Source organism: Chelonia mydas, chromosome 2 (genome assembly GCF_015237465.2).
Source record: "Chelonia mydas isolate rCheMyd1 chromosome 2, rCheMyd1.pri.v2, whole genome shotgun sequence".
Lineage (NCBI taxonomy): Eukaryota > Metazoa > Chordata > Testudines > Cheloniidae > Chelonia > Chelonia mydas.
In genome coordinates, this window is record NC_057850.1 from 202,935,640 (window position 1) to 203,007,728 (window position 72,089).

A 72,089-nucleotide genomic window follows, 5' to 3' on the forward strand; every position below is an offset into this window, starting at 1 on the left:
CGCAGCTCATTTAGACCCCATCATTTTATATGTATAGTTGGGATTATATTTTCCAATATGCATTACTTTGCATTTATCAACACTGAATTTCATCTACCGTTTTGTTGTCCAGTCATCCAGTTTTAAGAGATCCCTTTGTAACTCTTCACAGTCTGCTTTTCACTTAACTACCTTGAGTCAAGTAAAGATGAGATTTAGGCTAAACTACATCAAATGCACTAACATTTTCTAAGTAACTGGGTGGTGTGGGGCGAGGGTGGAGGTTGTTTTTTTTTTTGGCAGAGCCACACAAAAAATATTTTCAAGAGAACTGGTCATGTGTTCTCAACTATGTTAGTGGAATCTTGAAATACATCCCATCTTTTAAAACAAACTGTAAAAATTAAACTGGTCACATACTGTATATACAAATATGAGGATTGCATCTCAGTTTTTCAGATTATTCAGTTTAACAAGAATCAATAAAACACAGAAGCAAAGCACCAATGGCCATCTTTTCCAAGTCTCTGAAAAATGTCCTGACCTCTCCTTGAGGCCTTCATGTCTCTAACGTCTCTTCATTTGCTCCACAAGTATCAACAACACAGATTAAACAACTCGTCACTGGGAAAGCACGGACTTTGGAGTTGGCTACCCACTTGTCTGTTTCAGTATTATATTCAAGGATGTGCCCTAATCGGCCCACACCCTGAAACCCAGCCAGGACGTAGACTATAGAGCCCACAGCAGCACACTTCACTGTTACACCCTTCCACGGCATTGGTGACACCATCTTCCATTCATTCATCTTAATATCATAATATTCCACGTTGTCTAGGCCACCTTGAAATGAATCAAAGTAACAATTAACAGCAATATGAACACTGCCACCGCTTACATAAAAATCTCACAGAAAATGCCTTTGACCGATAGTAGTAGAGGGCTCTTTAATCTATCATACATCTTCTCCCTGTGGGAGTATTTATAGAACACACATTTGTGTAGTGTGGGCATAACCACACATGTGGGTAATGTTTGTGCTGCTGGAGTTCCAGTCATGTATCATTTCCAGTTATAAATTGCTATTTAATAATTCTTCATTAAAACTTGCACTCTGGGCTGAAACTTGACATCCAATTTTTTTTTTTTAAATTAAAAATCAACCCCTTTCCCCCCGTTTCTTAGAAGGCAACATGTTCTTTAATTGGGATTAGTTTCTTTTTCTTTCAAAAGAGGGAAGGGGACAGGGGAAGTGCTGAAAAGTAGTTACAAGATCACAAAAAAAATTGAATTTATAGCATCTCATCCAGAAATCTTAAAAAGCACTTTACAAACAGTGCCTCTCAACACTATCACCCCCAAGGCAGAGAGGAGTATTGATTCCCAGTCCCAAATTCTAACTATTTAGATACATGGGATTTTAAGAACACTTTGACAGGTTTCAGAGTAGCAGCCGTGATAGTCTGTATTCGCAAAAAGAAAAGGAGTACTTGTGGCACCTTAAAAGACTAACCAATTTATTTGAGCATAAGCTTTCGTGAGCTACAGCTCACTGCATCCGATGAAGTGAGCTTTAGCTCACGAAAGCTTATGCTCAAATAAATTGGTTAGTCTCTAAGGTGCCACAAGTACTCCTTTTCTTTTTAAGAACACTTTATGACCTGAAAAGATATGGAATCCATGACAATGGCACTGTTATTATACCACAGTGACTGCACTGAAAGGAAGTAATTAGTCAATCAGGCCAATTTTCACTAAAAAAGTTAACTGCAAAATAGTATTTTGGCCTACGGGGTAAGTGGTGTATGTTTTCAAATTGGGTGTTCAACTAGTAGGCTCAGAGGGGGGAGTTTCTAACTCTGATTGTCTTACTGCGTGCATGTAAGATGCACCTACATATACTTCTTTGCACTGGAAACTACTCATTACGTTGGAATACCATTAGTAAATATTTTGGGATAGTTTATAATTTGCCATTTAATTAACATTAATCTGAAACAAAATATTCCAGTTGTTAGCATGAATAAGTAATAATAAATTTAGCATTTGAGTAGTTTTCATCTTCAAAGCACTTTAGAAACATTACCTAATTAACTTTCAACACTTCTGTGAAGTACATAAATATTCTTATTTTCTGTTTTACAGGTGGGGAGACAGACAGAAGATAAGAGACTTGCCCAAGACTGCCCAGCAAATCCTATGTTACGTATCCAGGGCAGTCAAAACAGGTAGTTTCACCCTTTTTAATTACTGATTTGTAATAATCCTTTAGACTGTAAAATCCTCAGGGGAGTGACTGTATCTCTCTCTCATAGAGGTAAGCACACTGTTGCCACTTCGCAAAAATATCTAATGAAAAGTAATGAAGTTACCCTCTTGTCAAATGACAAGTTAATCCAGTTAACCTGTTCTAGAATAGTTTCATTTAACAGTGGGAACAAGCTTCCCCAAAGTACTTACTACTGGCGGTTCCACCAGATCCAATTTCAAGTAGGAAAGTTTGGGAAGTATCTAGGATACACGGAGGCGGGAAGGGAGGCAACAATGGAGGGAGGAGAGTATGTGTTTGCTGTCACCCCAAAAGTGAAGAAATGGAGGTCAATATAAAAATGCAGTTTCTGACACTGCCAGTGTTCAAGAAGTTAACCTACTAGAGATTTAGCAATTCTTCCAACCTAGCTGCAAGGGAAACCTCCCTCAGCTGTGATCCTGTCAGTGCTCTTAAACTGAGCAAGCGTATGTCTTGCATATCCAGAGAAACCGCACAGGAGGGAGGGGGGAACAGAGTGCTGAACAAAACAAATAGGTAGGTTAATTATTCTTAATGACTCAGTAAACGAAGGGAATTGAAAACAAGGGAAGAGGGTTTGTTGAAGAAGCTGCCATCTTTTGCATATGATGCAATAATGAGGGCCCTTAATAACCTGAGGTTGTTCAGATCCCAGAGCTCTTTTCACGTAAGAGGGGTGCTTACCCTTGTGTCCTGACTAAATTCTAATTTCAGCCTTTTAATAATACCTTTATGTGACTGCATAGTACCAGATTTCTACTAAGCATAAGGCAAAGTTCTAAACGATAGGTTGACTGTATCCTAATTTCTGACCTAGATCAGATTTTACAGTGTGAGTATACAAAAAAGTGAATACGAGATCGCTTCTATTCTTATTTTGCATGACTGCCATGCTGCCAAGCAATACATTCCAAAAATAGTAGAAGTAGCTTTATCAATAATTGTAGTGATTTGATATATGAACAAAAACTAACAAATGGTCTTCCAAGTTACAAAGCAACATAATTCCAATTTTAACGTTCATGTTATCAAGATAACTCATCCACTAGTTTAGCTGGAAGACTAGAAACCAGTGTTTTACTCATCTGGTCATAAGAGTCCTTCAGTTACGTGAACATGACTGCAATGAACTTTCTCTGTCCAATACTGATTAGCTGTTTGCTTCAACCTTCCTCCTCCCTCACAGTCTCTTTACCTTAGCTTCACTCCATACCTACCCCTCTAATCCTCTTCTACCCCATCCTGATCCCTCCAGTTGATCCCCTTCTTAAGTAAATCCACCGCCCGCACCAAAAATTGTGGAACTTATATGCTGTTTGCCACTATCACATTGTTCACTCTGCTAATGTGTTTTACCTTTTCTCCCACCCTGTGTCCGTCTTGTCTATTTAGTTTGTAAGATCTTCAGGACAAGGAATATCTGTTACTCTGTTTGCTCACTCAGTGTCTAGCACAATGGGGCCCTATTCCTGGTTGGTCTTTAGGTACTACTGTAATAAAACATGATTATTAATCATTAATAACTTGTACGTGTAAAGAATATGGTCAGAAACAATATTTTATGGATAAATCGAAGAGTTAAAAAAACTGAATACCTAAGCCATTTTGTCCACCCACAGCAAATATTTTGTCTTTTACAAACACCAGCCCATGATTCTTCCTGGCTTCTATCATTGGACACAGCTCAGTCCACCTGAAAAAAATAAAAAAAATGAGGAGTTACTCACCTAGTTCTTGGTCATTTATTTACATTTCTTTCCCATCTTCTGGGATTGGGGAAAGGCAAGATATGGAGGAGGAAAGCTGCCTAAAGCACAGACCTCCAGTTTGCAGCCAATCAGCCAAATATCCCATGTTCCTATTCACTATTCCTGTCCCTTCTTCAGTAACTGCACAATTCTTCCTGGTTGTCTATAGTTTAGCTATTTAAAAAGTGAGCAAGTCCACGAGCAAGTCCACAAGAGCTGCTAGTGACAAAGGGCGTTAGCACTGGTACATACGTTTCTGTTGCTGGATCATAAACTTCACAGGAATTCAGGACCCTTCCAGAAACATTGTTTCCCAAACTTCCTCCACATACGTAAATCAGGCCATTTGCCTCCACCATCCCATGACTGCAACGCTGAGTCAGCATGCTGGGCTTTGTGTGCCAGCTTTCTGTTCTTGTATCATAGCATTCAAATAAATACAGAGCAGAATTTCCTTCAAGAAAACAAAGTAATACTTACTTTAGCGGTCGCATTTGAAAAGAAAAACCGAACAATACTGAGTCAATACTTCAATCACTAGTAAAAGGGGAAAGCTGTTTTCTATCCCACTCCTCTCTACCTCGCCTCCCTAAAAATCCACCCCAAAACTAGCTGGCCTTAAACCTGGGATAAGTTTTGATATCTGTACTTTAAAATTTAATGAAAGTCATTTGGATAGCTCAGGGAGGTGGATTAAAAGAAGAAATGAACAGAGACATGAGAGACTACATTTACACGTAATTGATAAAATGATAGTTTATCTGATGTCAGCTTCATTATTTAAAATGGGCTGAACTCTTAAATGCCACAGTCAAAACTGATAAAGACTTGTAAACTGTCTTTGCACAGATTCATACAAAACAACATGATTCACATGACAATACATAGCTTGATTAATTCACTCCATAATATTTGGTCACAATGTATTCTTTTTGGAATGATATGGCTATATTAAGTTATAGCTTACTTCCATGTGATTAGTGACCACTTAACTACAAAGCTACAATTTGATGTTTTACTTCTTTTCTGGGGATGGCAAGATGGCATGTGCCTCTCACTTTCTAAAGGTCATGTATCAGTGTCCTTCCCTTGAAAGGGCCAATCCAGTTCCTTCTGAAGTCAATAGAAAGCGTCCTATTGATTGCAACAGTAATTCAATGATACTTTAGCACCAGCTTAAGTGCTTGTCTGAATCACGGCCCAATTGAAGAAGGTTGGATATGGTTTCCTCTAGCTACTCTGTCATTTTAACTCTTCATTCCATCAGATACCATCACTCAACTGATGGCAAGGTATTTCCCCCTCCACTCTACCACTCTAGCAGGACTGAGCCTGCTACTTCTGCAGAACTCCAAACTCTTGCCTGACTTGGGAGGTAGGGATTCAAACCCTAGGAACCCATGTGGCAGAGCATTACATTTTCACTAGGCCATCAGGCCTGCATAGACTTCTATGAAACATATATGTATATTGTACATATCATCAGACTAGCCAAACTGCACATTAACTAATTATGAAACAGGCTGGGTCACACCTTAGTTCCGTTTAGCAGGGACAACATGGGATAACAACAATCATAAAGCTAAACTACACACGGAATGGAGCATATTCTTCCTTTATATAAATATACACACTCATTAACACTAATGGGAATTGTGCAAGTTAGCATTAACAGGAATGGCCACAAGTGGTGAAACACTGGAATGCGTTACCTAGGGAGGTGGTAGAATCTCCTTCCTTACAGGTTTTTAAGGTCAGGCTTGACAAAGCCCTGGCTGGGATGATTTAACTGGGATTTGGTCCTGCTTTGAGCAGGGGGTTGGACTAGATGACCTTCTGGGGTCCCTTCCAACCCTGATATTCTATGATTCTATGATATGATTCTATGATTCTATGAAAACTTTATTTAAAAAAATCTGAAATACAACTTCAGTTCTGAATACATTATCAATACAATATAAATGAATCTCTCTCTGTCTAAATAAAGTACAGAGTTCCATCACTTGTAATAGCTAACACAAATTTTCAAGTTAAAACTAAAATACACTCCCATCAAAGCAATAAGGGGGAAAGAGGCCATATTAGCCAAAGTAGTCTACAGTGAATAAATAGAAATCAGCCAGTGAAATGCTCAACCTGGATTAAATTGGTCCCATGTTTTTCAGACTCTTATCATAGCCAAGCCCACAACACACAATAAGGTACTGGCTTGTTGAGTTTATTGAAAATTCTGTAATTTACAACTAAATATAGGAAGATTAGGGAAAAAATCTTTAGATATAAGACAGGTTAAAATGTTACTTATTCACTCTGATCTTAAACAGGATGGTAAAAGTTTGTCACAGTTTGAATAAAAATATTCTTCTGGACAATTGGCCAATGTTTGTCAAAGATTCCAAAATACACTGCCAAAATTAATTCTAACAGAATAGTAAGAGGAGAACTAAATTAGCTTTAATGTTTATAGTGAGAAAAGGAGAACTATACATTTTATTTAACTGAAAACACAGAAATCCTAGAAGAGTTTCCTTTTACAGGTGTATTAACTTCACATGATATGCTGGGCAAAAAAGCCTATGCAGTCAAAGTTTCGGTCACACTACCTTCATGGACTGTTGTTTTGGACAGAGAAGGCTAGGGTCTGAATATCACAGCATGAGATGAGGAAATGATTTGAAAGAGGGAAAACAGTTATTTCATATGTACAACACTAGATGGCAGCTATGAACTGTTGCCTTATCAATTGCAAAGTCAAACCTGACGGAAGTATTTTAAAATCAAATGCTATCTAAATATCACAACTTCCTATCAAGGGAATAATATTTCAGTGTTAAGCACTGATGATGATGGTGGTTTATCTTCTGCTTGCTTTATTCTGTAGCAAAGCAGAACTCAAAATGACTTACTATGAACGGTACTGTCACAGTATTAGATATTTTGGCAGACTGCAGAGCTTTTAGCTCTTACACAGCAATAATCTGTGTGATTCTACATACATTACATTGCAACAATTGGCCTGATGCAGACTTACTTACATCTGGGTAAATTAGGCATAAGCCAATTGAAATACATTGAGTAAATACTAAACTTTGAAATCAGAACCAAGGCACTTGTCTAGGCAATAGTTTTTGTGGTTTACAGGATCTTTTTGACTGTTACACAGTCAAAAATCTGTTTCTGAAGGAGAAAGTTAACTTCTGCCTCGTTAACTGAAGTTAAAAGAGAATGAAAGAAAAAAAACCCAGCAAGAAGCAACTTTTTTCAACAAATAATCCCCTAAAATTGGGGGATAGGAAATCTCTCTTTCCATGAACAGTTAAGTATGGTTTTCCCTCCAATAAAAACGGATAGCGTTTGAAAATACTATATAGTTACATTAAATAGCATTATTAAGATGGCTGATATTTGGGCTTCATATTTATTAGGCCCATTATGGTAAGACTATTAACAGAAATCTTATTCACACTAGCTACCCAAATGCAATGTCTTGGTGCTGCATTCGCGGTGACAAAAAAAATCTTGGGCTACGTTCTGCTATTACTGAACCAAAAGTCAGTGGAATTCGCTGGGAGTTACATCAGTAAACAGAGAACAGAATTTGACCCCCAAAATGTATTTGCTTGCAGCTAATTTACTCCAGACAGTTGCAGTAATTTCTTTCTGACACAGATAAAAGATAGACCGTTAATTTTTACTCAGTAAAATAGCATCTAAAAATGCAATAGAAATTGATAAAACCTCTCAGCATCTGGGAAAAGAGAGACCCTATTACTGAACAGAAGAACTTTACAGTCTAGTATTACAGCAACATGTATAGATTCTATTCAAACAAGGAAGTCATGCAACTAAATGCATTTAATGTATTTTGGGTTTTTTTGTTGTTGTTTTTTGTTTTTTTTTTAAAAAAAAAGAAAAGAAAAAAAAGATTGTGTCTTACCCACTTCTGAACCACCAGATGTATAAATTTTGCCCTCTGCAGCACAGGCTGCAAGGCTATCTCGAGGCGTTGGAGGTCCCAGTTTGGAATACCAGCTATCCTTCACCACATTGTAGCAGTCCATTCGCTTTATAGGGAAGAGTTGGGAGCCACCCAAAATATAAACTACATTGTCCCAGAAGACACAAGCTGCATCTCTGCGCTTTTCAAAGGGACATCGGATGTCTGTCCAGCTGTAATCCTGCATTATAAAGAACAGGTAATGTCTTCCTGCAGTGAGAGTTTTCAAAACAAAGATCTTCACAGAGATTTAGACATGATCAATTTTAAGTTTCCTTTTCAAAACAAAACACCAGTACTGTGAATTGAAGAACACTCCTCAGGCACATACATTTTGAAAAATTCTCTTAGACACACATGCAGTTAGCTGCAATGAACCATGGCAGTACCAATTTCTATTTTCTTATTCCTTTTGTGCACCCAAAACAGCTTCCTGAGAACTGAGACTTTAATAAAAGCACAAAAAACCCCCAAAAAACAGATTTGACCTCCTACCACCATCATGTCAGAAACTATACATCTTGTCCATGTATTTCTTTTATGGGACTGGAAGAAGACCTCTGATACAGATAAAACACATTACAGAATAAAAATACGCCCAATTTTACAAAAGAGAGTGTTAAAAGTTTGTATCTCACATAGAGCTCTAATTGCTATGACAGCTAGGAGCTTGTTTACAATATTTACCAACACGTTATACATAGCTATCCACAGTGGATAGCACTAATAAAAACTGATAATGCTGCGGGCAGAAATGTTAGCAGCCACACTGTCAGGGATCTGAGTTCTAACAGACTGCAAGAAGACACAAGCACCAAACACGGTGGTAATGAGCGGGGGACCTTCGCTGGGAAAGTCCTAGAAACATCCAACTGAGGAGCTGACCACACACAGTGATGGCATATAGCACAAGAGGCAGCTTTTGAACAGCTACATCTCAGATCGTTCAGAGCTTTAAAAGATTTTCACCAACAGCTTAAATTGCACCCAGTGGTGCACAGGGAGCCAGTGAAAAGATCTGAGCATAGGGATTACACATGCATCACCCTACTCCATTCAGATGAAGGGTGGCAGCGTTCTGCACTAGCTAAAGTTGCTGGGTGGTCTTCAAGATAACCTTAAGTATATGTATTTCAAGGAGGTAGCATGAATGATGCCTTGGTCAGATATGGAGAAAGAAATGTTACCAATATCTGGACTCAATGTAAAGATAACAGAGCTAAGTAAAATCAATATACTGACGACCGCAGCCCAAAAAATCTTGCAATCTGCCTTAGGAGTTTCACGCACATCAAAGGTTGACAAGATGCACACAGACTTTGGTGATAATGAGTAATGGGCTAGCACTAATTTCTTGAGCCTATGTGACAGGCTGGCTCGCCCCTTATGGGGAGTCAGGCTTAGCCTTGCCTGTGATGGATCAGTTCTCCCCTCAAGTGGATCAGGTGGCTGAATTCAGTTTCAGACCCACCTGGGAGGGCATCAGATAGTCTCTAAGGTGCCACAAATACTCCTTGGTTTTTTTTGGCTATATAGACTAACACGGCTACAACTCTGAAATAAAGGGCTGGGAGTATTCAGCTGGTGAGAAGAGCCGCAGGAGGAAAGTTCTGTGCTGTGACTGGCCCTGAAGGGAGAAGGTGGCAGGAAAGGAGGCTCCTCTGGCAGGCCCTGGAAAGGGCCAAAACCCAGGCAGATGGCCAGGAGGGAGATTAGGAATCAGGATCCAGTCTGCTAAGAAAGGCTCCAGGGAGAAGTCTTGCAGGTCAGCAGTTTGGATCGGAGGTAGGCCTCTGGGGAGAAAAATCTGTCAATGTCCCACAAGAGTGGGGCAGAAGGGCCCCCCCAAGGGTGGTGGAAGGCCATTCTATTTTATGTTACCTGTGGGACTACTGTTTATCAGCATGACGCTGTATGGAATTTGGCGGACACTATGGATATTACAAACATTAATTTTGTAAAATTGCAATGAGTTGTGCCAGATATGTCATGTAAGATATCTGCAAAAATGATATAATTTGCCAAATATGATAATCTCATTTATGTATTTGAATCACCTTTGCATTATGGGTTATGGATATGTATGTCTGTATTACAAAACTTGTACAATGCTTCTGGGTGACACTCCCAGACAGTTTGGCATCAGTACTGCCTAGCCTGCTTGATGGCCCATTAAAGACCATCAGCTATACAACTGACCCATTGAGAGAAGGCAGATACACCTTATGACTCAGCAAGGCATACAGGGACATGCCTATGGACAGAAAAGGCTTCCAAGCCACGTACTGGGCAGCTTGTGTTTGAAAAAAGGAAGCAAAGGTGCATGGCAAAAGACTATAAAAGGCAGCTATATCGTCTCCAGTCCTGCTTCTTACCTCTGGAGGAACGTGGCTACAAACTGAAGCTCTGAACAAAGGACTGAATGATCCATCCAAGCTGTGGATGTATTCCAGAGGGACTTTCAAGCCAGCAAACTCACCAATACTGCTAGGAACCTCATGGACTTTGAATCTTTGTATGTATGTGACTGTTCTACCATTTAACAACTCTCTTCTTGTTCTTTTTTCTTTATAATAAACCTTTAGTTTTAGACACTAAAGGATTGGCTGGCAGCGTGGTATTTTGGGTAAGATCCAAACCTGTTCTGACCTGGTAACGTGGCTGACCCTTTGGGGTCAAAAGAACATTTTTGTATATGTGAGCAGAGTTTTTTTAAAATAACTTCTCACTGTACTGGACCTAGGTGCTGACTGGGAGCCAGAGAACTGGAATGCAATAAATTTCTTTTTTTGCTTCTTGATAACCAGTGTGGGGGATCGGAAGCACAGTCTGTGACTCGTTGGGGAGTTTAACTTCAGTGTTACCCACCAGTCTTGGAAGCATCTGCTCTCCCTTTTGCAGGCTGCCCTGACCTTGGCATTCCCAGCGAGGGCTGCCTCAGGCACAGTCACATGAGGATGCTGTTTAGGCTGACCCTCCCAACAGCTTCCAGAGAAGGTATGTTACAGCATTGGAAGAACACTAGCCTAAGTAAGGAATACTTAAACCTCAAGTTCTCTTGCTGCTTTGTGTAAGATCATCCTGTTTTCTACCTGATTTCATTGCAAAAATCTTCTCTCCCTCAACTGCAGAGAAGATCTAGTGGGTTTGACCCCCTTCAGCATGAGGAGAGGCTTCAACATGCCAGTGCTGTGTGGGGCTTTGCCACACGCAGGGCTCGGCTCCTGGCCAGCGCCCCGGGCCCTAGGGTCTTGGGCCTGGGCTCTCCCGGGGCTCTGGCCCAGCCACAGGCAGCAGGGGAAGGAAGGAGCCTGCAGGCCAGGCTGTTGGTGAGCTGAAAGCTCCGACCAGGGGCTGGTTCTCCACACAGCACTGGGAATGGGACGTGCCCCGCTGGAGGGGATATGGAGGAGCAGCGGGGCTTGGTGGGGATGATGGGGCAAAGCCATAGGCGCCAACTTCTCATGGCACCTGTGGGTGCTCGTGCACCCCCCCACCCCTGCCCAGCCCCATTTCCAACCCCTTCCCCAAAGTCCCCGCCCCAACTCTGCCCCTCCCCAAATCCTCAACCCAGCCCCACCTCCTCCCCTGAGTGCGCTGCGTTCCCCCTCCTCCCCACTCCCTCCCAGGCTTGCCGAGCGAAACAGGTGTTTCGCGGCGGAAAGCACTGGGAACTAGGGGAAAAAGCGGGCGCGCTCAGGTGAGGAGGCAGAGCGGAGGTGAGCTGGGACGGGGAGCTGCCGGTGGGTGTAGAGCACCCACCAATTTTTCCCCGTGGGTGCTCCAGCCCTGGAGCACCCACGGAGTCGGCGCTTATGGGCGAAGCAGGGAGAGGACGGCGAGAGGGGAAGCACATAAAGGGCCGATGCGTAGGCAGCAGAGGTGACATGTAACCGGATGCCACCTGGCGCCTGCTCACACTCACCAACCACCGCAGCTCGCAGCCAGTGCCTCCTGGAAACAGGACGGAGGACAGGACCCTGCTGGCCAACAGCCGGCACACAGCGGGGGCTGTGCTGACAGACTAGCAGGGGGAGCGGCCGGCCCCACGCGCTGCATCTTCACCCCGCCACCAAACTTGCACACCCACCCCCATCATTGGCCCCTAGACCCCTTCCCCTCCCCCCGCTGGTGGGCTGGCAAGCAGGGATCCAGCCAGTACTGATGGGGAGGGGCGAGACAGAAAATATGGGACGATTTACCCGTTTTTAAGGAAGAGCTGGGACATCTGCAGGAGGGCTCAAATATGGGACTGTCCCTTTAAAAACGGGATGTCTGGTCATCCTAATGATGCACCACTCTTTCCCCCTCTTAGTGAGGGAAAGGCATGCATCACAAGAGCCCTTAGCCATGGTATATCTAGGAAAGCAGAATTTAACTTTAAAAAGGACACTTAATTGACTAAACAGCACGTTGACAAAAGGTAGAAATAGCTTCCAACCACTCCTCCTAATTTCTGTGCCAATGTGTGTAATCACTTTTTTTTTTTATTTTAAATGGTTTTCCTCTTCCCCATTTTATGAAAAAGGAAAAAAACAAACAGAAAAACTGACTAGAAGTTTGTACAGGAGAAATTCTGCATTTGATAGCACTTTGTGTACTAAATAAAGAACCTGAAAGAAATCTTTTGCACCTTTTTACACTTATTTGTAACACTAGTAGAGAAAACATTTTAGGGAGAAGTACAATTTTTGCAAGTTGATTGTGTCCCTTTAACACTCAAGTTTCTTCACTTTTGTGGGATTTAAATGATATTTTATCTCCTACAATAGCAGATGTCATGCAACCACCATGTTGTTACTCTATTACATTTTTTTAGTATTACTCCAAGAAGGCTACTCAACAATCTAGTTTGGAGAAGTATTATATAATCACAGCAAGGGATGACTCAGACATATGGAAAGGCAGGACTTTCCAAGGTTAAACAGCAGCTAAATCCCAAAATAAAAGGATAGCAACATGGGACTCAATGATCCTTCTATAACCTGTAGAAGACCCTAACTGGGATCCCTGTGGGTTTATTTAATGATAACGTTCTAAGGCCCCAGTCCAGCAAAGCACTTAAGTACCTGCTTTGCTGAATGAGGGCATTAACAACAGTGTTGGTTCCTACACAGAACTTAATTCCTTTGTGATTTGTCATCTGAAATTCCTTCCTAAGTGGTGGTGGGGTTTTGTTTGTTTTGAAATATTGATGACAGGTTGAGGAAGATGCTTAATCACCCTCTTTGAAGACAATGCTCCTTCCCACCAAATAGCTTCCCCTTCCAAATTACTGGAATAGAAACAACCTTTAGCAGTGTTTCTTCAATAGGAAGAAACTCTCTACATTAAAGTTAAATATGAAGGACTACCTCTCTATCAAACCTGTGTGCAGCAGGCTGCATATAACTGAGTTTCATTCTTTACTAAGGCCCTGTAAAGATTTACATATGTACTTAACTTTTTGCACTGAGAGCAGTCCTACTGATTTCAATGAGATCACTGGCAATACGTAAAGTTAAGCATGTGCGCCAATCTTTGCGGGATTAGAGCCTTAGATTGCAAACGCTTTGTCCATGTGCATATACCACGTCAAGCATACTGGGGCCTTGATCCTTGCTTGGTGGCTTCTAGGCGCTACCGCAATACTAATTTAATAAAAGATTAATTACAGTGCTGCTTGAGAGACTTATTAAAAGCTCTTTCGGTATTGTTGGTGTTGAGTAAATACAGAACTGCTCAACATATACCAAATGGAACATCTAATATATGGCTAGTTAGCAGCACAAGTGTATGAGCACCAGCCAGTGTTTACAGAATGCTTTCATCCAGTCTTTAATTCTCAGATCTCCAATTACCCACTTGTCACTCCTCTTTAATGTGACACCTTCAAGGCCATATAACTCAGGAGGAGTTCTTCTGACCAAGCAGGGCTACACAAAGCTCCATCCACAGTCAAATAATTCTGACCTTGTGATGGGTCAGAGTAATTGTTGCAGAACACTGGAAAATTCAAAAGGCTCCATGTGGTCTGACTCAAACCATTTTACTTGTAATATCTCATTTAGGTTTTGGTTGAGGATCACCTGACAGCAAACACAACCTTTCTTCAAGTTGCAAGTTATTGCCTTGCAGCACACAGAACATATATCAGGGGCTTTTACAAGATTAAGCCTTCAAAAAAAAAAAAAAAAAAAAATCTAGGGATTCTGTACTAGTTTATATAGTTATTAATGGGTCTTCCCCCCTTTTACCTCAATTAACAGGACGTACTTATTATGGAATTTAGCCTTTTTATTATTAGTTATGTTGGCAAAGAGACTGGATAAGCCAAGATAACAGAACTACCAATTAATGACTGAACCTGTAGTACTCAGAGCTAGTTTCCATTCTGCCTTAAAATAATGTCATACTTTACCTATGTGATCTGAGATTAAGAGAAACAATTTGATCTAACACAGAGAGGTCAAAGCACATTGCATACATCACAGCCTTGTTAAAATGTCAGAAAAAATTAACTGTTTGAAGAGGATGAATAGACTGATCAAAGAAAATAGGTATGTTCTCAAATGTGGATTGTTCCTTTCCGAACAACTCCTTGCTGGGAATTCATCATTTTACCCTGGAAATGATATCCTACCATATAAATCTCCACTCTTGTTTCCTACAAAGACAGCGTTCATATATCTTTCTTTAGTATGTGAATCAAGTGATCAGAGGGGTAAAGTGTAATTATTTAGGAGTCCACAGTTCTTAACAGCAGTACATCATTGGAGACAGAGAATTTAAGTGCTCTTAGAGCCAAGTGACAGATGCAGGTATAGGAAAGAGCAAGTCTGGTTAAATTTTCCTGGATTTCAAGGGAGACATCTGTGCACAAAAAGGAAGAGACATGGAATGAAAGCCTAATCCCAGTGACGTCAATGAGAATTTTGCCATTCGCTTCAAATGGAACCCAAGATTTTACCCAGGGACTCCTACATTCTGAATCATAGAATCTATGGCCTCAAATGGCCCTTCACAGTCGACCAAAAACACACACAGCATACAGCCATTTGAAACTGTAACATATATTTGATATGCCAATTTTACAGCAGTAAGTCTGATATACTATATTGCTATGTGTGTTTTTATAAAAACACATCACCCCAATAAATTTTTAAAATAGATATCAATGTGTTTTAGGATTCTTGTGTGTGTTGGGGTGACAGTGGAGAGCATAGATAATCTTTCTGTAAGCAGCTGAGGTTACCAGAGTATATATACACTGCATACCATCCAAATTTACTCCCTTTCTGCAGTTTGGGATTTATTAGTAACTGAAATAAAAAAATTAGCATTATACCAAAATAAATAAATAAAAATCAATAAAGCACACATTAAATGGATTAAGAACTGGCTAACTGACAGTTCTCAAAAATTAGTCAAGGGAGAATCATCACTGAATGGGGATGTTTCTAGTGGGATTCCAAAGGGATCAGTACTAGGCCTCATGCTATTATTTTCATCAATGATCTGGAAGTAAATATAAAATCACCGCTGATAACATTTTCTAATGATACTTAGAAAGGTGGAATGGTAAATGATGAGCACAGAGCAGTCACACAGAGCAACCTGGATTGCTTGGTAGGCTTGGTCCATTCAAACAAAAATATACCTTAATACAGTAGAGTCGCATCTTAGGTGGAGGTTAGGTTCTAAAGTCAGCGTGTAAGGCAAAAATTGCATATAGTCAAAATTACCCTTGAAAATCCCTTAAATCGCCTATAAAGTACAGTATACTGCACATGATTTTGCGTATACAACCCTGTACAGTAATGTATAAATGTATAATGTATACAGTAATGTACAGTATATAATAAAGAGTACATATGCAAAATATAATTTTACAGTACTGTATTTTTAATTACAGGGAGTCATCAGGGTTTGATGTCGATCCAGGAGACGGAGGTGACGGAGAGCAAGTCGTAGATGAAGAGGTTGGCTCTGGTTCAGCTCGAGAAGTTGATTTCGTAGGCTCATCTGCTGCTGGTTGTTTTTCCTTGAAAAACATGATGATCGGCAACTGTCGCTGTTGTCTCTTGAGCTGCTCAAACATTTCTTGATACGGTCTCAAATCGTAATGTAATACTACATGTGATTTTGAGGCTTCGTTCCATAGAGGGATCGTATTCAGAAATTAAATCATTCAAGTGTTTCGCTGCTTGGAACACTTCAGCAAGTTTATGAAGATTCCAGTTTGCTGGTTCTTCCTGTTCATCGTCATCTTCGTCTTCTGTAGACTATTTTATCAGTTCCTCTAACTCTTCATCAGTCAATGTTTCTCTATGGCTCTCAATTAATTCTTCAATTTCTTCCTCAAGGATGTCGACGAAGCCATCACCACCCATTTGCCTGGCCACATGAACAATGCGTTTCACTTCTTTGTCAATGGTTGGGAAACCCTTAAAATCATTCACACATTCTTTCCATAGGTTTCGCCAACATGCATTGACTGTTTCAGGCTTGACTGCATCCTTTGCCTGTTTAATATAAGTGATGTAATCGGCAATGCTGAAGGACTCCCAAACACTCCATCACATCAAGATTGGGATCAGCATCCATAGTGCTACGTATCCATGAGAACGTAAGCCTCATGTATGTGGCCTTGAAACAGCGAATCACACCTTGGTCGAGAGGTTGGAGGACGGAGGTGTATTGGGGAGGAGAAAGAAGACTTCAACGTCATTATGTGCAAACCGGAGTGCCGCAGGGTGGCCAGGAGCATTGTCTATGACCAGCAACACTTTAAAGTCAAGTCCTTTCTCTTCGAGGTACTGACCTCTGGAATGAAACACTTGTGGAACCAATCCAGAAATAATGCTGCCGTCACCCGAGCCTTTTTATTTGATTCCCAGAACACAGGCAGGAGATTTTTGTTCTTGCCTTTTAGGTCACGGGGATTTGCAGCAGAGCAAGTCCGGCTTTATTAAATGCCCAGCTGCATTGCCACAAAATAACTCAGTCACACGGTCTTTAGCTGCTTTGAAGCCAGGGGCTTGTCTTTCTGATTTTGAAATGTAAGTGCGGTTGGGCATTTTTTATCAGAAGAACCCAGTCTCGTCAGCATTAAAAACTTGTTCTGGAAGATAGCCCTTTTCTTCTATGATTTTCTTTAATTGTTCAGGGTAGGCTTTTGCTGCCTCTTTATTGGCAGATACAGCTTCACCAGTAGTCTGCACGTTTTTGAGGTTGAAGCAGTTCCTAAAACTGTTAAGCCAACCTTAGTTGGCTTTAAATTCCTTTTCATCAGAAGGCTGTCCCTCTTCGGCGGGAGGTCTGAACAGCGCGTAGAGGCTAAGAGCCTTTTCTCGCAACATGTTGCCATCGATAGGCACACGTTTATGGATCATGTCTTCCAGCCATAAGTTTAATGCCTTTTCAGTCTTCACTAAAGTCTTATCGTGCACCTGGCTCATCACCTTAGCAGTTATTGGAGCACTTGATGCCACAGCTTGACGAATTTCTCTCTCACTAATCTTGATGGCACGGATGCTAGATTTGTTGCAGCCATATTTACGCGCCACACTGGAGACCGACATACCATCACTCAATAAGTCCATCACAGCTAGTTTTTCCTCCAGCGTTGGAACAGATCGCTGTTTCTTCTGTTGAGCACCAGATGAAGTAGTTGGCTTGCATTTAGCAGCCATGTTGTACAAAAAAAATACATATTTTTAAACACTAGAATCACACTCAGCGTGGCAAGATGCTCACACTATGAGAGGCACGTGGGAACGGAGACTGACTGAGGGAACAGTAGATTCATGTCTCCCATCTCACACTCACTCCGGGGCATACGCTCATTGAGTGGAATGGTGGGCGGAATCACCTGCACTATTTACAGGTATGTTGTTTTTTTTGTTTTGTTTTTTTGCCGAGCGCATACAGTTGAATTCACGTAAGTTAAATGCACGTATGATGAGACTCACTTGTACAGCCAAATGCAAAGTGATATATGTAGGACCAAGGAAAGCAGGCTATACCTAGAGAACTGGGGACGGTATCCTGAAAGTCAGGAACTCTTAAGTGAACAACTTAGCATGAGCTCCCAGAGCCATGCTGTGGCAAGCAAGGCTAATGCGATCCTTGGAGATGCATGCTGGGGAGTAGGAAGGCAATTTTAATTCTATACACAGCATTAGTGAGACTGTACTGTGCACAGTTCTGGTGTCTCCATTTTAAAAAGGCTGTTGAAAAAACTGGAGAGGGTGAAGAAGAGGGCCACAAAAATTATTTAAGGAGAAAATGTCTTACAGTGAGAGACTTAAAGAGCTCGATCTGTGTAGCTTATCAAAAAGAAGACTGGGAGGTATCTTGATTAGAGGGTATAAGTACCTTGACAGGGAGAAAATACTGGGTATTAAAGGGCTCTTTAATTTAGTGGAGAAAGGCATAACAAGAACCAGAGCCTAGAAACTGAAGCCAGACAAGTTCAGATTGGAAATAAGACACATTTTAACAGTGAGGGTGATTAATCATGGGAGCAAAATACCAAGGGAAGCAGTGGATTCTCCCATCTCTTGAGGTCTTCAAATCACAACTGGTTGCCTTTCTGAAAGATGTGCTTTAGCCAAGCACAAGTTGTTGAGCTCAATGCAGGCATAACTGGGTGAAATTTAAGTGCCTAGAGTATACAGGAAGTCAGAATAGGTGATCTAATGGTCCACTCTGGCCTCAGTCTTTGACTCTCTGAATCTCCAAGCTTGGCTGGTTTCTAAGATTTTTAATTAAAGATCCTCTTCTGCCCAACAGTTAGTTCCCTTGGTTTCAGAAAGGCTCCCACTCCACTTAGATGCTGGCTAGAACTAACAAGATGCACCCACCACTGTGACTCAGTAGTAATTACCTGTCATCTTTATGCAGAGCTCAAGCACCTAATATCAGAATGATGGGGGGGGGGGGGGGAAAAACCAAAAAAAACCCCACCTTGCATTTTGTAAAAGTGTTCTGGAATCTGTTGTGCTATCATACATTCAAACCTCTTAATTTACACTAAAAAGGTCTTTCTGGCTCTTGAAGAGTATGCAGTTCTATCAGTTTTTTAATTTTTTATATCAAAGGTTGATCAGTAAATGTGACAAGGTACAATTAATATGAATACAAAATTGGCTGAGAGACACCAACTTCAATTCTAGTCAATTTAAAGAAAAAAAAGCAGAGAAAAGTGCAATTTTTAAAATTGATGATGTCCCTTTAAATCTCTCCTCATACAACGCATTCCTACTTAATTGCTTTATGCTCGTGTTTCCCGGTATTTATCTGTTTCCAACAACAAGGATAGCATTGCTGTTAAAGCTCTTGAATAAAGTTATACTAAATCAGTTTTATATCAAGTACTGCAGAGAAATAAGTTTGGTACCATTAATAAAAATTAAGTACTGTATGTAAATAGGTAGTTTTAAGAATATCAAAGTTAACCTTGCTGTTTAAAAATTAAGCTGTTGGGCCCAGGACCATATTGTGATGCTGCACCCCATATTCTTCATAAAAATATTGTTATAATATGAATATGTCATAACTAAGATATGTTTCATGCAAGATGGATCATGTGAGATATCATTGGAAAGGTTATGATTTACTGATGTGATTATCCAATTTGTATGCATGTATCATTGCTGTATCTGAAGTTAGGAATATTGACTATGTAGCAGTTACAACTGTGTGTACTTGGGGAAATGCCCACCAGACAGTAGGCAATCAGCCTGGACGGTTCCATTAAGAAGGACAATAGGACTTTGAAGATACTAATCTCCCACCTTCCTGAGAAGCTTCCTGGGATGCTGCTTTGACTCTACAAAGTCATGTGGTCATGTTGTCTGGTACAGGGTCCCATCTTGAGCTGATATTTTTCCACTGGAAAGAGGATGGGCTAGGAAACAAAAGATTCCCGCCATATGTAAATCCTATTTAAGGCTGGGGAGTGAGTTAATCTAGGCTCTTCTCGACTCCCGCCCCGGCCAAGAAGGAAGACTGCTGAAAACACCTGAAGAAACAAAGGAACTAAAAGCTGGGGGAAATAGAGGGTGAGCCCAGGCAAGACAGATCAGCCTGTAAAAGGAATCCCTGGAGATTTAAGCTGCAAGCAGTGCAGTTTACCTTCAAGAAACTCTGCAACCTGCTTGAAACAACATTTACGGTGAGAAATTATTATTTGTAGCCATGCATAATGACAGGTTTCAGAGTAGCAACCGTGTTAGTCTGTATTCGCAAAAAGAAAAGGAGTACTTGTGGCACCTTAGAGACTAACCAATTGGTACTAACCACAAGTACTCCTTTTCTATTTGTAGCCAGTATTCCTTAGTGTATTAAGCTTAGTTTGCGCTTTTGGTTTTATTTCCTCAGTAATCTGCTTTGTTCTGTTTGCTATCCCTTATAATCACTTAAAATTTACCTTTTGTAGTTAATAAACTTGTTTTTTGTTTATTCCAAAACCCATTTTGTGCAATTCATAACGGGGGGGTGGGGGGGGGGGAGAAGCTGTGCATATCTTCCTCCATGTTGAGGGACGGGGTGAATTTTATGAGCTTGCGCTGTATATAGTTCTATACAACGCCATACAATAGAATTTTGGGTTTACACTCCAGAAGGTATGTGCACCAGAGTGATGGGCAATTCTCTGAGCTGAGCCCTCCCACACAGAGCTGATTGCAAACTCTGTGTGATTCTTCAGTTGGATGTGTCCCTACCAGTGTGTGTGTGCTGGATGGGGGCTTGAGAGCCTGACACAGCAGCAAGAGTGGGGTGGACCCAGTCTGGCAGGCTCAGTGGGACCCCAGCACATCAGGTGGCACCCCAGAAAGGGGGGGTCCAACCCATCACACATCTTTCTCTGTATCTATCTGTACAGCACCAAATATGTCATCAGTGCTCTGTTAATACCACCACCACCAACGCAAATTACAACAGAGACACTGCATGTATTTTGACGTAAACAGTTTACCTTTGGGTTAAAGTATCTGCAAGACTGTGGCTGTGATCCCCCAAATAAGGCAATGCGGTAATCGTGTTTTTTCCTTCGTGGCCGCGTGCCCTCCACTAGCTCTTCTCTGTCTTCTGGAGACAGCAGATGATATCGCATTCCACCTACAAGGAAATCCATGCAGTTTGTGCACAAAGGTATGTATGCATATGATAATTGAAGAGAAATGAATTTTAAGCTATGTTTTCCAAATATCCAGCATTTTTCTTAAACCTACTTTTCATTCATGAAAATATTCACCAATTTTTTTCCATTTAAGAGAGAATATATAGTATAACCAGGGTTCTCAACCTTTTCCTCTCTAAGACCCCCTTCAACGTGCTATAAACACTCCATGGCCCAGCGGGAGAGGGGGGTGGGAGGGAAGGAGGGGGAGGGGGCTCAGGGCATAGGCATAGTTTGATTTCTTTTTCTGGGGGGGAAGGGACAGGGGCCAGTGGTCCAGAAAGGGAGTGCCATCCTCCACTCCGACTTAGCAGGCCACCCACCAGTCTGGGTTGGTGGCGGTGGCAGGGTGGGGTGGACAAAAAATTATAACTCAAAAGGTGGGAGCTTATCTCAAAAAGTTTGAAAACAGCTTAGGGCACAGGGAGGGGGTAGCTAGGGACTGCGTGCAGGCAGGGGGGTAGCTCAGGGTTCAGGGAGAGGGTAGCTAGGAGCTGTGTGCAGACAGGGGGAAGCTCAAGGTGCAGAAAGGGGGTAGCTGGGGCTGTACACACAGGGAGTGGCTGTGCATGCAAGGAGAGGGGTAGCTGGGGCTGTGTGCAGACAGGAGGTAGCTCAGGGTGCAGGAAGAGAAGTACTAGGGGCTGTATGCTGGGGCGGGTCCTGTTCCTGGAGGGGTCTGCCGGCCATGGAGTCGATTCTCCCCGCCCGGGCGGCTCTTACCAGCTGCCTCTGTGGGAGGAGAGGAGGCTGGGACTCGGGAGCTGAGGAGCAGCTTTAACCCGGGGCACCAGCAGGAGAGGAAGGAATGCTGCACCTGCCTGAGGAAGGAACACTGCGGCTGCCTGCTCCATGGCACCAGCCAGAGCAGCAGCTGCCCCACACTGCCTGGTGTAATGGCAAAAACAGCAGCCAACACATTTTCCCCACCAATAGCAGTTACCTACTGAGCCTGCTCCGTTCGGGTGAGCATGCTCAGTACAACCTAGATAGGAAATTCTGCCAGGGTGCTGTTTGTGCCACTACATCGGGTCCCCAACCCCACGGGGGGCACCGGGGATCGGGGCTTCAGCCCTGCGCCTCCCAGGAGTCCCAGCTTCAGCCCTGCGGGGGGGCCCTGGTGGGGATTGGGGCTTCAGCCCCTTACCTCCTGGCTTGAGCCCCGCGGGGGGTGCTAGGACTCGGGGTCCGGGTTTCAGCCACGGGGCCCTGCAGCCCCCTTGAAAGGGCTTGCAGACCCCCAGTTGAGAAACGCTGTAGTGGAACATAGGGATAGGAGAGATGCCCAGTTTTAGGATCCATGTCAGACAGGTCCAGCAATGTCAAAATAAAACAAGGATAAAAGGTGCCTGCATGCTCTATTCCAATTTAAAAATCTATCCATTTAGTTAAAGGCATAACCGAAAGTTACCACACGGGAACTGGCAGAAGGAAACATGCATAGAAAAGGCAGACCTGGGAAGTCCAAAAGTAGAAGTATAAGAAAAGAGAAACCTGACCAGCAAAATTTAAATAGTGGCTACAAGCACGCTAGAAAGACATTGACTTGTTTTTAGTCTCCAGCTAACACCACAGAGGAGAGCTGCATTCCCCTTCTCATCTGTCTGCATTCCCCTTCTCATCAACCAAACCAAACCAAACCAAACCCTTAGTTTACCTGTGGCAACAGTATAAGACCTTTTCAAAGATAATGCAAGCACTTACTTTACTGTCTGTTTAGGAAATATTCTGGTATGTACAAAAATTTTACTAATATCAGCAGTGGTATAACTTGTCTCCTCAACCCTGCCCCTGCTTTATACCAAAAGCTCTAACCTCCATTTGGCTTTACTGAGAGTCAAGATCACTCAACACCCTGAAGGATGAAGCCTTAAGTTTGTAAGAGTTAGGTTAGCAGAAAAAGAATGGCTGTGTGTTGCTTTTACAGCAGTGCTATGTAGTTTATTCCAGCAGTAATTGAAAGGCTAAAATTAAATTTGGATTTTCTTTCCAAAAACCTGAATAATGTTTATGAATATCTGGATTCATCACTGGCATTTGATGAAGTTTTAGGGATTGCATTAGGAATCCATGTCAGGAAGTGGGGGTAGGAGGATTTGTCCCCTCCCTGTTTTGTTTTTTAAATGTATTCATTAAATAAAACACACACTATGTCAAAGAGATATTTCATTCAGCACCTTTAGAATGCTGTATCTTTAGTCCCAATTGTCAGCCTGCATTAGTACCAGAGATGGTGGAGCATAGGTTTAATTTTCTTAAGTCACCTAGGGAAGCTTCACAGACTCAGACATTTTGCCATAAACATTTCTTATTAATTCCAATCTAAACCTGAGAAATATTAAAGTTATTAGCTAGTCTCAAAAGTGCACTAACCCTCCCAATTATCCCTAATAATCTTGACAAGGAAGCCACATTTCATTACTTATCACTAAGTTGGGATCATTTACCGCTGACTTTCATTTCTTTGCTCATTATATCTGTTATACTCTAATAGGTGCTATTTATTTGACAAGCAATTAATCAACTTCAGCTAAACGAGAGACCCTAGAAGGCATACAGTTATTGCCAATTTAAACTAAAATAAAATATAGTGAAAAATATTTTCATATTAGATTAAGCAACAGTCAGAGAGCAAAAAAGAGTTATGTATCTGAACTGATTGTACGGAATATTAAAATGTGCAACTCGGAGGCAACTTACTGATCACCATTTTAAGGCATTCAGGGTTATCCTGAATAAGTGGCTCAGCTTGTACCGTTTTACTTAAGAAGTTCTTCGATATAAGAGGAAATCTGACTTTAGCAAGGATGTCGACCATGTATGGCTGGCGGTTAGGTTCATCATACTTCAGCCACCTGACTGCTGCATCATAAACCTAAAACACAAAAACAAAACCCAAAAAAGTAACTAAAGCTTCAAAACAGTTTTTCTTGTGTAGCTGAAATAGAGTTGCCAAGTTGGTAATATTTAAAAAACGGATACTCTGGCAGGAGTGCCGAAACCTCACCGTCCTGCCTCTTCCCCAGGCTCTGTTCCCATCCACTCCTCTTTCCCTCTCCCCCACGTTGCTCGCTGCTTTTCCCTTTCCCCACCACCCAGGTCAGAATGGACTCGCCTACAGAGCCGAGGAGTTGGAGCAGCCCAACGCAGGAAGGTGGCAGCCCCAGCTGAGTAGGGGCTGGTGCAGGTGATGACCCAGCGCCTCCCCGCCAGAAGTAACCAGACTTTGGATGACTGGTCAGTAGATCTGACTGGACACTGCCAGGTCCCCTTTTCGACCAAACTTTCTGATTGAAAACCAGGCACCTGGCCATCCTACATTGAAAGTTCATCTAATTTATGATTCTACAATGTGTGAATTTCACAAAAATGTGAAAAACCCAACATACATTTATTTTGTTTAGCATTAAAGTATTACTTTGGGATAAATACAGCCTACAAAGGCTTCAGATTTTGAGCGGTCTATAAAAACCAATTCTATTTTCAAATGAAAGGCCCAATCCTGAAAATTCTTATTCACCTGAATAGCCCTACTAATATCAAGTCTACTCATGAGCATAAGGATTTGTATGACCAGGACCAAAGCAAAAGGCAGATGTTATAATACAACACAAGATTTATAACCCTGCCCTTACCTGAAGTACCTTGTAACTTTTTTTTTTTTAATAATGTTTCTAGTTTACAGTGTGAGGGAGATTTCAATTATACTGGAATTTTGTGTCTCAGAACATATTTATATTATTTTTATTCCACATTACAATAGCACCTTTGTTAGGAGGGCCCCTTCAAATAAAAGTTATTTAAAACAATGAACAGCAGATTACTGCAAATTTAACATTACAGTAAGTTAACTTGGTAAAGAACCCAAGTATGCCAATATGCAACACGTGGGCATTTTTTCTGTTGTCACCTTGGGTGATGTTTAAAGAAAAAAGCATCCAGGGTTTCCATGCTAAAATAATTGAACAAACAGTTGCTGCATTTACATACAGGAATGCAAAGTGTTTCTTTGCTTTATCTAGTGTGTTTACACTGGACAGTCTCTGCTTTAAATAACAGTTATGACTGGTCATGCTGTCACAACACATCTGAGCTGAAAACTGATCATAACAAGTAATTAGAGTTCAAACTGGATGAGTATTCTGCCACCAAACCCCTTTGCCACATTCTGAATTACTAAGGTCAAAGGACTGTCCCCGTGACCAGACTAAAACATTTCAGTTATAATCTTTACCTATGAACTATAAATCAGAAAATAAGGGTGAATGAAAAAAAGATAGGTTTATTACTAACCCTACAGGCTAAGTAAACCCAACAGATGTATAATTGGAACAGAAAACATGATATACACTTATTGATGGAAACATATACAGGAAAAATATGAAAGGTAGTTTATAACTAAACCAACTTTCCTTAGCTAAAGCTAAATGCACTCTGGAGTGGTACACAAGCTACTGTGTGAACAAAGATCATCCGGACACCCCAACAATCACCCTTCACGCAGGAGTGGTTGGCTGGCAGACAGTTTGAGAGTAAGTTCCCTTTGATAATACAGAACAATTTATGCAACTTAAATCTTCTCATACCCACTTTCCTAGAGGCTTTTTATGCAGGCTAAGTTCTTCCTACACATAATCTTTTACAACCTAGCTGAGCTGGAGCTCACCCTCTCAGCTTAGGGCTTTAACTCTATTCTATTAGTTAGCTAAGCCTGCAAACAAACAAAAACAAAAAAAACCCACAACCAAACCCAACCCCAAAAAGTACTCCAACACTTTTGGAACTTGCATTTCTAGTTTCTAGGGTGTTACTCTGTAGTCTCAGTGTTTCCATGCCCACAGCTAGAACTCTCAAGTTTCACTCATTTCCACAATTTGTAGCAGTCAGTTCTCATGTTCTTACCACTCAACATTTAAAAAACAAAACAAAACACCACACACAGACTTTGATATAAACTGAAGCTTCGTTGTTTAATCTTGCCCAAGCAAATTCACATAGTTTTATGTAGCTGCAAAGACTGGCTAGAAAACAACATGCAGAAGCAGTATCTGCAGAGTCCTACATTCCAAATGGGATGGAGTGAAGGCAACTTTTAGGGCCATCAACAACGGCAGTAATTCTTTTTACTGAATGGTCTTCTGGCTCCTTTTAGCTGCCTACAAGCATTGTCTTGGATCTTCTATCTAGTCAATCCCATTTCTTTCTTCATTTCCAGGTTTCTTGAGTGCTCTGTCCATTCCAGTTACATAGACTCCTCTTCCAGCTCAGCTCATGTACTATGGCTAAAGATACAATTCTGTCGCAGAGGTCACGGATTCCATGACTTCAGCAGCTTCAGCCCACCGCACATCCCAGTCGGTCAGTCCCCGGAGGGGCTCCCAGTGTTAGTCTTCCCCCTCCCCCAGGTATTTTTAGTAGAAGTCACAGATAGATTGCGGACTTCAGTGAATTTTTGTTATTGCCTGTGACCTGTCTGTGTCTTATTAAAAATACCTGAGACAAAAATCTTAACCGTAACTACAGCAATGGAGGCCATATATCAGTTGTTCTCAAACTTTTGTACTGGTGACTCCTTTCACATAGCTAGCCTCTGAGTGTGACCCCCCCCATATAAATTTACATTTAACACCATTATAAATGCTGGCTGCAAAGTGGGTCTTAGGGTGGAGGCTGACAGCTAGCAACCCCCCATGTAATAACCTTGTGACCCCCTGCGGGGTCCCAATCCCCAGTTTGAGAACCCCTGTCATATATGGACCTGGATAGACAGAACTCTTTCCATAATCCCCTCCTTATTTCCTTGAAGCCATCCTCACAACTACACAGCTTCCCACACCTGAAATGCTGCCCCGTATTTGTTTTTGTCTGAATTAGACTGAAAGATTTCTGGGTCAGGATTCATAAGTTATTCCATGATCTATGAAGCACTATGGAAATAGTAAATGTAATACAGTGTAAATCAGTGTTTAAACATTTCAATTGATGTATTTAGCTGGTAGAAGACATATTTTATTAAGAAAACTGGAGTCTTACCTGATCTTCTGCCCTTACAGTCAGTGTGTCCTGGTTCAGGAGATGTGTCACACGTTTAACATCCAGCTGTAGAAACTCATCTGTCTTGTAAACCTCAGTGAAATGTTGATGGATAAAGTCATCTGCAGTGGCCTTCAGTTCTGGACAGTCTAGGCATTCTGCTAATACACTTATACCTATACAGGGAGGTGGAAAATATAAAAAGGTGTTAGACATTTCCCAAAGTTTGTATTTCAAGAAGTTTTCATATATGCCAATGGAATAAGTATCTCTGAAATTATGGTATTTTTATTACTTACATAGCACACAGTTTTACCCATAGCACCCACAACTCATCTGCAATTCAAGCTGAAAGAACTAAATGCTTCTCTTCTTCTGAAACTGGAGGCAAACACAAACTTATGGATCTATCTCAGTGGAAAGAAGGGAAAGAAATACTTCTACCACAATGGAATGCTATTCCACTTTTGGTTCCCAATCCTGTACAAGCCCATAATTGGATCAGGTTAATGAGTCTCTCCACAGGCAGAGCTAGTTGTAGAATTGGGACCTCAGTTTATAATGAAAACGACATCTGTTCCTTAAAAAGAGTCAAGAACATGACACTATAATCTTCATTTCTGTTAAACAGGATCCTATACTTAAATTCACTGAACCTCTTATAAGAAATATTGTTTGTAGAAGCTACTCTGAAATTTGAGTTTACCTAGGTGGGATAAGTGTTTTAGTAATATTTTGCAGTTCATAAGTTTCCAAGTGAAGTCTCAAAAGTTTATGGCATATTGAATGAGATATACCTGATTTGTGCAAATTCTGTTGTCTTTTAAAAAGAAAAACATCCAGCTCATTGGCATTTTTCAAAGAATACTTTTAAAATGATGCACCTGTGTTAAAGTAATCTCTTACCAAGACAGTTTGAAGCATCCACTTGCTCTTTCAAAAAATCCACACACATTTTTTTCACAGGTTCTATTTGATATTGGTTTGCTGCATCTAGTAAAGACTGGACGTTATTGCTATTAACGGAAATTCTGCAAAACACATTTAGTGTAAAATGAGCACCACAAACTACCAAGCTACTGGTGTTTGAAACATTTAAACAAAGTTACGCAAAAACATCTGTAAAATTATTTCCCCACTCTTTCCCAGACAGCTTTACCTTACATTTAAGTGTGAGATGTATTCTTCCTTTAGGTCCTTTCCTGCCCTCCCCAATACAATAACTTACATAACAATAAGCAAATAAAGACAAGCTGGAACCACTGATCCTGAATTCTAAAGGATGATTCTTAACCTCTGGACATTTGTAAGAGCCTGATCTTGCAACCCTCATTTGTACAATTAGCCCTTATACAAGTGGTAGCAGATTGAAGGAATGGACCATCTCTTCATCAAGTGTCACCCCACAGCCCTTTTAGCCCAAATAAGCTCCATATATACAATCCAGATGACTGAAGTACTATTTAAAAGCAGAAGAGAAAAGAAATATTGTTATGAAGTTTACAGAGCTACCCATCTAATCTTCCTAGAAACATTTGCCCCAGTCCTGCAAGCTATTCTGCATAAGCAGACTCCGGTGATCAGTGCCCACGTAGAGCTCCACTGATGTTAACGGGGCATACGCAGAGCCCTACCCACAGAGAGCAGCTTGCAGGATCCGAGCCTTTGGTATCTCTTTCACAGAGGTAAATATCAATCAGTTTTAGGTGCTCTCAGACTGATGTTTAGAGACCCCATGTAGTAATGCAAACAGCACATTTAGGCATTTGAGAATGTTTATTTAGAAAAAAAAACTTGCCAATTATATATTCAATTAAAAAAAAAAAAGGTTCCTAACCTGGAACAATATTACCCTGTTTTATTAAGTTACATCACTATGGCCCTGATCACACGAACACGTTAGAGTTTAACTACACACACTGAAGCTATGTCTACACATGGAACTCACGGTGTGGATTCCCTGCTCGTGTACACGTACTTTTCTAGCTCGACTCAGCTTGCACTCTGCATAGCTCAGATGAGAGCTAGCGCAAGTATGTTTACACGAGCCTTAGCGCCTAGTGTACACATACACACACACAGCCCCATTTAAGATACCAGGTTTAAGTGTTTTCAGGATCAAGGCACACATTATTAACATTTTAGTTGGAATAATATTTGAATGACAGTGGTACAGAGAAAAAAAGTTTACCAATGTTAACAAATTTTAAGGAAGACTGAAATAAGGAGCTATGAATAGTAACAAGTCGCTGAACTACACACACTTTCTTTTCTTGGAGATTTTATCTTTTATAAATGGCACACTAAGCCGTCAACTTTCTGGCAAAAAATGACGAACTTTTAAATAACAAGCTACCTCGCAGTATAAGCAAACTCCACAAGCTGTTCAATAATGTCAGGCTCTGCATCTTTTAGCTCCACTTCAAAGGACTTTGATTCAAGCATATTTGCTGCAATGAAAAAAGTAACAATAGAACTACATCAGTCTATCACTCTCTGAGCAGTTATTTTTCCACCAGTCACAAAAAGCAGCAGTAAAGCAACTATGCCAAGGGGAAAAACCTTAAAACAAAAACAAAACCAGCATTCCCAGAACCTAAATATTCACACATAGGAACTTTTTAAATAGAAAAATTAATTTTACTTTACCATCATATAAAAGTTTATTGCTAATATTCCAATAATATCTTCACTTTTGTAAATTCTACTCACATTTAAGAACATAAGAACTAGGGCTGTCGATTAATCGCAGTTAAGTCATGCGATTAACTCAAAAAAAAAAATCACAATTAATCGCAGTTTTAATCACACTGTTAAACAATAGAATACCAATTAAAATTTATTAAATATTTTGGATGTTCTTCTACATTTTCATATGTATTGTATTCTGTGTGTATTATTTTTTTATTACAAATATTTGCACTGTAGAAATGATAAAATAAATAGTATTTTTCAATTTACCTCATACAAGTACTGTAGTGCAATCTCTGTCTTGAAAGTTAAACTTACAAATGTAGATTTTTTTTGTTACATAACTGCACTCAAACACAAAACAATGTAAAACTTCAGAGCCTACAAGTCCACTCAGTCCTACTTCCTGTTCAACCAATTGCTAAAACAAACATGCTTGTTTACATTTACAGGAGATAATGCTGCCCTCCTCTTATTTACAATGTCACCTGAAAGTGAGAATAGGCATTTGCATGGCACTTTTGTAGCCCGCATTGCAAGATATTTATGAGCCAAATGCGCTAAAGATTCATATGCCCCTTCGTGCTTCGGCCGCCATTCCAGAGAACATACTTCCATGTTGATGAAGCTTGTTAAAAAATATATATATATATATATGTGTGTTAATTAGATTTGTGACTGAACACCTTGGGGGGGGGGAAATTGTATGTCCCCTGCTCTGTTTTACCCACATTCTGCCATGTATTTCATGTTATAGCAGTCTCAGATTATGACCCAGCACATGTTCATTTTAAGAACATTTTCACTGCTGATTTCACAAACACAAAGAAGGTACCAATGTGAGATTTCTAAAGATAGCTACAGCCCTTGACCCACGGTTTAAGAATCTGAAGTGCCTTCCAAAATCTGAGAGAGACTGTTATACCAATAAATTAAAAACCAGCAGGATCTTATTAAAGGGGAAAAGGCAAAATACCACATTTATTGTGAATACAGAAAGAATCATAGTAAGCAGTTAGTTATAGTTATAACATTCCATTCAATCTCATATTTATTCACACACACACACACACACACACAGAGGTTCTGCAAGGTTGTTATCATAGTTACCAGCCTTACAGTTGCTCATGCCAAGCCACTGGCCAGGTGGCCTGGACATGAGGAGGGAGCAGGGCCTTGTCAGATGCTCATCTGATGCTCCTGGAAGTTGGTTTGCAGATCAGACCCCCCGAAGTTCTCACTTTCTAGAGTCCATTTTTATAGGAATTTCTTCCTAGGCAAGTCTATGGGAATTGCTTCATCATGCTGTTGCTGAATCAATCAGCAGATGGCACATTCCTGACGGCTCCGTGCTGCCAGATGTTATCTTGTTCTTTGGTTCTCCCATTCTTGAGGCTGTTGGGTGGATTCCAGTCTGCCCTCCGGGGGTCCTCTGGTTATTTCTACTTGATGCCTTCTTCAGCTGATGGACACTGGATTCTTAGGCTGGCACCTCCCTGATCATTCAGATATTATCCACACCAAGCATCCATCCACATACATCCTCTCTCTCTATTTTAATCACAATTGTTAATACAACAAAAGGGTGGGGAGTCTCTGGGTACTGTTTCTGTTGTTAGAGTATTGCTTTGAGTCTCTCTCTGTGCGAATTGCTTTGAAAACAGACTGTCTGAGAATGTACTAACGCAATTAGCAGCTTGCAAGTTTCACACACAGGGGGAGAGAAACAGTACCAAAAACCAAGAGACCTCTTAATTAGTAATACCCTGGAATTTAAACTCTGGGGAATCAAACTCGTTTGTGATTTTAATACAGAACTTCTTTAATATGATCCAACAGGACGAGGTGTGGAGCATGCTTTCAGAAGTCTGAAAAGAGCAACACTGCAATGCAGAAACTACAGAACCTGAACCACCAAAGAAGAAAATCAACCTTCTGCTGGTGGCATCTGACTCAGATAATGAAAATGAACATGGGTTGGTCCGCACTGCTTTGGATTGTTATCGAGCAGAACCCATCATCAGCATGTCCTCTGGAGTAGTGGTTGAAGCATGAAGAGACATACAAATCTTTAGCGCCTGTGGCTCATAAATATCTTGTGACGCTGGCTACAACAGTGCCACGAGAACGCTTGTCCTCACTTTCAGGTGACACTGTAAACAAGAAGCGGGCAAGCATTATCTCCCCTAAATGTAAACAAACTTGTTTGTCTGAGCGATTGGCTGAACAAGAAGTAGGACTGAGTGGACTTGCAGGCTCTGAAATTTTACAAAAATGATTGGGGTATGGAACGGCTTCCGTATGAGGAAAGATTAATAAGACTGGGACTTTTCAGCTTGGAAAAGAGTTGACCAAGGGGAGGCGAGGGGGAATATGACAGAGGTCTATAAAATCATGACTGTGTCAAGAAAGTAAATAAGAAAGTGTTATTCACTCCTTGTCATAACACAAGAACTAGGGGTCACCAAATGAAATTAATAGGCAGCAGGTTTAAAACAAACAAAAGGAAGTATTTCTTCATGCAATGCACAGTCAACCTGTGGAACTCTTTGCCAGATGATGTTGTGAAGGCTAAGACTATAACAGGGTCCAAAAAAGAACTAGATAACTTCATGGAGGATAGGTCTATCAATACCTATTAGCCAGGATGGGAAGGGATGGTGTCCCTAGCCTCTGTTTGCCAGAAGATAGGAAATGGCTCACTTGATGATTACCTGTTCTGTTCATTCGCTCTGGGGCACCTGGCATTGGCCACTGTCTGAAGACAGGATACTGGGCTAGATATACCTTTGGTCTGACCCAGTATAGCTGTTCTTATCAGGGCTGCCAAGTGATTAAAAAAAAATTAATCGCACTGTTAAATAATAAAATACCATTTAAATATTTTGGATGTTTTCTACATTTTCAAATATATTGATTTCAATTACAACACAGAATACAAGGTGTACAGTGCTCAATTTATATTTATTTTTGATTACAAGTATTTGCACTGTAAAAAAAACAAAAAAAAATTGTATTTTTCAATTCACCTAATACAAGTACTGTAGTGCAATCTCTTTATCATGAAAGTTGAACTTACAAATGTAGAATCATGTACAGAAGAACGGCTATACTGGGTCAGACCAAAGGTCCATCTAGCCCAGTATCTTGTCTTCTGACAGTGGCCAATGCCAGGAGCACCCAGAGGAAATGAACAGAACAGGTAATCACCAAGTGATCCATCCCCTGTCGCCCATTCCCACCTTCTGGCAAACAGAGGCTAGGGACACCATCCCTGTCCATCCTGGCTAACAGCCATTGGTGAATCTATCCTCCATAAACTTATTTAGTTCTTTTTTGAACCCTGTTATAGTCTTGGCCTTCACAACATCCTCTGGCAAAGCGTTGCACAAAGAAGATTCTTAATCACATCAGTAGCCCCACTGACTTTAACAAGAGAAGATAAAAGGGGTAAAAAGCAGCGCTGCATGAGGGAAGGAGAGAAATTAAGGAGAGAGGAAAGTACAAGAGCTTTCCCTCTGATTAAGAGCCAGTCTCTATTACCTTCTTCAAAGACCCATGGCAAAAAGTCGTTAACCTTTTTATTTTAAATATTAAAAACATTAAAATAAGCCAATTTTGAGAAGACTTACTAGTAAACATCAAGTTAAAAAAGTGACTGGCTGAAGCAAGCACAACACGATGAGCTGGGATCTTTCTTTCCTGGACCATGAGAATGACATCACAGAGAGTTTTCTAATAATAAAAAAATAAAGAGCAACTTTGTGAGAAATACAAACAAGAATATTATCTTAAAAGAGGTTTTCAGAAATCCATTGCTTTCTCCGCTCTCCGGCTAGCAGGCTCATCACACAATGGTAATGTAAAAAACATAAGAACAATTAGTAGTTTAGATATGCCAAACAAAGGTGAAGGGACGATCAAAGTTAAGGCTTACGTAACAATCTTGGTTTATCCTGTTTAACAAGACAATAATGTGCCTTTATACTGGAGACAAATAGATCTCCCAAGCATCAACTCAAAAATAAGCAAGTTAAAAGAGACAGTTGTTAGTTTAAAAGTTTCCACAAAAATTATTTTTTACCTGCCATTGTCTATGTAACATGTAAGATCACTGTTCTGAGAATTTTCTGTTTACTCAGTTTGGTTACCTGGTATATTTTGACAGCACTGAATGTCTAGTCAAGACAGTTTTTCCCATTTGTGTGATCTTTCACAGTGACAGGAAGAGAAAGCACCTTTAAAACTAGAAAAGTTATTGGAGCAAGAATAGTGCGTGGGGGTGGAATATATATAAATGAATAGAATTAAAGTTGGCATTCCTTTAAGATTGACTTTAAGAACATGAACACTGACTTATGTCAGACTTCAGTGGGACCTGAGGACACACAGCATCAGGTCCTTATTGAATTCACTAGTATTGCTGTCTAGCATTAGAACTTAATTCTGAGGTACATGAAGTTCATAGAATATCAGGGTTGAAAGGGACCTAAGGTGGTCATCTAGTCCAATCCCCTGCTCAAAGCAGGACCGATCCCCAACTAAATCATCCAGCCAGGGCTTTGTCAAGCCTGACCTTAAAAACCTCTAAGGAAGGAGATTCCCTTATTGTAAAAAAAGTTAAACCAAAACAACCCATTAATATTGTGGGAAGGAAGTGTGCATAGTCAGAACCAGATAGGGAAAACAGAACGATAGTTTAAATATCTGATTATCTGAGTTTCAATCAGATCCCTAAATGCTCTTTTAGTAGTTTTTGGTTCACTCAGGAAACACCACAGATCAGAAGCACCTACAGCTACAACAACAGATTCATAAAAATAATGCATATGTTTAAAAAAAAAAAAGTTGTTTGAGTAACAAGTGTACACCAGAAAAAGTCTCTTCGCACACCTGTATCTTAAAATACTTAAGCAATAAAGACCAAATTTGGTCTTAAAAAAGTTGCTCCAAACCCAAGACCTTGTAGGCAAAGCTTCAGAGCAAGTTCTTTTACAGATCAATTAGAAACTCCTGAACACATTTGGCTTAACAGAAATGCTGTCTGATTTATGACAATCACAACTGTAATATTCTGCATTTAATTCAGATGGTAGGGTCCAAGCAGGGACCAAAGCCAAGATTTTTAGTGACAATATTAAAAGCTGCCAACACTTTTGCACAACACTTTGGAAACATGACCTGTTGTGAACTACCCCTCCCTGGTGTTATAAATAATAAGCACATTGTCGTTTGAAATTTACCTAGAGAAGGTGGGACTTCTATACAAACAAGTTTTATTTCTTGGTCAGATTTTTCACTCAAAGATGGTAGTTAATTTTTTCCTCTTACAACGCTTTCCTTCACCTCTACCCTTCCCCCTCTACCCCAGAGATGGTTGAAGTGTGTGAACACAAACAAAACTAAATAAAACCCTCTAGGAGAAGGAAACTGATTTCAGCTTCAATACAAAGCCTTCTTTCCTCTATTGCATACATGCACACACACACACGCTTGCACTTGTTAGAGCATTTTAAGATGTCATATTTGGAGCCTCCCAATCCTGACAATGTCTCTTTTTAATTACAATTGGTAGTTTTATGGGAGGAGAAATATTTTCACACTCATTCATTCCCACCCAGTGGTTCTGAGCATCAGACAATAGTTACACCTCAGGGCAGGGAGATGGGGCTTAGACCTCCACAGAGAGACAGAGTCCCCCAGTTGCCAGCTCACATGTGGAAGAGCAATGAGAGACACTTCCCAGAAAAGTTAGAACCCCTTCTAAATTAGCTGTACTACTTAGGGCTTATTTCCCAAAAATATATAAGCCACCTTGAAAGAGACAACAGTAGCAACATGCATACAGATTTCTGCCAAGGATAGGGTTTGAACTTACAGTGCATGGGTGCAGCTCAGGTTCAATGGCCACAGCATTTCCCTTGAGCCATCAAATTATTGTGAAAATACAGAGCAAATCCACATTTCAACAGAGCCCTAGGGCTTGTCTACACTGGCAATTTACAGCGCTGCATCTTTCTCGCTCAGGGGTGTGAAAAAAACACCCCCCTGAGCGCACCAAGTTTCAGCGCTGTAAAGCGCCAGGGTAGACAGTGCACCAGCGCTGGTAGCTACGCCCCTTGTGGAGGTGTGTGGACACTGAGCTGCGATCACACAAGCCACGTTAAAGTGCTGCCATGCTTTAACGTTGCCAGTGTAGACTAGCCCCTCGTCTTGCCGCACATGTGCATTTCATTTTCTTTGGCTCCACCTACTTTCCTAACTTAACCCTGAATACCTTCTACATCAGTGGTTCCCAAACTCCCTCCTCCCCAACCCCAGATACTATTTTGAGGGCATTGGGGAGGTTTGTGGGCCACAGATGGCCTGTGAGTTTGAGACCCCTGATGCACATATATTGAGAAAACGTTCCCTGCCACAAATTGCTTACAAACAAGGGATAGCACCATTCAGTGGCCTCCAATTAGTGCTGTGAGTGAATGGCACTCTACATAAACAATAAAAGCCACCTTAATACCAGATGCTCTCCACCAGTACTACATTATCAGAACTGAAAGGCACATCCTCTGAATTATGGACTTGAAGGTAAGACACTGAAAAATGGTTTATCCAAATGAAAAACAAACAAAAGCATACATGTGGACAACCAGATACAATACTTTTAGTCTGCCTACGAAGCAGGACTGGTTTGCTGAACATATTAATTCAATTTGCATTGAGTACCAGAACTCAGTATATAGCCTCCATTTAAGCAAGCTTTTTTTTTTTTTTGGTTATTTGGAAAAAACAAGTATAGTGTAGAAAAAAACCCCTGACTTCTACAACATCAATTTATAACTTCTGGCCCACCACAGTAACACACAGATGATGGGCGAAGGGGAACAGAAAGGGACAGTGGGAAAGATGTGAGGGCCAAAAGTTAATTGATTCACTAGCCTGATGTCAGTTATTGGCAACCTGGGGCCTGATCCAACTCCCATACGAATCAGTGGGAGTTGGATTGGGCCTTTAGGGAGGTTCATGCTGGAGGAGTATACTTTCTATTAGTAAACATAGTACTGCACAACACCTAGCCAAAGGGCTGTTCATGCCCCAGTTCCAGTCACCACACTACCTCTGGTTGTTGAGTCAGCTGTGGTTTTGGCCTCTATCCTCAATGGCACCTGAATCCTAGAATTAAGTTAGCTTTTGTGGAATTGGCTGGTTGTTTTAAACAGAGTTGGCAGTTTTTCAAAGAGACATTATTAAGGGCACACAAGCAAACTATCCCATTGCACAGGAAAGACAGGAAGTATGGTAAGACACTGTGCTGGCTTAACCAGGAGATCTTCAATGACCTGTAACTCAAAAGAGTCATACCAGAAGTAGAAACTAGATCAAATTACAAAGGATGAATATAAAACATCATCACAAGCATATAGGGATAACACTGGAAAGGCCATGGCACAAAACAAGGTTAAACTACGCAGGGATATAAAGTGTAACAAGAAAGTATTTTACAAATACATGAGAAGCAAGAGGAAGACCAGGGTCAATGTAGGCCCATTACTTAGTGAGGAGGGAGAGAATTACAGAAAACATAGTCCTAGCATATGCACAATATGCCTCAGGAGGCATGTGACCAGGATTCATCAACAAATTTGGTCCGCTAGTTGGATCATTAGCTTCCCTGGGTTGGGGGTACTGATGAGGAGTGGGACGTGAAAGCTGATTTATGTTCCCCTAGAAAAATGCATTGATGGCCTAAGTCTTAAATGCCTGCTTTGTTTCAGATTTCACCAAAAAGGTTAGCAGTGATTGGATGACTAAGAGTGAACATCGGCATAAATTGGGTGGGATCTGAGGCTAAAATAGGAAAAAAAAAACAAATTAAGAATTACATAGGGCACGTCTTCACTAGCAAGGTTAAAGCGTTGCTCCGGCAGCGCTTTAATGGGGCTTGTGTAGACACGGCACAGAGCTGGGAAAGAGCTCTCCCAGTGCTCTAAAAAAACCATGTCCACAAGGGGAATAGCTACCAGCGCTCATGCACGGTCTACACTGGCACTTAACAGTGCTGAAACTTGCAGCACTCAGGGGCGGGAGGGGGGTGGTGTGTGTGTGTGTGTGTGTGTGTGTGTGTGTGTTTTCACACCTGAGCGAAAAAGTTGCTGCGCTGTGAAGTGCCAGCGTAGACAAGCCCCTGGACAAGTTAGATGTCTTCAGGTCCGCAGGGTCTGATGAAACACACCCTAGAATAAAGAAAAGGAGTACTTGTGGCACCTTAGAGACTAACCAATTTATTTGAGCATAAGCTTTCGTGAGCTACAGCTCACTTCATCGGATGCATACTGTGGAAGGTGTAGAAGATCTTTTTATACACACAAAGCACGAAAAAATACCTCCCCCCACCCCACTCTCCTGCTGGTAATAGCTTATCTAAAGAGATCACTCTCCTTACAATGTGCATGATAATCAAGTTGGGCCATTTCCACCACAAATCCAGGTCGTGTAACCCCCCCCCCCCCCGCCCAAACCCACTCTCCTTATCTATAAGCTATTACCAACAGGAGAGTGGGTTTGTATGGGGGGGGGGGGGGGGGGGGAACCTGGATTTGTGCTGGAAATGGCCCAACTTGATCATCATGCACATTGTAAGGAGAGTGATCACTTAGATAAGCTATTACCAGCAGGAGAGTGGGGAGGGGGGAGGTATTTTTTCATGCTTTGTGTGTATAAAAAGATCTTCTACACTTTCCACAGTATGCATCCGATGAAGTGAGCTGTAGCTCACGAAAGCTTATGCTCAAATAAATTGGTTAGTCTCTAAGGTGCCACAAGTCCTCCTTTTCTTTTTGCGAATACAGACTAACATGGCTGTTACTCTGACACCGTAGAATACTTAATGAACTGGCTGAAGAGATCTCTGAGCCACTAGTTATTATCTTTGAGAACTCATGGAGGAGGGGATGGGAGAGATACCAGAGGACTGGAAAAGGGCAAATATAGTACCTATCTATAAAAATGAGAATAAAGCCAACCCAGGGAATTATAGACCAGCCATCTTAACTGCACTACCCATAAAATAATAGAGAAAATAAAACAAACAATCAACTTGTAAGCACCAAGAAGAAACAAGTAACAGTTAACACGGATTTGTCAAGAACAAATCATGTCAAACCACCTAATATCCTTCTTTGACAGGGTAACAAGCCTTGTGGATGGAGGGAAAGCAGTTGATGTCATATCTCAACTTTAGTAAGGCTGTCTTCTCATAAACAGACTAGAGAAATATATACACAAACCTACTATAAGGTGGGTGCACAACTGACTGGAAAACTAAACTCAGAGTAATTATCAATGGTTCACGATTGAACTGGCAGAGCATGTTGAGTGAGGTCCCAGAGGGATCTGTCCTGGGTTCAGTTCTATTCAATATCTTCATAGATAATTTGGATAATGGCATAGAGAGTACACCTATAAAGTTTGTGGATGGTATCTTACTGGGACGGATTGCAAGAACTTTGGAGGACAGGATTAGAATTCAAAATAATCTTGACAAACTGGAGTAATGGTCTGAATTAAACAGGCTGAAATTAAAAAAGGATAAATGCAAAGAACTACACATAGGAAGGAATAATCAACTGCACATGTACAAACTTGGAAATGACTGCCTGGGAAAGAGTACTGTAGAAAAAGATCTGGGGGTCATAGTGAATTCCAAACTAAATATGAGTCAACAATGTAATACTGTTGCAAAAAAACCCAAACATCATTCCAGGATGTATTAGCAGAAGTATTGTAAGCAAGACACGAGAGGCCTCATCTGGAGTATTGTGTCCAGTTCTGGGCACCACACTTGGGTAAAGTTGTGGACAAATTGGTGGACAAAATTGTGGACAAAAAGTCCAGAGGAGAAGCAGTAAAAATGATTAAAGGTCTAGAAAACATGACCTATGAGGAAAGATTGAAAAAAAATTGGATTTGTTTAGTCTGGAGAAGAGAAGATTAAGGGGAGACATGATAACAGTTTTGAAGTAAATAAAAGGTTGTTACAAGGAGGAGGATGATAAATTGTTCTCCTTAACCTCTGACGACAGCACAAGTAGTAACTGGATTAAATTGCAGCAAGGGAGATTTAGGTTAGATGTTAAGAAAAACTTCCTAATTATAAGGGTGATTAACCACTGGAACAATTTACCTAGGGAAACTGTGGAATCTCTCTCACAGGAGGTTTTTAAGAACACATTAGACAAATACCTGTCAGGGATGGTCTATATCGGGGTAGTCAACAGGCAGACCGCAGGCCAAATCCACATTGCCGAATGCTTTTGAACGGACCCTGAAATCATTTTTATTTATTTCTTATTATCGTCTCTGGAGTCTGGACCTTGGGTTTACCTTGACAAAAAATAATTGACTACCCCAGTATAGATAATTAGAGCTCTGCACGGATACAAATTTGTATCCGCATCCGATCCGTTATCTGCAAACTTGGTCCACGGATATCCACCGATTTGCAGGGCTCTATAGTTAATACTTAATCCTGCCTCAGTGCAGGGGACTGGACTAGATGACCTATCAAGGTCTCTTCCAGTCCTACATTTCTATTCTATGATTCGCTTCCTCACATTAAAAAAGAAATAGGTCTTCCTTTGCATCAGGGAGTCATTCTGGTTATCCTGGATGCTCTTGGACCAAACCTGCAATAATTTAATCTTTGTCTAGTAGTGACTGGCACTTCTTGAATTCTGCCATTTTGTCTGAAAGCCACTTCCAGAGTCATGATTTTGGACAATGTTCATCAAGTGACAGCCAGCCTGGACACCCAACAGGCTATTGGCCTAGGAGGCTGATCAACCTGAAGACAAGTCTAGCGCCAGCATTCAGCAATTCAAAAGAACAGAGGTAAACTCAGTAGCTACCTACCAGGCTATAAACACGAGCACGGGCTTCTTAGGTAAGCAGTCAGAGCAGACATGTAGCACAAAAAACAACATTTTGCAGGGTTGCCACCTAGAATTCTAACAGAGTCTCAACTGATTCAGTTGAGAAGAGGCATATTTCTCCTCCACATTGGGAGAATACATTTTAAAACACACCCAACACCCGTTCCACCTACACCAAGCATAAAAACTTGATTGTGCATGTCCACCTCAATTCCAACAGTCTCTGAAAAAGGGTTCGTAAAAAGAAAAGGAGTACTTGTGGCACCTTAGAGACTAACCAATTTATTTGAGCATAAGCTTTCGTGAGCTACAGCTCACTTCATCGGATGCATCCAATGAAGTGAGCTGTAGCTCACGAAAGCTTATGCTCAAATAAATTGGTTAGTCTCTAAGGTGCCACAAGTACTCCTTTTCTTTTTGCGAATACAGACTAACATGGCTGCTACTCTGAAACCTGAAAAAGTGTTGTGTGTTAGTACAGTTTCAACCTGAAATAACTCAGCCCTCTACTCAAACTTGACTTTTTGGCTCAGTGCGGAGAAGTCCTTGGATAAGAAAATGGATCCACTGCAGTAACTTTTCCTGTTTTCGTATCAGCAACAAGCACTGCATAACAATAACTGAACTTTCAACACAGGAGGATGCTCATTGTGCCACAGCACATAAGTATGTCAGCAGCTATTTATTATTTTTACAGTGCCCAAAACATGTTGGGTGCTGGGACTACTTATTGTTTGTATTTCATACAATTCATTTTGTGACATCTTCCTCTCAAAGTCCAATATGTGCAAGAATTAAATTGTCCATCCCTAAAAGATTTTTAGTTTATTCTATATGAACATATTCATTTAATAAAGGATACTGAAGCCTAGTTGAGAAACTAGCTTTGGCTGGCTCAAACTCTGAATTGGTGAATTACCCCTATTAAAATATTTAAGAGCAAATATTGGTTTAACACAATAACACTGAAAGTTGTCTTAGGCAACCACCCTATAGACAGGTTTCAGAGTAACAGCCGTGTTAGTCTGTATTCGTAAAAAGAAAAGGAGTACTTGTGGCACCTTAGAGACTAACCAGTTTATTTGAGCATGAGCTTTCGTGAGCTACAGCTCACTTCATCGGATGCATAGCATATTGAGCTGTAGCTCACGAAAGCTCATGCTCAAATAAACTGGTTAGTCTCTAAGGTGCCACAAGTACTCCTTTTCTTTTTACCCTATAGACAGGGAGACATCTCATCTATTAAAGATCAAACAAAGTTGGATTGTCTACTGAATACAGGTGGGATAGCAGGATTCCTGGGTTCAACATCTGACCAGATGTGTGCCCTTGGGAAAACTACTTGCATACTTGTAAAATGGGAACAAGAATTCAGATCTCGTGTAGATTACTTGGTTACAGTTTCCGGTGCTTACTCAGTAGAAGCTCACATATGCAACCAAAAACAAAGGACAAGACTAATGAGGACATGTTCTAACTACGATTACTGGGAAACTTGAGGTTGATGTAGATCAGTTTACTAAGACTGGGAGATGATTAACTTGCGTACTAGATATTGGCTCCTAGGGCAGATTTCACCACGAACAGCGAAAGAACACAGGACGTTCTGCTCCTTCAGCTGTATCTCCTGCCCTACCTGTTTTCTCATGGTATTCATGACTCCCATAAAGCTCGCCAGCAGTTTAGCTTCTTCTCGGGCTGCAAGTTTCTTCTCTGTTTTCTTCTTGTTGCTTTTTTCCGACCCAGAGGCTGCCATGCTCCCCTCCTCTCACCACCAAGAAAACAAAGGCTGGCAGGACCCACACAGGCCCATGCACAGCAGCCAAAGGAAGCCAATTATAACACACCAAACTGCCCTAACCAAGATCCCAGACGGACGAGTAGGCTGCGCAACCACGCACTGCAGAACCTCCTGCTGCTTCTGCAACCAAGCAGCCAGCACGGCGAGTCACCTGGGCAATCACCTGCCGCGGCAGCCGGAGGAGCAGGGCTGATCAGACCCCAGAAGAAGCCGCAGGGCCAACCAGCCCCTAGTGCAGACGCCTGGGAACGCAGCCTGGGGCCCGCGGACTGCAGCGCTCCGGGGATGGTGGGGGCGCGCGACACATCAGCCGCCAGCGTTCTACCGATAGAACACGAGCTCCTGGAGAAGCTCCTACATCATGCCCAAACAGGGCGGAGGGAGCGGCCTGGCGCACACTGACGTCATAGAACAGCGCGGGGTCTATCTCTCGTCTTCCTCCTACCCTCACGGGCGTTCTGGAGCCAAACAAACAAACGACGAGGACAAGGAGATGGAACGGGTTACGTGATTGGTTTATTAACGGGCGGGGGAGGAGGGTTGAATTAAGTGCGCAGTGCGCACGCGCACGGCTGACTGTGCTGAGAGGACCCCCACGGCAGGTGGGTGGGTGTGCACGCGCGCGTCTGTGCTTTGCGGGGGGGTACAGGGCTGTGCAAACCCCGCGTCTTTTACTGTGTTATCCGAGCTGCCAGCTGCAGCGCTTCGGAGGCGTGCATTGTTTAGGGGGAAAAGTAAAAACTGGTTCCTGATGGGCTTTGTCCCTGTGTCCCCAGCCCCCATCCCCTTCCCTTTTATGGAGGAAACAACTAGTCGCTGCTTGGGCATCAATCCAGCCCAGAGCATACTGGCACCGCCCCACTGCAAAACAGGGAACCAGCCGCTGTGTGGTCACAATCCCATTCACCCGCCAGAGACTGAGAACAAGTGTAGCTGCTGTTCTTGCACTTAAACAAAAATTCTGATATATCCAGGAACAATAATACCGTGAATGCCTGCATCCTGCCAAATTTTAGACTAGTCCGCCAAAAAAAAAATCTGGATTTTAGCACATCCTTTTACATTTAACTTCAATATGGTGTTTGTATTCTGCTCGATATGGCTAATTTTGGCTGCATAACTATCCCTTCCCCCAGTTTTAGCATCTCAGTTTAGTACATAGATATGCAGCATGTCCTAGTCCACCAGAAGAAAACAGATCTCAAAGTACCATGGTACAAAATCTAGCTGTTCCAAGTTTTTGCAGCATTGTTATGCCAGGATGCATTGGACTCTGGAGTTTTTTGATGCAACAGAAGCAGCTAGACTTCTTGAATCAGTGAAAATTTGGGTGTTGGGGTTGAAACTGGCAGGATACAGCTTTTACCTAGAGGATAGTCCCACTTTAATTTGTAAGTGCTCTACTTTTAATTCTGTGCTGCCAAGGTTTTATAACTGAGTAACCCTGTCATCTGTAGGAGAAAGGGATTTATATATGACCTTTTGTCCTTTAGTTTAAAGAACATACTATATTTGGTGCCTAATACCCTTATCTATACTAAGTCACTGTATGATGTACTTTGTCCTGTGCTGCAGCAATAATCGTGTGTGACTTTGTAGCACACAAACTATTTTGTATAGAAATCTATATTATACTATTGAAATCAGATTTGGTATTTTAATACATTTATCCTTTATTTCATTTATCAGTAGGTGGTCACCCTAGGATAAGATAGTGACAGGGATATTACCTGGCTTTTCCTTTTATCTAATACATTTTAAAAACAGAAAAAAGAAATGTACATATAATATCGTTGCCATGTTGAGTCTGCCATCCCAAGTTTATCCTGGCAATTATGTTACAAATGGACCAAAACTGAGATCTTGAATCTGCCCCCTTTCAAATTCCAGGGTATACAGATCCAAACCTACCTGTAAAATTTTAGTTTCAGAACATAAACAAAACCAGAAGAGGCCTATATTCTAGTTGGGATCCACAAGAATAGCTATTCTTCCAATATTTAGTCCTAAATGGTGGAAATCTCATAAGAGCAGCTGATCTTAGTGATATTGGCCATTCATGGTGGAGGAGAACCCTAGATCAATTAAACTCACAAGATTTCCACCATTGTGGGCTGAAATCTTATTGAAACAGCTCACAAGAGTTGGGTACTGTTGAACTCCAACCTTTGTTTTTGATTGCTAATCTGAACCTTATCTGGATATAACAATACATTCCCCATTTCTAAATATTATAGACTCTTTGTTGAAAATTTCTTATTAATATAGCACCACTAGTTCACATCCTGCACATTGTGAGGTGTGCTAGACAATCTCAGAAACAAGGTGGGTGAGGTAATATCTTTCATTGGACCAACTTCTGTTGGTGAAAGAGAGAAGCTTTCCTGGGACTGACATGGCTACCACTACATTGCATACAACAGTGGAAGATAATCTCAGGTACAGTAAGTACAAAAGAAGACAGACCAGTGTGCGTGTATTCTATCTGAGTCCAGGCTGGGCAAACTTTTTGGCCTGACGGCCACATCTGGGTATGAAAATTGTATGGCGGACCATGAATGCTCACAAAATTGGGGGTTGGGGTGTGGGAGGGGCTGAGGGCTCTGGCTGGGGGTGTGGGCTGTGGGGTGAGGCTGGGAATGAGGGGTTGGGGGTGCAGGCTGGGGCTCCGGGCTGGGACCGAGGAGTTTTGAGGGCAGGAAAGGGATCAGGGTTGGGGCCCGGGCAGGCTCCGGGCAGCGCTTACCTCAAGCAGCTCCCGGAAGCAGCGGTATGTCCTCCCTCCAGCTCCTACTTAGAGGTGCAGCCAGGCCGCTCTGCGTGTTGCCCTGTCCACAGGCGCTGCCCCTGGAGCTCCCATTGGCCGTGGTTCCCGGCCAATGGGAGCTGCGGGGGCCGTGCTTGGGGTGGGGGCAGTGTGCGGAGCCCTCTGGCTGCCCCTACAGGTAGGAGCAGGAGGGGGGACATGCCGCTGCTTCTGGGAGCTATGTGGAGCCACGGAACGCATGGAGTGGGGCTGACCCCGCTCCCCAGCTGGAGCACTGTAGCGGGACAAGCCCTGGACCCTGCTCACTGGCGGGAACTTGAGGGCCGGATTAAAACGTCTGGAGGGCTGGATGCGGCACCCAGGCCGTAGTTTGTCCACCCGTGATCTAAGTACTTATATGGCCTGTATCAACATAGTGTCTGAGTGCCTGAGGAGTATTTAAAAATAGAAACAACAATCTCTGTCTCTTCCTTCCTTTCCAGCCACCAGGAGAAATAGCTTTATTAGTTCATGGTGAGCTTTGTGTGTGTATATAATGTATTGAAGACAACCTACCATAAATCAAAGAGATTAGTTTTATATTTACAGCTGAACGCAGGGAAGTTAGTAGCTGGAATGTGTCAGAAACAGATGGATCTTCATGGATTCCATCTTCCTCTTTTGATGAAAACCAGATAGCAACATTTTCCATATAAAAGTAAACTAAAAGACAAGGGGGGCATTTTTTCATGAAGAAAAAAATGTGTGCCAAGGCCTAGATTTCATGATGTGAGTAGGGTTTTCAGTCTTAAGAGGAACGTGGGAAAGAGTACAACATAAGGCACACATGGAAAGTCTTTTATTCAGAATTTTGGGGTGGGGCGTGGAAGAATACCTGTGTACTTCCAATCTTCTTATATGGATCTGAAACATGGACATTGCTTAAAGAATTCATCAGGAGGCTGGAGGCATTTTATATGCATTGGTAGCGGCAATTACAGGGCATAAGATGGTTTGATTTTATCAGTAAGAGGGTGATATTATTGAGAACTGCCCTTGAGAGGATAGAAATCATTTGTCACCACCGGCAGGCACTTTTTGGTTATGTAGCCCCCATCGGAGATAAAGTGCTCACAAATTGAGCCCAGAAGATCAGACTTGAGGTCAGGAGGGGACATTGTCCAGCCACAGGCTGGTAGCAGCTGCAGTCTTCAGCGATTAACCTGGCTGCACCAGATCAGTGATAACCCTATGAAGCTTTCAGAGGCCTGGAATAAAGCTGTACAATGTGACCATGGACATTCAGCACAATAGATCCTCATCATGTAAGCATTGTGCTGGTGGTGTTGATTGGAAATGGTAGAAGTGATAGAGTTAGCCATACAAAAATAAGAAATTATTGTCAGATAATTTAACTGAAAAAGAAATAGGCAACTTGTAGTGTAAATTGGCATATTATGCAAATTAAGATAATTTTATCATAATACTTAGCACTGGTATGGCACATTATGTTTTCAAAGCCCTGTACAAACATTAATTATGTCTTATACTCCAGTCCACAAACTGAGGTTATAAGAGACATTTAGATCCTCCCAAAAGAGTATTTTATTCACAGGATTGGGTGGGAAAGTAGTTGGACTGGTACAAATGACATCTTTTTCAGAGCAGTTTCAAGAACTGCATCGTGTTACATTTTGAGCTTTCAACTAATGCTGCTAAACAGGTTTGTGCATTATTCTTGTGTATCCTGAAATGTTTAAGTGCACATTGTTTGGTTACTCCAATAACCTCTAACCCATAGCATTGTAGAAACATCTAAATCAGCCTAGAAAGGCTGAGATTGTGAGAGGGATTTAGGGAAGCAACCTAGGAGTTAGGGCTCTGTCCCACAGCAGGGAGGCCAGAAGACAAGCTGATGAGCCCAAGTGGGGCAAAAGAACTTCTTTGTTGGGACTTTTGTTACCCTGAAAGGGAATGGAACTCTGATGGTGACCTAGCTGGAGAGCTGAGCCCTGTGAATTCCTGGGAGAGAGAAAAGACCCTGGGGAGGGAAAACTGAGGCAGAATGCTGTAAAGCCACCTGAGGCCATGGGGAGGTGCTTAGGAAGTGGCTGCCTGAGCACAGGGGCATTTAAAAATATCAAAAATTGCACAGCAGTCTTTGTGGGAGCAGGTTGTTGATGGGTGCCAACTTTCTCTCCCCATGAAAAATCATTGCCCCATCTCTCTTGATCCTTTCTGAACTGTGTTGAGATCTAAGGGGATTTGTATTTGAACAATGTTTCTTGGTTGAATTGGCATACTCCTTCTTGCACAATTTGTTATTAAAAGTTTTTCTAATGGCTTGTCTTAAATGGGTGTTTCATTGTTACCTTGAATAAATGACTTATTGCCTGTTTCTAGTGCTGTAGAGCTCTTTGTTCTACACTTATATTTCCTTTTTCTTGCAGAAATAGTTCCTTAGTTTTCTTCCTACGCAATTATAGCTTATGAGTCTGTGACCAAAGAAAAAGGGGAACTGCTTTTCTGTTACAGCAATCTGAGCTGCAGTTTGCAACTGAAGTTGGTTCTAGCTGTTTACATAGCACTGGAGTTTTAAAAATGACTTCGGTGTGGGGGAAAAGTGGGTTCGTGCCCTCTTTTTCTTCTTCATAATGTAGCAGGAACACCTGTATTTAATTTTTCCCCTTCTTTCTTTTTACACTAGGTATTCAAGTTTTGTTCACTTTGTCTTTCCTGGAAGACTCCATGGTTAACTGGGAGAACTAGTGCGTTTGTGACAATGAGATACCATGCAATTCCAGCCTGATTATCTGAGAGAGGAAGTGATTTGTGTTCAGACTACGTGAACCACTTTGTTTTTTAGCCCCAATTTAAATCAAGAGTCTGGTGAACAGTCAGAAGAAACACTCTTATTAAAGTTCCAGTGACTGATATCAATTGTTAAGTTATCGGCTTCTCTCTGACAGTTCAGTATGTATGTTCAGTCAAGCAGTGCCCTTCTTGTAACTGACTACATTCCTGTTCTAGCTTGTTGTGGAATAACTTCTTCTCAATGCCACCCAAGGGAGGCAACTATGACAAATCCATGTAAATATTCTGAAAATAATCTCCTTATGGGAACAGATAAAACTATACAAAAGGAGGAAAAAACCCTGAATCTTGCTTGGCTGACCTTTTGGTCAACCAGCTAATGGGTGTGGTGAAGTTATTGCTGTAATAGTACTTATTACACATTGTCCTCTCTATCATAGGAGTTTGACTTAGATTAAACATTTTTGTTTGGTTTTGTTAGTATATTAGCTAGTTCAAGACCTTTCTTAAAGTTAGCTTGTTCACTCTCTGAGGAAGGATAAATATCAGTGTCATCTACCATCCATACTGCTAAACCAATCAACTTCCCTGTACCCACCCCTACAAAAACAACATTGTAAGTTGTAATGACTTCAAACAATGCAGCGTTTATTACTAGTTATGCATTATAATAGCATAATTAGATGCAGCAGGACAATGTGAGCATCTCTGAAGTATAATGGCCTGGCAGGCTACTGGTAATGCAACATGCTGTCATGTGGAAGACTAACATCTGGGTCCAAGGTCAGGTCCTCACTTCCTGGGCCAGCAGAATACAGGGGTACTGCAGAAGTTCCAGACAAAACAAGGGCCAGTCTTACTTGGCTGGAGGGAGTATGGGCAAGTAGTCTTGGTGATGTTGGGTTTGTAGCAAGGCCAGTCACTGAGTGACAAGAAAAATCCACTGGAGGCTGAGGTGTGTTTGACAGTCACCCTTTCTGGGTTGGGTTTTGTTGCACGGGTTCTGTATGATGTCCAACTTGGCAAAAGCTTCTACCTGCATTCTTCCACCCGGTTTAAAAAGTAGTAGACTCAAAACGACAAAATACAAACCAAACTGGGTCACTCTTGTATTTCCTCAGCACTCCTTGCCCTGACTTCTAGAACACAGAATGCTCGTACTGCTGACTTCTGCCTAGAATTAATCCACCCTTCTTTTAAGGGAGTTAGCTGCACCTAATCAGATGCTAGCTCAGGATATCTCTCTGTGTTGTGTCTGAACTCTAGCAGATCATTAACATATCCAATATATTAAATAGGGGAAACTGAGGCACTGTGCGGTTAAGTGGCTTGTCTTACAGTAATTTGTGACTTGTCTTAGCTTTCACAGTGGGTCAGTGTCAGAGTTGGGAACGGAAACAAAAGGGATATAGAGCAATTCTCTCTCTTTCTGGCCCAGAAACTGTTCAAATATTTTCTACAAAGTGGAACAGCTTCAACAGGAGAGATTGAGAAAAATCCAGTACAGAATATTCCACAGCCCAGTTGTTAGGGACTCACCCAGATGGCGGGAGCCCCATGTTCAAATCTCTGTCCCAATGAATATTCAAGTATTTTATACAAAGTGGAACAGTTTCAACATGACAAACTGAGAGGGACACACCCAAGAATAGCCTACAGCTTGGTCGTTAGGACACCACCTGGAATGCGGGTGAGGGAAGGGGAGACCTGGATTCTAATCTCTGCTCCAGACCAGAGCAGAGGTTTGAACCTGAGTCTTCCCTTTTCCAGATGGATGCCCTAACCACTGGGCTAAAGGCTATCCAAGGGACTTCACTTACTCATCTGTGCGTTCTGTGAATGGTACCAAGGTCCCCATGTAAATTTAGTTTTTTTAAAAAATGACCAAAACTATTGAGCAAATTCATTAATAGTTTCAGGCTGACTGAAACTGCATTTTTCATGGAATAAACTATTTGAAAAATTTTGCTGAACCCCATGTGGGATGCTTTCAAAAAAAATCCTGCAAAGACTGAACTCTGGCCTGTATTTCAGCAAAGAGTTACACGAAGGTGCAGGAAAGGGGAGTGCACCAGCAGCAGTTGTACGTTAATTTAGCCCATCCCATTATACAGATTGATTCCTGCAAATGTTGGGTTTCAACATAGAAAAATGTTTGTACAAACAGTTTCAACTCTGTTCTCACAACTTTATACTGCTCTCCCCAGATAAAACCAATATATCCCTGATCTCTCCCACCCGATCCTATCTATGAGATGCTCCTCCTTTAAAAAAGAAAAAAGAAAAGAAAGGAAATTCCCAGGTGAAAAATTTATCTTCATTAACTTCTCAAAGAATAATGATCAGTTAATGTAATGTGGATAGAGATCTGAATATCTTACAATTCATGTAGATTGTTATGGATTCCCATATCTGCTGCAGTCTCAGACTGTATTAACTTTTCTGCAGATTCTGCATGAGGTTGGTGGAGGGACAATGTACATCTTACATTGCCTCTCTGCCTTCCAAACCCTGCAGAGAACTTCCATGTACCAGAGATTAAGGATGTGTGCCATGGAGCAGGGCTGACCCCCTACTTTTGTACAGAAACAAAGAGATCTATGCACAGAAAAGACCTTCCATATGGCAGTCTGTGGGGGATGGAGAAGAATAACAACAATCTGGCTCTAGAATTTTAAGACAAAGCTGTTCTTAATTATCACTGTAACCATTATGATTTATCTGCATTTGCAAGGCATCAAACATCATAAAAGGATCTGGGCCCAATTTTTTAAAACAGTAGCACACTGCCAGAAAATGGCAAAAAAAGGACAATCTTCATATATCCTGGACCACCACCATAATTTAAAGGAACTCAGAAGCGCTATTTCCCCAGGAATACATCCTTGATCCTAATAATATTTCTGTAAATGTTTTAAGTAAAACATGTTTTCCCTTCCAAATGTGTTCTGTAATTTGATGCCTTCAAAGAAAGGATGTATGAGTCATCTTCATGAAACATGCAACTGAGGCTCATCACTGTATAGCCAACTAAAATATCGAAGTACTATTAGCAGTGTTATGTTACTTATGTAGTTGCCCAAGGTTCTAAGAACCAAATCTGTACTTTTTACTACAGTAAGAATTACTGTTGTGTTTTTTATGTGGAAAGTGAGGCTAACATCACAACTACAGAATTAAGATCAAAATTTAGTTTGAAAGACAAGTTACTGCAGAGGTATTTTCATTAGAAAACCAGTGAGACATGAGGCATTGACCTGTGACCCGCCATATCCAATATTACTTTTATTTCTTGTTCAGTACTTGATGCTTTAATATCTGTTTTCTGAATTAATTCTAGCATGGGCTGTCAGATTGGATGGAGAATTCTATGTGTTTTTGGGTGGTTTGGATTTGTAAAATTTCAGATTTTGCCTGGAATGCTCCATTATTTCTAGTTATTCCCCTTTTTCTGTTATGAGAGTGAAATTTACTTCTTCCTGTACCAGACAGAATAAATGGGCTGATGTGCTGAAGGTTGGAGAGGATGGAATTCACACCTCAAAACCTATGGGCAAGGTATGAGGCTGCCATTCTGTATCTATATTGCTACATTTCAGCCTAAGAGCTGGAATAGCAGCCACTGCCTGCTGCATCCCCAATGTAGGGCTTGGGTTACAGTAGACCTATGTAAATACAGAGCTAGCAGAGAGGGCACATTGCACGGCTTGATTCCCCACCCAGTGAATTCAGAGGACCTAAATGGTGCATAGGACCTTATATGGGTCCTCTGCACTTGAATGAATTTCATCCTTGATCTACAAACACAGTAGAGCAGTAGAACTGGAGATCAGCACTGAGCTGTTCAGGGTAGACTGTGGTCAAATCAAAATTTGTGTGTCATGGCTGCTGTCTCACAAGATAGCCCATTATCCACTTCTTTCCTAAAATCAACTTTGGCTTAATGTTTGTAGCTGGGAAAAAATCTGTCTTTTAAAATAAATTTTGCATCATTTTACCTGACAAGGTGGAACTTTCAGTATCCGCACAGATGAAATGTTGTATCTTCTTGCTTCCTTTCAATCCTGGTAATTTAATTGGAAAACCTTTTAGGCTTCCCTTTCCAAAGACATTCTATAAGTGACATGGATGTATTCTGTGCTGTGCTAACAGATTTATCACTAAGTGAAAGGCTCTGGCAGTCTGAACAAAACTGTAACATTAAACACAGCGGAATCTTCTTAGACTGAATCATAGAATCATAGAATATCAGGGTTGGAAGGGACCTCAGGAGGTCATCTAGTCCAAGCCCCTGCTCAAAGCAGGACCAATCCCCAATTAAATCATCCCAGCCAGACTGAATGAATTCATTCACAGAAAGCTTTGTTATAAGTAAAGGTTTGCTGTGACTGGAGTTGCAGTTAGCACTGTGTAGTGTATTGAAACAATAATGGAGTTTCACCTATCACAGTTCACTATGAGTATTTTTATGTGCCATTTTTATTTTTTGAATTACCTGTAAGTAGCTATATTATTATTTTATTAATTAGGTATATTATCAGAGCCTCTCGGAGTCTTAGTCGTAGACCAGGATCCCATTGTGCTGGGCACAGTACAAACACAGAATGAAAAGATAGTCCCTGCCCCAAAGTGCTTACAATCAAAGTATATAGTACTGTCAACATTTAAGACGTGTCTTCCCCAGAAATATGTTGCCAGCATGTTATTAAAGAGGGGAAATTCTACTATCTCGTAGGTGCTCATAACCTCTACTGACTACAGTGGAAGCAGTGTACATATATCTGTCTACAAATGGCTCTATTTGGCACTAGGTTAATACATGCTCTAGAAGATCTCATGAGAATGAATCTGTATGCTAGATAAGTGAGAGGGCTGTGTATTGTAACTGAGTCATTTTGACATCCATAAGATAAAAATGACAAAAAAACCTAGCCCTCTCATCAGTTACTCATTACTTCCTCAGCAGCTGCTCAGAACTGAGATTGTTCCAAAGACTTTGTTTAGCATGTTGTCTGATACAGCGCTCTCTTCAGTTCTTACCACAGAGCTCTGTAGAGCTCGAAATTTGTTTCTCTCACCAACAGAAATTGGTTCAATAATCCACCTTGTCTCTCTCGTATCCTGGGTCCACCTAGCTAGAACACCACTGCAAACAACAATGAATATTAGCAACAAGTGGGAAAGAAGGGAAGCCAAAACAGGGAAAGAATAGGTTAAAGAATATTTAGATGTATTCAAGTTGGCAGAACCAGTGAAATTCATCCTAGGATACTTAAGGAACTACGTGAAACAATCTCAGAACCATTAGCGATTATTTTTGAGAACTCATGAAGGATGGGTGAGATCCTAGAGGACTGGAAAAGGGCAAACATAATACCAATCTTTAGAAAGGAGAAGAAAGAGGACCCAGAGAATTATAGTCCAGTCAGCCTAACTTTGATCCTGGAAAGATACTGGAACAAATTTGTAAGCAATTGGTTTCTAAGCAGCTAGAGGGTAATGTGTAAACACTAATAGGGTAATAAGTAATTGCCAACATAGATTTGTCTAGAACAAATCCTGCCAAAACAACCTCCTTCTTTGGCAGGGTTACTGGCCAAGAGGATAGGGGAAAGCTGAATGTTTGCTATATTGTGATTTTAGTAACGCTTTTGACACAATCCCACATGACATTCTCATAAGCAAATTAGGGAAATGTGGACTAGATTAAATTACTATAGGTGGGTGAATGACTGTTTGAGAAACTGTACTCAGAGATTAGTTATCAATGGTTCACTGTCCAACTAGGGGGACGTATCTAGTAGGCCCCTGCAGGGGTCTGTACTGGGTCCAGTACAATTCAGTCTTTTAAGTAAAGATTTGGATAACAGAGTGGAGAGTATGTCTAGGAGCAGGGCCTACAGCAGAGGCAGTCTGGAAGCAACATAATGAGCATAGCTGGTCTGTAATAGGCTGCCTGATAGGCTACCCTGCCTGATTGGTTGAAAGCGTCAGCGGACTGGCTCTCAAGCCCAGCAGCAGTGGCAGTTCAATGCCTAGTTAAAGGCTTCAAATGTTTAGGTGTGATATTTGATAGCTAGCTCACTTGGAAGGATCATATTGAAAAAATTAAAGATAAGTGTAAAGGCAGAATCAACTATTATTTAAAAGTATTTCTGGAACTTCCTGGGGTGTGGGAATACTAACAGAAAGCTAAAAAGACTAATTATGGACTATGGGTGCCAGGCTTTCAGTTTGGCATTGAAAATGAATTTGAGAAGCTTGAATCCAAGCTCAGATGTTGTGAATTGCATGGATGCCTTCATCACAATACCTCTGTGTGTATTGCAGGTAGCTGCAGGTGAAATGCCCATTACTTTAAGAATGAAGCTTTTAAACTTAACCTTTTGGGCTAAAGTCATTGAAAACACTAAATTAATATATGATGAATGCTGGGAATTAAGTGGTTAACATATAGGGCAAAAACTCAAAATGTCTCATATGAGTAGGGTTAAAGCATTACTGTTACCGTAACAGGATGTTAACATCCTGATTCTTTTTGGTTTATACCCCTTAGCTAAAGGAATAGAATAAATGAGATTGTGAGCACAGAAAGAGGTATATTTTTAATGTGCTTTTTCGGTTTATATTGTATTACATTCATCTAGAAAATCAGCTGTGGTTATCCTTAAATGCTTCCTCACCCTATAACCTAACTGAGGATTACAACGCGAAATCCTTCTATGTCCTGGTGATTCCCATTCACTAACTTCAGACTATCAGGATTATTTTCATGATTAAACATAACCCGTTTTTTAACCTTTTCCTCATATATCAGGTTTTTCTAAAGATCACGTTTTCTAAATCTTTTGTCATTTTTATTGCTCTCCTCTGAACTCTCCCATTTGTTCAAATCTTTCCTAAAATGTGGTGCCCAGCTGGGGCCTCACTACTGCTGAGTAGCAGGGGATAGTTACCTCCTGTGTCTTACATACAACACTCCTGTTAATACACCCAAGAATTATATTACCCTTTTTAGTAATTATTTATTATTTTATTATTACTATTATTATTATTTTATTTTTAGTAATTATATTACCCTTTTTAGTCATTATTGACTCATATTTAATTTATGGTCCACTATAACCCTGAGATCTTTTTCAGAAGTACTACTGCCTAGCTAGGTGTTCCCCATCTTGTAACTGTGTATTTTATTTTTATTTCCTACCGAAGTACTTTGCCCTTGTCTTTACTGAATTTCATCTTGCTGATTTCAGATCAGTTATCCAATTTGTCAAGGTCCTTCTGAATTCTAATCTTGTCTTCCAAAGTGCTTGCAACCCTTCCCAGTGTGGTGTCATCTGCAAATTTTATAAGCATACCATGTCAGCGACCGGTATGTGGGCAATGGTGGCTAGTGGTTAGAGTAGGAGTCAGGAATCAGAGTCAAAGGCCAGGCACCAGAGCCAAGGGTCAGAGCCAAAGTCAGGAATCAGAGCTAAGAATCAGGATTGGGTTACCCAGAGTCAGGCAAGACAGGAGCAGGGCCGGGAACAAGCAGGTAAAGGAGCTATTACAGCTATAGACGAATGCTTTGAGCAGCCACTGAACTTCTTTTTCTTCTTCTTGTGTTTTATGGTGAAGCTGACTCGCATGCTGCATTTATGACCGCCAAGCACTGGACACCATTGTCAGGCAGTGGACCAGCTGCTGGCCTGCTTCCTGACTAACTCTGCTGCTAGGCAACCAGTGAGGCCAGCTGCACTGGCCCTGATTGGCTGATGGTTTAGCAGCCCTGTTTATAAGCCTGACCCCCATAGCAGATCAGTGGCTGGCTGGAGGCCCTGGCCTGTGGGAGGGAGATGGAGGATTTTCTGGCCCTGAATGAAGTCACTCTGGAAACTGAAAAAGAGTCTATTAGAGAAGGAGAATGGATGGGGGGAGGGGAGAAGAGAGTAGAAGCAGAATCAGATGATGATCATATCAGCAAAAAAAGGAAAGATGAGGAAGGAAATAAACCAAAATGTTATAATTATGAAATCCCTAGCTAAAGAAATAAGATTAGGTGTTAATCCTATGAAAGTAGCTGACTGGAATAAAAAAAGCATAGAGGGAATTGTAAGAGCTGGAGGATTGTGAGATGGTGATCTTTTAGCTGAATGTAAAAACAAAGAGCAAGCTGATAAACTGCGAAAAACTAAAATAGTAGGGAAAGTTAAAATAAGTTGCCAGCTACCCAAATATTTGACTGAAATAAAGGAGGTAATATACAGAGTGCCATTAGAGCTGGCCAATGATGAGATAACCAAAAGCATAGGAGAAGTTAAAGTGTTAGTAAGTGACTAATTAGTAAATGGGGAGGAGAAAGGAAGCCATCAGCAGCTGTAGTGATTACATTTAAGGGAAAGCTCTACCTGAGAAAGTAACAGTAGGGTTTCAGATATTCAGAACCAAGTTGTAACACCTTGGTGGAGGGGGATATATAAGTGCTAACAGGTACGGGCATGTAGCAGCTGTTTGCAAAGGGAAAACAAGATCTGGTAAATGTGGGGGAGAGCATTCCTATGAAAATTGTATAGAAGGGACAGAGGTCAAATGTAGTAACTGTGATGGTAGTCACAGACAGTCTGGCTTATAGGGGTGAATTGCAGTAAGTCGACTTAAAGAGTTACAAAAGACAAACGTTAATATATATTAGTGGAAGCTGTGAGGACATTCTCAAAGTATCAGATGGAGAACGAAGAGACAATCAGCACAGAAAAAGGGGAAGTGTAGACAGCCTCATTCTATAAAGAATATGAAACACTGCGGAAGGAATAGGCAATGATATACTAGTAATGAAAAAATAAAGGTTTTTTGTATTTATGATAGAAATGATAAATTGTACATCACAAACTGGTGAAAAATCAGAAAAATGAAAATCATAACAAGGGCAGCAGAAAAATATGTGCATGTTAGCAACTTGTCAATGGACCATATTCATGTAATTTTGAATGAAATTAATGGTGAAATATGATTAGTATGGGGATCTCAATCTTTTGTTGGAATGGACACAGTCCGATAGCACATGGCCAAGAACTAAAAGAAAATATAGTGGAAATGAAAACTTTTTGAGCGGTTCTCAAACTTTAGTAACTTGAGGACCCCCATTTTGATTTAAAATTTTGCTGTGGACTGCCAAGCCTCCCCAATCAGCCCCAGGCCCTGCCCCCACTCAACCCCTTTCCCCAAGGCCCCACCCCTGCCCTGCGTCTTCCCCGCCTCTTTGTGCCCCCTCCTCCCTCTCCCTTCCAGCACCTCCTGAACTGGGGTGGGAGGAGTTGAGGGAGGGAGGGGAAGGAGTTGATTAGCAGGCCCTGCAGACCCCAGTTTGAGAAACGCTGATGTACAGGAAGGATTAACCTGCTTAAAAGTCTTGCTGGGACTAATTGGAGGGTGGAAAGAAAATACTGATGATGGTATACAGAGCCTTAATCAGACCAGTTATTGACTATGGCTGCCAAGCTTTTGGGTCAGTATCAAAATCAGATCTTAAAAAATTAGTTTTAATACAAGCCCAGGCACTATGAATTGCATGCGGTGCATTTAATACAACGCCTATAGGCATGCTACAGATAGTGTAAGTGGTATTTCACTAGAAGTTATGAATGAAACTACAGGACTTAACTATATGGCCAGAGTTAATGGGAATCACAATGATGAAAGTACCAAACAAATATGAGAATTGTTGGGAATTAGATAGGCAAACTATAGCACATAATATTAGAATGCCACATGTCGTTTGAATTAATGTGTGGATACAAGAGTTGAAAGAGAGGGAAAAGCTGAACAAAGTCAAAACTTTTAGTCATCGGAAAATTAGTTATAGATGGAAAGTCACATATCCAAATGTGGATTTAGATTTATTTTATAAACATAATGGTAAAAAAGAGATTGGGGGTTGATTTGGCGGGTCTTCACTAGACCCACTAAATCGACCCCCCGGTGGATTGATTGCCGCAGCGTCGATCCACTGGTAAATGGAGACAAGCCCCTAATATATAGATGAAAAGTGGAGTTGGTTTTGTCAAATATATACAGATGGATCCAAACAAGAAAAAACAGGAAGAGTAGGAAAGGCATATTGTATGCCAAAATTGGGAATTAGTACATCTAAAAGAATATCTGATTATGCAGCTGTCATAACAGCTGAACTAGTAGCAATAATGCTAGCATTAAATTGGATCTGGGATGTACGTCCAGCAGCAGCAGTCGTCTTTCCAGATTCAATCTCAGGCCTCATGGCCATCAAAAAGGGTATCTCAGTATGCAGAAGTGATTTATTCAGTGAAATTGTATTTCTAGTAACAGAGTTAGTACATGTAGCATTAGCGTGGATCCCCACACATTTTGGGATAACGGAAAATGAAATGATGGACAAACCAGCAAAAGTTGTAAGAAATGGAAAGATTAACATAGAAATAACCTTGAGTAAACAGGAATTAAAAAGCCAAGTACAGAAAAATTTAAAAGGAGAATGACAAAAAGTTTGGATTAATGAAAAAAGAGGAAGAAGAAGAGGTAAATTGAGTGGCTCATGCAGAACTTCCATAGTTGAATTGCCTCTTGACAATGGAGGGAAGAGCAAGCCTCTTGCTGCCTGTTGAGATAGAACATGGCTGCCATGTTGTCTGTAAGAACCCTGACAAGCCAGGCGAACTGTCTGAGCTTTCTGATGTTGATGTGCAGAGAGAGCTTTTCTGGAGACCAAAGGCCTTGAGTCCTGAAGGGCCCCAGGTGAACTCTCCAGCCTAGCGCCAATGCATCTGAGACCAGAGATATTGATCTCTGGGGCTGTGAAAATGGAACACCCATACAAACAGCAAGTGGATCCATCCACCAGTTGAGGGAGGGAAGAACTGGGGGAGGTACTGAGAGAACCAAGTCCAGATGGTGGAGGTTTGGGAAATACATTGAGGCCAGCCATGCCTGGAGGGGTCTGAGGTGTATGCACTATGGTTGCTGCACTATGTATGTACATGAGACCATGTGACCCAAAAGCCTCAGATAATTCCAGGCTGATGTAATTGAATGGCCCTTGAGGTGTACTATCAGGGATGTGATCACCTGAAACCAGCCTTTTGGGATGAAGGCTCTGGCCTGAGTAAAGTCAAGCACCACTCCAAAAAACTCTATCCCCTGCACCACAGTGCAGGTGGACTTCTGTACATTTATTATCAGGCATAAGGCCTTGAATGGTGACTGGATGAGGTGGATACTGGACTCCACCTTGGCCCTGGACTCACCCTTGACTAGCCAGTCATCCAGATACAGGTAGGCTCACTCCCACCATGCATTTTGTAAACACCTGCGGGGCTGCCGACAGGCCAAATAGGAAAACTGTGAATTGGTAGTGTGTGTGGTTCACAATGAACCTGAGGAACCTTTGTGGCCTTGAAGAATCGATATATGAAAGTAGATGTCTCTCAAATCAAGGGTGCTATACCAGTCTCCAGGATCCAAGGAGGGAATAATGGAAGCCTGGGAGACCATGCGGAACTTCAGTTTCTTGAGGTAGCTGTTGAGCTGGTGCAGGTCTGAGACCACCCTTGGCTTTCAGGATTAGGAAACAACAGGAGTACAACTCCTTCCCCCTTAGATTATGTGTAATCTCTTTCACAGCTCCCACCTGAAGGAGAAATTGAAACTTCTGGGCCAGAAGTTGCTCATGAGAGGGGTCCCTGAAGAGGGACAGCGAGGGAGGGTGGTAAGGAAAGGTAAAAATGAACTGGCACCAGCTTCTAATTTCCCACGAAGGTGCTCAACCCCTGCTCAGCCCCACCCCCACTCCACCCCTGCCCCCAAAGCCCCACCTCCGCCCTGCCTCTTCCTGGCCCCACTCCACCCCTACCCTTTTTTTCAACTTAAAGGGATCTTAAAATTGATTTCTTTACTCCACTCCCGACGAGGGGATTAGCGCTGAAATCGGCCTTGCCGGGTCGAATTTGGGGTACTGTGAATGCAATTTGATGGTATTGGCCTCCAGGAGCTATCCTAGAGTGCTCAGTTGTGACCGCTCTGGACAGTGCTCTCAATTCAGATGCACTGGCCAGGTAGACAGTAAAAGGCCTGCAAACTTTTGAATCTCATTTCCTGTTTGGCCAGTGTGGCGAGCTCACCTGCACAGGTCACCATGCAGAGCTCATCATCACAGGAGACCATGCAGTCCCAGAATCGCCGAAGAGCTCCAGCATGGACTGAACGGGAGGTATGGGATCTGATCGCTGTATGGGGAGACGAATCCGTGCTGGCAGAACTCTGTTCGAAAAGATGAAATGCCAAAATATTTGAAAAAATCTCCAATGGCATGAAGGACAGAGCCTATAACAGGGACCTGCAGCAGTGCCGCATGAAAATTAAGGAGCTCAGGTAAGCCTACCAGAAAACCAGAGGGGCAAATGGCCGCTCCAGTTCAGAGCCCCAGACATTTTGCTTCTATGATGAGCTGCATGCCATTCTAGGGGGTGCAGCCACCACTACCCCAACCCTGTGCTTTGACTCCGTCCAAGGAGTGGGAGGCAACACAGAAGTGGGTTTTGGGGGCGAGAAAGATGATGATGAGGAGGAGGTTATAGATAGCTCACAGCAAGGAAGCGGAAAAACCGTTTTCCCCAACAACCAGGATCTGTTTATCACCCTGGACCTGGACCCGGACCTAGTACCCCCCGAACCACCCAAGGCGGGCTCCCGGACCCTGAAGGTGGAGAAGGGACCTCTGGTGAGTGTACCTTTGTAAGTATTATACATGGTTTAAAAGCAAGCGTGTTTAATGATTAATTTGCCCTGGCATTCGCGGCTAGTACAGCTACTGGAAAAGTCTGTTAATGTGTCTGGGGATGGAGCGGAAATCCTCCAGGGACATCTCCATAAAGCTCTCCTGGATGTACTCCCAAAGCCTTTGCAAAAGGTTTCTGGGGAGGGCAGCCTTATTCCATCCTCCATGGTAGGACACTTTACCACGCCAGGCTAGTAGCACGTAGTTGGGAATCATTGCAGAACAAAGCATTGCACTGTATGGTCCCAGTGTTTGCTGGCATTCAAACAACATCCGTTCTTTATCTCTCTGTGTTACCCTCAGGAGAGTGATATCATTCATGGTCACCTAGTGGTTTTAGTAAGCGGACATTCAGAGGTGCCCTTTCCTGCTGGGCTGGTTGCTTGTGGCTGAACAGAAATCTTCCCCATTGTTAGCCACACAGTGGGGGGAGGGGTGAAGCCATCATCCCAGAGAATTGTGTGTGTGTGTGTGTCTGGGGGGTTAGTTGGGTTTCTGCTGCACGTGAACCCGGAAACCGCAGCCCCTCCTTTTAAATTGCCAACCCATTTTTAATGGCCAACCCAACGGCTACTTCATATGGGAAATGAGGGCGCTGCTGTTTGAAACCATTCCCACATGTTATGAAGGTTAAAGAAGCCAAAAGACTGTGGCTTACCATGGCTGCCTGAAGCCGAATTCTGTTGCCCAGCCCTGTGTGAGTGATCTCTCACACCAAACCGGCATACCCTCAATAAGAGGCAAAATGCGACCTTGCAATGAAAGCACGTGTTATGTAATGTTAACAGCAAGGTTTACCGTGAAAGAGTGTACCCATTGTTCTATAAAATGTGTCTTTTTAACTACCACTCTCCCTTTTTTTTTCCTCCACCAGCTGCATGTGTTTCTCCTTCCCAGAGGCTAGCAAAGATTAGAAGGCGAAAAAAACGCACTCGTGATGAAATGTTCTCTGACCTCATGCTGTCCTCCCACACTGACAGAGCACAGCAAAATACTTGGAGGCAGACAATCTCAGAGTGCAGGAAAACACAATATGACCGTGAGGAGAGGTGGTGGGCTGAAGATGGTAGGTGGCGTCAGCTTGCTGAAAGAAGGCAGGAGTCAATGCTCAGGCTGCTGGAGGATCAAACTCATATGTGCCAGCATGTGGTTGAGCTGCAGGAAAGGCAGCAGGAGCACAGACCACCGCTCCAGCCCCTGTGTAACCAACCGCCCTCCTCCCCAAGTTCCATAGCCTCCTCACCCAGACGCCCAAGAACGCGGTGGGGGGGCCACCCAGCCACTCCACCCCAGAGGATTGCCCAAGTAACAGAAGGCTGGCACTCAATAAGTTTTAGAGTTTTAGTTTTAAAGTGCTGTGTGGCCTTGTCCTTCCCTTCTCCATGACCCCACCCGGTGCTTCCCTCCTCCACCACCCCTCCTGGGCTACTTTGGCAGTTATCCCCCTATTTATATGATGAATAAATAAAGAATGCATGAATGTGAAGCAACAATGACTTTACTGCCTCTGTAAGCGGTGATCAAAGGGGGGAGGGGAGGGTGCTTAGCTTACAGGAAAGTAGAGTGAATCTGGGGGCGCGGGGGATTTCCATCAAGGAGAAACAAACAGAACTTTCACACCGTAGCCTGGCCATTCCTGAAACTGGTTTTCAAAGCTTCTCTGATGCACATCGCACCCTCCTTTACTCTTCTAACCACCCTGGTGTCTGGCTGCGCGTAATCAGTGGCCAGGCGATTTGCCTCAACCTCCCACCCTGCCATAAACGTCTCCCCCTTACTCTCACAGATATTGTGGAGCGCACAGCAAGCAGTAATAACAATGGGAATATTGGTTTCGCTGAGGTTTAACCGAGTCAGTAAACTGCGCTAGCGCTCTTTTAAATGCCAAATGCACATTCTACCACCATTCTGCACTTGCTCAGCCTATAGTTGAACAGCTCCTGACTACTGTCCAGGGTGCCTGTATATGGCTTCATGAGCCATGGCATTAAGGGGTAGGCTGGGTCCCCAAGGATAACTATAGGCATTTCAACATCCCCAACGGTTATTTTCTGGTCTGGAAAGTAAGTCCCTTGCTACAGCTGTTCATACAGACCAGAGTTTCTGAAGATGCGAGCGTCATGTACCTTTCCCGGCCATCCCACGTTGCAGCACCATTGAAAAGTACCCCTTTCGGTTTATGTACTCACTGCCTTGGTGCTCCAGTGCCAAGATAGGGATATGGGTTCCATCTGTCGCCCCACCACAGTTAGGGAATCCCATTGCAGCAAAGCCATCCACTATGACCTGCACATTTCCCAGAGTCACTACCCTTGATATCAGCAGTTCAGTGATTGCGTTGGCTACTTGCATCACAGCAGCCCGCACAGTAGATTTGTCCACTCCAAATTTATTACCGACTGACTGGTAGCTGTCTGGAGTTGCAAGCTTCCACAGGGCTATTGCCACTTGCTTCTCAACTGTGAGGGCTGCTCTGATCTTGGTATTCTTGCGCTTCAGGGAGGGGAAAGCAAGTCACAAAGTTCCATGAAAGTGCCTTTACGCATGCAAAAGTTTTGCAGCCACTGGGAATCGTCCCAGACCTGCAACACTATGTGGTCCCACCAGTCTGTGCTTGTTTCCCCAGGCCCAGAATCGGCATTCCATGCTATGAACCTGCCCAATTGACACCATGATGTGCACATTGCAGGGGCCTGTACTTTGTGAGAAGTCTGTGTCCATGTCCTCATCACTCTCGTCACCGCGCTGCAGTTGTGTCCTCCTTGCCTGGTTTCGCTTTTCTTGCAGGTTATGGTTCAGCATATCCTGCTGGATAATGCACGCAGTGTTTATAGTGCTCATAATTGCTGCGGTGATCTGAGCGAGCTCCATGTTCTCAGTGCTATGGCGTCTGCGCTGAAAAAAGGTGCGAAATGATTGTCTGCCGTTGCTCTGACGGAGGGAGGGGCGACTGACAATATGTCTTACAGGGTTGGCTTACAGGGAATTAAAATCAACAAAGGGGGTGGCTTTGCATCAAGGAGAAACAGAATGGCCCCCTCAAGGATAGAACTCAAAACTCTGGGTTTAGCGGGCCGTTGATTTCACCGAGGGAGGGAGGGAGGAAGGGGGGAGAAAATGAATACAAAACAAATCTGGTCTATTTCTTGTTTTGATCCACTTCATCTATCTTTATACATCTTGCTGGCAGCAGACGGTGCAGTATGACTGCTAGCCATCGTCATCTCCTCGGTGCTTGGCAGTATGACTGCTGACCATCGTTGTCTCCTGGCTGCTCATTAGAAGACGGTGCAGTACAACTGCCTGCAGGACTGAATCACCATGAGACGAAACTTAAAAAGGAAATGACCTGGCTGAGTCACTCCCATGTTTGCCCGGGCGCCCCTGACCAACCTCACCAAGGTCGGCTAAAAGAGCACCCTGGAGTACGGTGATGATGGCTACCAGTCATACTGCACTGTCTGCTGCCAAAAGGCAATGAGCTGCTGCTGGGTAGCAATGCAGTACCGCGTCTGCCAGCACCCAGGAGACATACGGTGACTGTGAGCTGAGTGGGCTCCATGCTTGCTGTGGTATGGCGTCTGTAACCCAGGAAAAAAGGCGCGAAATGATTGTCTGCCGTTGCTTTCATGGAGGGAGGGAAGGGGGGGGCTGACAATATGTACCCAGAACCACACACGACAATGTTTTTGCCCCATCAGGCATTGGGATTTCTACCCAGAATTCAAATGGGCGGTGGAGACTGCGGGAACTGTGGGATAGCCACCCACAGTGCAATGCTCCAGAAGTCGATGGGTTGCCTTGGTACCGTGGACACACTCCGCCGACTAAATGCACTTAGAGCATTTGTGTGGGGACACACACAATCGACTATATAAAAACGCTTTCTACAAAACTGACTTCTATAAATTCTACAAAACCGACTTCTAATTTCGTAGACCTGCTGAAGTACATCACAGTTGATACACAGTAGACTACATCCAAGGCCTAGTCTCAAAAGTGGGAGAATCATGTGATTCCACCTTGAGAGACAGGTGATGGCTAGAGGTCTGAGAGGGCGGTGGCTTGGAGAGACCAGGAGGGTTAGAGGTGCTGTTAGCCCAGTAACTATGACTGTACCAACCTGCAATTTTCCCCTGCTCCTGTAAAATAGTCACCTTTTTCCTTTATTCTCTTTCTCCTCACACCCCCTTACTTTTGTGTGTATATATGATCCTCTCCAGTGTAGGATTTTCCATGTTACATAGGGATGCCCAGTGATATGCTAGAAGTTCTTGCGTTGCTGCTCCAGTTAGTTTGGTACGTCTTTCTGAGAAATAGTGCTAGTCTTTACTAAGGGCTAGTCTACACTGGAATCGCTACGCAGTGCAGCTGTACCGAAATAGCTGTGCCGCTGTAGCACTGCTGGTGCAGACAGTCTATGCTGACAGAAGAGAGCTTTCCTGTCAGTATAATTAGGGCCCGGTGTCTGTCACAGAGGTGACAGAAGTCATGGATGCAGTGTGGTCAGCTGCTCAGCCAGCACCGGGGACAGCCACACTGGCTGCTGCTGGAACAGCTCCGCACCAGCTGCTGCTTGGGTGGCCCCACAGCCAGCCGCACTGGCTGCTGCTGGAGCTGCCCTGGGGCCAGGTGGCCCTGGGCAACTGGCCCCGGCAACCGCCCGAGCAGCGGCTGGTGTGGCTGGCCCCAAGGACTGCCTGAGCAGCAGTCCCGGGGGTGGCGGGAACAGCTGGAGCAGCAGCGGGGGGTGGCCCTGGGGGTGGCTGGAGCAGCTGCTGCTTGGCAGCCCCAGGCAGCTGGTGCCATTGGCCCCGTCCCCCAGAACAGTGGCCCCGGCCCCTCCCAAGCAGTGGCTCCCCGAGGGCCCCCCAGAGCAGTGGCTCCCCCACCCACCCTCAGCATTACTCCCTCAGGGCAATGGCTCCCCCCATAGCAGCGCCCCCCTCCAGCTAAGATTTAGTCAGAGGTATTTATAGTACAAGTCATGAACAGGTTACAGGCCATGAATTTTTCTTTATTGCCCGTGACCTGTCCAAGACTTTTATTAAAAATATCTATGACTAAATGCATCCGATGAAGTGAGCTGTAGTTAACGAAAGCTTATGCTCAAATAAATTTGTTAGTCTCCAAGGTGCCACAAGTACTCCTTTTCTTTTTATGACTAAATCATAGTCTTAGGCATAATTACTGCAGCTCTCCAAGCACTGGTTGCTATGTTGGTGGGAGAAGTTCTCCCGCCAACACAGTGTTGTCCACGCCGGCGCTTAGATCAGTGTAAAGTATGTTGCTAAGGGGTGGTAGTTTTTTCATACCCCTGAGCGACTTAAATTATACCAAAGTAAGCGCTAGTGTGTACAACCCCTAAAAGTGTGACTTACTGAATTTCATTCTTGGAAAAGTGGAGTTGTTTGGTGAATCGTTTTGTAAAATATTTCTGTAATATTTTTATGTTTGTTTTAATAGTGTAGGTGAACAATTCATTCAAAGACCTAGGGTTTCTTTTTGCAGTGGACCACTGCTATTTTCTAAGGTAACATTTCACTGGGTCTGTACTTCATAAAAGTGCTTTGTAGCTTTATCTACCTTTGCTTTCTTTTGGAGGACATCAACGTGTGTCTCATCTATGGGATAACAGAGCACATATTCCTTCTAAGGAACAACAGTGCTGTCCTATGGATTGGTTATACCCACAATCATCTTTCAACCAAAACTATAGGGTCATCTTTGATTCCTTCTCTTTCTTGCACCATCTAGGCTGTCACCAAGTCCTATCTCTTTTTCCTCCATAAAATATAACCATTTAATCTTTCCCTTCTGTCCAGACACTCCTTGTCCAGGTCATCTCCTGCCATGATTATTATAGCCTCCTCCTGTCTAACCTCCCTGCCATACACATTGTTTCCCTCTCATTTGTCCAAAATTACCTTCCTGTTCTGTCAGACCTCTAGCTTCTCTCTTTGAATCCTCATTGGGTCCCCTTTGCCTTCTCTATCAACTTTTAAACTTCATGGCTTTTCCTGCACGGCCCTGCACAACTCCACTCCGGCCTACATCATTACTGCCTTCATGTTCTCCTACTCTCAGATCTGTGCTTTCTTTCAATGGGTTTCCTATGCATGGAATAACTTCCCTGTCCTTGTACACTAAGCCCTACCCTCTTCTCAATGTAACTTCCCCAAAGGATTCACCTGAGGTCACTGAACCAATCCACACTCACCTGTTACTCGTTCTATTCCAATATTATAGAAAAAGGAGATTATAGGAAACAACCAAATAATTATTCTAAGTTCAAGCCTTCATCTGGGTTTCTGAATGAGTCTTGCCTTATCTGTCACTGGATGGTGAGCTTCTTGTACAGCGTCTGACTTTTACTTTTGTGCTTTGTACAGCAGCAGAATTTGGCCCACTGTGTCCACTACTTTTCCCCCAAAAAGGTGAATGCATAAGCTGACTTTCTGTACCAATAACTAAGATTGAGATGGTCCCTTCCTCAGCCCCCAGATCAAGGTGCTGAGAGTTCCCTCTGCATACACATTCCCCCTTCCCACTATAAGCCAGTTGCTTCCCTGGCACTACTCCTTCCTCTTCTCCTCCTTTGGACTTCACAAGGCCCTTCCATGGGTGGGTGTGTATAGAGAGAGAGGAAGGAGAATAAGTGGATCTGGGCATACATCCTCCCTCCACTGATCAGTGGACCCATCCATGCCTGGGGCTGTAATATCTTCTCTATGGAGCATTCATGTACAACTCTGTATTCTATAAATGAAAAGGGACATTCTATTAAAACTACTGCCAAGATACATCCATGATACTGCAATAGCAAAAGGGTTAAAAGGAAAATTTATAAAACAATAGAACAATTATTCTCTTTGGAACTTTATTTCCAGAGAGCTGGTAAGCAAACGCTTTCCAGTTATGCTCAGAATAGACAGACATATGGTTGGATCCCCCAGTTTTACTCAGAACAAACTCCAGACACTAATCTCCAAAACCCACAAAAACAGTAGGATCCTGAGTAAATACCTGAGCGAACAAATACATTCTAAGCTTCTGATAAGAACAAACATGAAGATACATATGCATTTGCCTTCCAAAAACGTTATTTTTATACCTGCAACATTTTTTCCATACAAATGTATAATATTTTAATTGCAAATAAAAGGAAAACATCCTCACTGAAATATGAAACAAATAAAAATACCCCCAAAAAGCCTCCATTTATTTTCATTCATATTAGGCTTTGTACAACCGATTTCTAAAATCTCATTTATTTTGACAAAACCACAGTTTTGGACCTACACAACTTTACAGTACCACAATAATAGATAATTATTTTGTAAAGTCAGTTTTCAGTTTTATTTTATTTTTAGACATAGTAGAAGTTTATTTCTTTATCAGCTAATAATTTTAAAAGGCCTTACTGGATGTTTGGTATTTTGACTTGATACATGGAATATGGATCAATTTTTTTACACTCATTTATCTAGTAGCTTTTGAAGGGTTTGCTGTATTTTATAGCTCCTATAGTATCTTTGAACAATGATATCCTCTTGCCTACTATAAATTTTATCACTCTCTAGTGATATTGTTATTAAGCAAGTCTGCAAAAAACATATTGATGGAAAATTGTAAAGGTGTTACTGTGTGGACAAAGAATTCTCCAGGTGTTTAAACCTGTCCCCACCAGTAGATGTCATCGTGACAATGGAAAATACAACAGGGGCTACAGATTCTAGAAATATCATTTGCCTAGCAAACAAAAAAGAATGTTCTTTCTCACAATATGCACGGCTTTTATTCAAGCAAGGTAGTTATAACAATGCTTAGCATTTATATAGAGCTTTCTATTTTCACAACACTTTAAAAACATTAACTAATTAAGGTGAATATTAAGAGGTTACAATAGACACTAGCAATGGAATTTTTGCATTATGTGAGTGCGTCTCTATAAATATGTATAATACTTATTGTTATATATGTATGTGTGTGCATATAAATGCATGTGTATGTTTCCTTTGTAACCTTCTTACCTTCTCAGTTGTGCACCTTCATTCATGTGGCCTCCTATACTTTGTTTGGAACAGTCTTATGCTTTCTGTCTATAAAACACCTTCTCACTCCTTCAAATTCGTCTTTAAAATTAATTTCAGGAAATCCTCTGACCTTTTTTTCATCACAACCCCTCTGCATCCTCCATCACTTGAACTGTTGTCATATATCTTGTTAATCTTAGAATATAAACTGTTAAAAATAGGGAAAGTGTCTTCCTCTGGTTATTAAATTGTTTGTAAATTCACAGCCCTATAAAAATGTGTAGTAATAACTTTAATGTATCAAGTGGAGAGCAATTCCTGAGAGCGAGTGAGAATCCCAAACTTTTTTCCCCCACTGATCTTCCAAAACTTCTGATTCGATACTTGATACTGATATTAATAGTTAGTCTGGGGATTATCTCCTTTAATTTTCATCCAACGCCACATATATGTTCTTCATGACAGAATGAATCAAGGCAGCATACAATCAGATGGAATGTAACCTAAAGTAAGCTGTGTAAGGCAAGTAAGCTGCTGAGCTCCACGTAAGTGGCTTTTTGTAAAATCAACAGGATGTCCACTGCTATCAAACAATAAATCCATAATTTGAATGTTTTCTATTTTGTAGATTACAGCCCTGTGAATAATAAGGCTCTCTTCTTTAAAATGTCAGGCTTTGGGGGAAGGGAAAGCAGAGAAGGCAGCTGTCCTGATTAATTTAAGAATCTTCTTCTCCTTTCCGTGGTGTTCGAGGCTGAAACCAATCCCTATGCTCAAAAAGATGAACTGTGTGGAAGATGGCCAAGTGATTATATCAGCTCCATGGCCTTCCTCACCAAGAGGAAATCTTAAAGGCAACTCTTTTATAAAGTATAAACAATTAAAAAATTGTTGGCTCAGGGTTTGTCCTTGACTAAATGGAAAAGAGATTCTTCTGGAATGAATACAAGTATTTAATCAAAACAAAGCAGCCAGTGTTCCTGATAGAGGAGGAAGAGACACCTGACTATCAGAGTGCTCTGGATCAGTTAATCCATCTCAGAGCTGGACGGATTTATTCTTCTACTATAGCCACATAAGCATCTATTTAATTATATGGAGATGGAGATATGAATGGGGGTGGGTGGAAGACACTCACTTGTTACTTAGTTGAATTCTCTCAAAGTATCCAAGACCTACATAACAAGAAAAAGTGCTTCTGCATCCATGGCAATTTTAAGATGGATTACAACAGTTAATAATTTCAAGAAAATAAGACATAATGTAGTACATATCATAGGCACGGACTCCATGGGTGCTCAGGGGCTGGAGCACCCAGGAGGAAAAATTAGTGGGTGCTCTGCACCCACCAGCAGCCAAGCTCCCCCCCCTCACCACCTTCTCCCCGCCCCCCCAACACGCCGCATCCCTGCTCCTCACCTTCCCTCCCAGTGCTTCCTGCTGCCCCACCGCCTAACAGCTGTTTGGCGGTGGTTAGGACTTTCCAGGAGGGAGGGAGAGGAGCGGGGATGCTGTGCGCTCAGAGGAAGAGGCGGAGAAGAGGTGGGGCAGGGGCGGGGACTTGGGGGAAAGGGGTGGAATGGGGGCGGGAACTTTGGGAAAGGGGTGGAATCAGGGTGGGGTGAAGGCGGTGCAGGAGCGGGACCGGGGGCGGGGAGAGCGGGAAGAGGGGAAGTCGGCACCTATAGTACATATCATTAGTAACATATTATAAGAGCTGGAAAAGCACACTGAGTGTTTTTCAGACATTGAGCATCTTGTTTAGAGAACTGGCCTTTAAAGATACAACTCAAATATTATAAAGGCAAGTGACATAAACTTGGTAATGATCTGCCAGAAAAGGTAACAAGATTAACTGACTGCCTCAAGTATCAATTTTACGTTTTGTTTCAAGTGTGCATATTTTAAAGTTGTGCAACTATTTTCTTATAAGAAACAGCAATCCCATTTCAGAATACCTATAAACCCATTCAGATTGTTTCCATAATTATCCTAAAAGCATTCCATAATACAGTAATTTGATACTGTACTTTTGGTTTCACTTAGTCTTAAAAATATTCAAACCTTAAAACATTATACGTGTTGTGAAAAAAGGTTACCATTTATTTTATGATAAAAGAACAAATGTGGCCAATCACTGTCCAGAAAAATCAACCGCTATCCGTCACAAATGACACAAATTTTATTAACAATATGAGTAAGCCCATGGTAAGGACCCCAGTAAGGACTGATGGGAGTTGCACAGAAGGAGGGGGCTGTGGACCAGTTCTGGCCCCGTATGATGGTGTCAGTGCTATTAGTGAGATTCGAGTGGCTCAGGGCAGGTGGAAAGGCACCTCTGGGTGCATCTTACTGCTGCTCCTTTTTGAAATAGCTTCCACTCTGATTAGAATGTGGAGCCAACTGCAGCATATATCTTAGCCACCTCGGGGCCTAGACATACGCAATTGGAGTCAAGGTGTATTAGAAAGTGCACTAGCTGGTACCTCCTCCTATTTGGAACAAATTAAGGCATAGGCACTACAGGTTTCTCTAGTGTCTTGGCTCCTGGAGTCATGTCACTACAATAACTTACTTTTTTTGTGTTTAAACGCTAAGACTTTTCTAACACTTATGATTGCAAATAAAAGCTTGAAAATGTGACCCAAGTGTAACAGATGCAGAGATATCTGTCTGAGTCAGCAGAGAGCCTGAAACAATAGCTCTGAGAGGTGTGAATTCCAACACTCACTAGTGTACTCTGTTAACCTTTAAAAAGAAAAGGAGTACTTGTGGCACCTTAGAGACTATCACATTTATTTGAGCATAAGCTTTCGTGAGCTACAGCTCACTTCATCTGAGCTTTAGCTCACAAAAGCTTATGCTCAAATAAATTTGTTAGTCTCTAAGGTGCCACAAGTACTCCTTTTCTTTTTGCGGATACAGACAAACATGGCTGCTACTCTGAAATCTGTTAACCTTTGTTCTCCACCAAAGGGGAAGAAGAGTGCACAAGACCTGGTCCACCCATCCAATCACATAAATCCCAGATACATAGATATTAAGGTCAGAAGGGACCATTATGA

The 72,089-nt window shown here is 42.1% G+C and overlaps 1 protein-coding gene and 1 long non-coding RNA gene across 5 annotated transcripts; one reads left to right on the top strand and one right to left on the bottom strand.

Moving 5' to 3' along the window:
- Positions 1 to 314: 314 nt before the first annotated feature.
- KLHL7 (kelch like family member 7) lies at positions 315 to 42,936 on the bottom strand. Of its 4 annotated transcripts, XR_006288988.1 has the most exons (12): positions 42,471 to 42,730; positions 33,539 to 33,641; positions 29,572 to 29,665; positions 28,122 to 28,246; positions 27,216 to 27,391; positions 23,883 to 24,057; positions 20,979 to 21,121; positions 7,955 to 8,195; positions 4,270 to 4,471; positions 3,865 to 3,962; positions 3,626 to 3,759; positions 689 to 822 (listed from the first exon to the last, which is right to left on the bottom strand). XR_006288988.1 is itself a non-coding variant. In XM_037890544.2 (11 exons), the coding sequence occupies exons 2-11, from the start codon at positions 33,615 to 33,617 to the stop codon at positions 539 to 541; spliced, it is 1,617 nt and encodes a 538-aa protein (XP_037746472.1). In that variant the 5' UTR covers positions 33,618 to 33,641; positions 42,799 to 42,936; the 3' UTR covers positions 315 to 538. The 4 variants fall into 4 exon arrangements, 3 of the variants coding, with proteins under 3 accessions (XP_037746472.1, XP_037746471.1, XP_037746470.1); XM_037890544.2 differs by lacking the exons at positions 3,626 to 3,759; positions 42,471 to 42,730 and adding an exon at positions 42,799 to 42,936 and having other exon boundaries at positions 315 to 822; XM_037890543.2 differs by lacking the exons at positions 3,626 to 3,759; positions 42,471 to 42,730 and adding an exon at positions 42,787 to 42,922 and having other exon boundaries at positions 315 to 822.
- A 173-nt stretch (positions 42,937 to 43,109) lies between these two features.
- On the top strand, positions 43,110 to 51,137 carry LOC119565399. The gene is made up of 2 exons (XR_005224025.1): positions 43,110 to 43,237; positions 48,089 to 51,137. It is a non-coding gene; the product is annotated as an uncharacterized LOC119565399 (long non-coding RNA).
- Positions 51,138 to 72,089: the final 20,952 nt, after the last annotated feature.

What these genes read in the sequence shown, in the direction of transcription:
- KLHL7 (XM_037890542.2), bottom strand. Translation starts at nt 42,590, where the DNA reads ATGGCAGCCTCTGGGTCGGAAAAAAGCAACAAGAAGAAAACAGAGAAG. An exon ending in ATCTGGTGGTTCAGAAGTGG is followed by an intron (nt 4,472 to 7,954) that starts GTAAGACACAAT and finishes GTTTTCTTGAAG; the next exon opens with GAAATTCTGCTCTGTATTTA. An exon ending in TATGATCCAGCAACAGAAAC is followed by an intron (nt 3,963 to 4,269) that starts GTATGTACCAGT and finishes TATTTTTTTCAG; the next exon opens with GTGGACTGAGCTGTGTCCAA.